This window comes from Camellia sinensis, chromosome 3 (assembly GCF_055761805.1).
Source record: "Camellia sinensis isolate YWXY chromosome 3, ASM5576180v1, whole genome shotgun sequence".
Taxonomy (NCBI): Eukaryota; Viridiplantae; Streptophyta; class Magnoliopsida; order Ericales; family Theaceae; genus Camellia; species Camellia sinensis.
In genome coordinates this window covers 40,204,296-40,276,384 of record NC_138963.1, presented here as the reverse complement: position 1 = coordinate 40,276,384, position 72,089 = coordinate 40,204,296, and the positions used below count along the sequence as shown (strand labels likewise).

The 72,089-nt window shown below is 33.3% G+C and overlaps 2 protein-coding genes and 2 long non-coding RNA genes across 4 annotated transcripts; 3 read left to right on the top strand and 1 right to left on the bottom strand.

Moving 5' to 3' along the window:
- The first annotated feature begins 12,686 nt into the window (after positions 1–12,686).
- On the top strand, positions 12,687–13,890 carry LOC114290438 (uncharacterized). Its single transcript, XR_003639005.2, has 2 exons — positions 12,687–12,972; positions 13,480–13,890. It is a non-coding gene; the product is annotated as an uncharacterized LOC114290438 (long non-coding RNA).
- A 33,202-nt stretch (positions 13,891–47,092) lies between these two features.
- LOC145822486 (uncharacterized) lies at positions 47,093–52,479 on the top strand. The gene is made up of 4 exons (XM_082919570.1): positions 47,093–47,327; positions 48,308–48,347; positions 48,652–48,780; positions 52,229–52,479. Exons 1-4 carry the CDS (start codon positions 47,209–47,211, stop codon positions 52,340–52,342), a joined length of 402 nt encoding a protein of 133 aa, XP_082775696.1. The 5' UTR covers positions 47,093–47,208; the 3' UTR covers positions 52,343–52,479.
- Positions 52,479–54,392, top strand: LOC114300253 (uncharacterized). The gene is made up of 4 exons (XR_003642616.2): positions 52,479–52,616; positions 53,634–53,681; positions 53,902–53,979; positions 54,129–54,392. It is a non-coding gene; the product is annotated as an uncharacterized LOC114300253 (long non-coding RNA).
- Positions 54,393–55,343: 951 nt separating this feature from the next.
- On the bottom strand, positions 55,344–69,787 carry LOC114290440 (beta-fructofuranosidase, insoluble isoenzyme 1). The gene is made up of 7 exons (XM_028234357.2): positions 69,553–69,787; positions 58,450–58,458; positions 57,465–58,321; positions 57,168–57,326; positions 56,557–56,801; positions 55,877–55,973; positions 55,344–55,690 (listed from the first exon to the last, which is right to left on the bottom strand). The coding sequence occupies exons 1-7, from the start codon at positions 69,761–69,763 to the stop codon at positions 55,511–55,513; spliced, it is 1,758 nt and encodes a 585-aa protein (XP_028090158.2). The 5' UTR covers positions 69,764–69,787; the 3' UTR covers positions 55,344–55,510.
- Positions 69,788–72,089: the final 2,302 nt, after the last annotated feature.

Below are 72,089 nucleotides of genomic sequence, written 5' to 3'. Positions count from 1 at the left end.
TACAAGCTTTCCCATGTATTTTCCATCATAGGAATGTCTGGCTAATGTAGTTTACCATGTATTGAACAGAATTTTTCATCTCATACATTTCTAAATAACAAACTAAATGTCTATCAACGGCTGTTTATCATTTGATCAAGTCATTACAAGAGAAAACAACAAAATAAATTTGGGCCACGTTCAACTTTTCTAAACCAGGGACTTATGATATGCAGTACAGTTTTGAGATGATAGTTTTGTGCAAGGAATCTGATGTAATATATTAGATTGTCTCAATTGACTAATAGATGTTAGTGGATATATGCTCAAAGGATATGTCTCAGACCTCTCTCATCTTTTTAATATGGAAGAAACTATGAATACTTAAATAATAATATGTGTGATATTAAATTAGATTAGATTCTCTCTGCTGTACTTAAACTAAGGATACATTGTTTTACCCCTAACCAATAAAACCCCCTGGCTTTGGCATTTTTTTTTTTTTTTTTAATTTCAGGTAACATTAGCTATACCCTAAACTGATAAAATCTACATGTGCTAACTGTGAGACCAAAAAGCATCCTAGGGAACAAAAGTGAAAAAATGGAAGCTTTACCTGCAACATGTAGGTGACTATTCAACCCTGTCAAATACAAAACAGAAACACAGATTCAATCCAATGTCAGTCTCTTAACAAGCAGATAATCTTTTCTCAAGAAATATACATAGTATTTTGGAGGGAAAAATAAAATAAAACAGTCAAGAATCACACCTGTGTGAATGATTAGAAAAAAAAAATAAACAGACAATTTAAGTGTTAACATTGGTTCAGGGATTGTTTGCATTTTCGCCCAAAAAGCCAAATCACAAGGATACTGCCTGTGATAGCCATACATTGGTTCAGGGATTGTTTTGCATTTTCGCCCCCTGTGACAGCCAAATTTCCTTTTTCTAGAAAAGTAAGAGGGGGCCAGACATAAAAAAGTTAAAAGTGTACAATGTTTGATTTCGACTAAACAAAAGAACAACCAACATGATTATGTCCAAGAAAAAGTTATCTGTTATGACCAACTAGAAATTAACAAACAGTAAACAATAAGCAAACTTCGACCATATGAAAGTTTGCACAAACATTAAATATAAACAATAAATAAATAAATAAAATAAACCTATACAAATATACTTGATATATTATTAAAATAAACATTAATTTATATATCTTTGTGTCTACGAACCCATTCAAACCAAGCTCTCTACTCAAACTTGACTCGATTATTAAACAAGCCAAGCATCAAAACAATGCGTAATTTTTGTCTCAATTTTTGGTGAAATTTGAAATTTCAAATCCGATAACTACTCTATTCATTACCTTGCCACCCAGGAGCCTTCTAAGTCATGCCTAGTTGATTTAAGTTCTTCAGACTGATGCAAGTGATTATTGCTGACACTTACAACTTCAATAACAATGAACCAAATCAGCACCCCAAACATGATTTAGCAAATAAAACCAAAAATATTAGTTGAAGTTCCATGCATGACAGATTGTATATATACCAACAATAACAGCCATTCATCATAAGCCACAATCAAGATGAGCCAAAAACAAAAATTACCTGAAAGATGACAGAAGAAATAGTGTAGAATCAAACCAGGTATAAAGCATTTTAACTGTCCTAGTGGTTATTGCTCCTATAGTGAGCATTTATTACACATGCAGGGTTGAGCCATATTAAAACCATAAAAGCATAATTTTTGTGAGGATGAAATGGTCTGAACCCAAAGAGGACCAAAATAAAGTTAAAGCTATCATATTTCTGCCCCAAAAAGCACAACATAAAAGATTAAAATCTATTAAGTCCAGTCCAACCCCTCCATTCTTGAAGCCTACACCACCGCACTTGAAATTAACTACCACATATGGTTTATTATGCAAGATACTGAAAACAATCTAAATTTTACAACATCCATGAAATAGAAAAAGATGAAACTACAAAATTCTCATAGACTACCTAGGCTTACTCAACTAACGTATTTCTAGAAGCAATGCTCACAACACACAGACGCAACATATGGACATTGACAGAACAAATGTGAAAAAACAAACATTAAAGGTTAAGTTCTATTATTAAAGCCAAAACACTCATTTCCTCAAATCATAATACTACACTGAAACTAACCATACATAAAATTTACCTAAGATACCAGAAGGTAAGGCATTAAAAAAAAAACAAAAGACTATCAAAGTATCCAAAGATTACTGACCGGTGCATAAAGGACTTTTGTGCCTCGCTTTCCATATTGGCTATTTTATCCAACAATGTCTTTGCAGTACCTTGGCCATCACCAGCATCCCTTTTAGGAAAACAATGCCTAAGCAATATATCTGAAAAATGTTGTGGGATGACAAATAAGAAAAATAAACCTATAACTGAAAGCAACCTTTTGCTCCTGCTTGTATCCAGTATCAAATTTAACATAGATGTCTAAACCATCATTCGTTAACCACTTCCCACCTGACATAAGGACAAATGGCATACCTACATAACTGTCATCTTCAATTTCTATTTCTAAGGAGTGAACCTAAACATTTAATTGAGGATGAGCTTGTTGCCTATAAATCACATTGTCTATTAATTCACAGGCATAGGATCAAATCAAATGCATCTTGGCACACCTTGTCAATTGAAACATAGTTAATTTTTTTTTCAAACAAATTTCACCAAATTAACAACAAAATTCTTTAAACAATTTTTTTTTTTTTTTGGATATGTTTTAAACAGATTCATACAAACTTTTTTTATTTAAAAAAAAAAAAAAAAAAACAAATTCACCGAAAACAACAGCATTAATCAATTTCAAAAAAATTATTGGTAATCTCAAACAAATTTCAACAAATCTCAACCAAACAACAACAATCTCAAGCAAAGATTCCAAAATCTAATGTAAATTTTAAACAAGAAATACCTATATTTCAATATGCTTGCGAGTTTGGGCCTGTAATATGTGATCTATGAATAGGGCTGCGATTTGCGATGAGGGTTTGTGATCTTTGATCTCGTCGACAGATGTTTATCGAAGAGGGGCTTGTGATGTTAGATCCTCGTCAACTGTTGTTCACCGAAGGGAGATGAAAGAGATGGAGAGAAAGAGGGGGGTGGGATGTCAACTATGAGAGACCGATCGACAACGAGAAGAGAAGGTTCTGGATTGGGAGAAAGACTCTCACAGTCGTTGATGAGATAAAGTGAGGGGGTCGGTGATGAGAAGGTTCTGGATTGGGAGAGCACAAATGAGAGAGAGATGAGAGAATGAAAAGGATGGAAAAAGAGCCAGACCAAGTGGTCTGATGAACTCAAAAAAATATATTTTTTAAAGAATTATTTTTTTCAAACAATAATCTCAAGTAAATTTTATTTTTTAAAGAATTATTTTTCTCAAGTAAATTTTATTTTTTAAAGAATTATTTTTTTCAAACAATAATCTCAAGTAAATTTTATTTTTCAATGGTGGAGTGAATTATATATGTATATATATTTTAAATTTTTGTTTAGTCAGATATAATATATATATTTAATTTTTTAAAATTTTTAAATTTTATTTTTCGAATAAGCAACATCGGCGGCTCTAATGATTGCTCGGAAGAGAACGCGGGTGACGTCGGTGGTGGCACTGAAGAAGGAGGAGAAAAAGTTGAAGGAGGAGAAGGGGGGCTGATGGCAAAGACAGTGTGTTTTGCAAGAGAAGAATGAGAGGAAAACTGAAACACCAAAACAAAGGGAGGGGGGAAATTAGTAGGTTTTTTTTTTTTCATTACCGCTAATATCACAAACTTCTTCCTCCAATATTAGTGATAAAATAATTTTCTCCCCAAAAATTTTAAAATGTTAAAATATTGACGACGAAAATATTCATCAAATAGTTTCAAAATATTTAAAATCAAAATTTTTAAAAAAAAATATTTAAAATTATTGGTGACGAAATTCCTCACTAATAATTTATTATTGGTGATAAATATTTTTCTCACCAAAAGTCTCAAAATTTTGGCGCCACCCAAAAAAATTAGAAATAGAACCTTTGGTAATGAAATTTAATTTTTCTTCACCTAAAAAGAAATATTTACTGACGAAAATAAATTTCGTCACCTATTATTTTCAATTTTTTATTATATGTAGCAAAATTTTATAATTCGTCATGGAATATTTCTATTTAGTGACGAAATTTATTTTCTTCACTACTTTTCGTCACCATAGGTTACTTAAAGGGCTAATTAACTTGTGTTTTGTTTTGAGAGAAAGAGAGAGAGAGAGAGAGAAAGAGGAGAGAGGAAAACTGATAAAAAAAAAGGGGGGAAGAAGGAAGTTAGTAGTCTATTTTTTTCATTACCGCCCAATATGTCAAAATTTTCCCTCCAAAATTAATGACAAAATAATTTCCTCACTAAAAAGTCTCAAAATATTAAAAATTATTAATGACAAAAATATATTTCTCACCAAATGGTCTTAAAATATTTAAAATCAAGTTTCTCAAAAATATATATATAAGAAATTATTGGTGACGAAAATATATTCCTCAATAATAATTTTACAATTGGTGACAAATTTTTTTCTCACCAAAAGTCTCAAAATTTTAGTGTTACCAAAAAAAAACTAGCGGGAAAACCTTCGGTGACGAAACTTAATTTTTCCTCACCTAAAAAGAAGTATTTGTTGACGAAAATAAATTTCGTCACCTATTATTTTTATCTTTTTGTTATATGTGACAAAATTTTATAATTCGTCACGGATTATTCTTATTTAGTGACAAAATTTATTTTCTTCACTACTTTTCGTCACCATAGGTTACTTAAAGAACTAATTAACTTGTGTTTTGTTTTGAGAGTGAGAGAGAGAGAAAAAAGGGGAAAGGAAAATTGATAAACAATAAAAAGGGGAGGGGGGAGTTAGTAGTCTATTTTTTTCATTACCGCCCAATATGTCAAAATTTTCCTTCCAAAATTAGTGACAAAATAATTTCCTCGCTAAAAAGCCTCAAAATATTAAAAATTATCAGTGATAAAAATATATTTCTCATCAAATGGTCTTAAAATATTTAAAATCAAGTTTTTCAAAAAAAATATATCTATGTATATATAAAATTATTGGTGACGAAAATATATTCCTCACTAATAATTTTATAATTGGTGACAAATTTTTTTCTCACCAAAAGTCTCAAAATTTTGGCGCCACCAAAAAAATATTAGTGGAAAACTTTCGGTGACGAAACTTATTTTTTCCTCACCTAAAAATAAGTATTTGTTGACGAAAATAAATTTCGTCACCTATTATTTTTATTTTTCTATTATATGTGACAAAATTTTGTAATTCGTCACGAATTATTCTTATTTAGTGACGAAATTTATTTTCTTCACTACTTTTCGTCACCATAGGTTACTTTTGTTGTAGTGGAATGAACATATCTTTTGGCAGCGCGGCTGCCATTCACTGTGGCGAAACATTGCTTTGACATGATCTGATCTCCATAGACTTCTTCAATTATACCGGTGTCATTGGGAAACCTCATTACTTGGTGGTAAGATGACGCCACCGATCGCATGGCATGCAGCCATGTTCTGCCCAGGATGATGTTGTAAGTGGAGGGGACCTTCAATACCCAGAACTCCACTTGTTTTGTTACGCTTCCTGCTCTGACTGGAAGGATTATTTTGCCGACGAGCCACTCTGGCATGGAGTTAAATCCAATTAGGGGAGAAACTGCAGGCGCCAAGTCTTTGTCTTGTAGCTTCAACTGTTTGAATGTTTCGTAGTACATGATCTCACATGAACTACCCTGGTCAATCAGGATCCGCTTGACGTCAAAATCTTTGACTCGGAGAGTGACCACCAGAGCATCATTGTGAGGACAGTATATTCGATCCAGGTCTTTATCCGAAAAAGACATGACGTTTGTTGCCTCTGTCTTCCCTTTCTTGGTGGCTGGTTGGGCACCTAGCACTTCTCTAAAGTGCTCAGCCTTTTTAATTGATCCTCTGAGCTCGCATACGCGCTCAAGTTCAAAAACTCCATGTATGACATTAATAATACCTTGAGGTGGTGCGTCGATTGGCATTCTGTTGGGATGGTTATTATGATCTTGGAGGGCCGGTTGCGTCCCTCTTTCAATATATTTGTCCAAGTGGCCTGCTGCCACCAACTCTTCTAAGTGTTGTCTTAACGGTGTGCAATTCTCAGTTCGGTGCCCCTTTTCTTTGTGGAAGGTGCACCGTGATCTGTCGTCGTAGTCTTTCTGAGCTTCCCCTAGCTTGGCTGACCACTTGACAAAAGGCTTATCTCTTATTTCGCTCAGAATCCGATATATTGGTTTTTTGAACACCATTGTTATGGCAGTGCGGATTCTCAACCATCTTTTGTCTGGGTCTTCTCCGTTATCTCGTCTGTCACGCCCATTTTTATTCTGCCGATCTACTGCATTGATCTTTGCTGGGGTCTTCTTTTCTGGTACCGCGGTTGCACTAGATTTTGCTTTGGCACGTGCGCCATCCTCTTCTACCCTGATGTGCTGATGCACTCTTTCCATCAGGGCCTCCATGGTGAGGGGTGGCGTCATGGTGATCGAATCCCTTAGTCTGTTCCCTACTGGAAGGCCTCTTTTATACTGCGCAATGGCAAGATTGGTGGGGCAGTCCCCAATCTGATTGAATGTTTCCCAGTAGCGACTGTTGTAGGATCTAAGGGTCTCTTTATCCCCCATGTCGATGGAGAGTAACTGGTCTATCTCCACCGGCGTTTTAGTGTTTGTTCGAAACCTTGTTACAAATGCTTCTGCCAGTTGAGCCCAGGAGGCTATGCTGCCCTCTGGGAGCTTTTCAAACCAAGTCAAGCCTAGGTCGCCAAGACTTGATGGGAAGAGTATGCACATTAAGGCCTCGTTTCGTCTGTATACAGCCATGACTTGGCGGAAGTGGTTCAAGTGTGAGTACGGGTCTGTCTTCCCTTCATATATGGTGAATTTCGGCTGAAGGAAGCCTGATGGTAGGGGTGCGTTCTCGATTGCTGGAACAAACGGCGAAGTCTGTAGTCTTGCTAAGGCTTTGTCCGTTGGTTCGTAGGCAGGGCGCGGTATTGGCATTCCAACCTCGACGCTTCCATGCGTCCGAGGAGCCAACCGCTGTAAGGCAGAAACTCGATGTGGATCCCTTGCCCTGGCATCCTCCTTGCATCGTGCTTTTTCTTCAAGCACGGTTCGTAAGTCGGATGACTTGGGCAGCTCTGTCTGTCTAGATCTGGTTTGGTGTGAATGTGAAGGCCAATACGTGCTTCCTTCAGTGTATGATCTCTCAGATCTCGTCCTTTTAGACCTAGAGTGACGAGTTCTGGAAGACAAGGATTGAGTGTCACCTGTCCTGAGGCTTTTGCTCTCTCCTTGTGAGGGTGTAGTATTCCTACTACGATTTTCTGAGTGGCGAGGGGGCGTCTTGTTTTTGCGCCCCTCTCCTGTCGCCACTTCTTTTTTCTTCATCTGGCGCTTCAAGGCTTCCATGTCCGCCGCCATCTTCTTTATCAATTCATCTTGTTCTTTTACGCGATCTTCCAGAGCTTGAGGGTCAATCCTCCGTCTTTGTCTGTCGGGACTTTGAGAATGGGACTGTCGGGGGCTGTGAGTCCGTCTCCCCCTAGCATCCCTCCTGGAGGTATGTCTTTGGGGCTCCAAGTCCGCTATGGGAGGGACAGAAGGTAATCCTTCACGTCTTGCGCCCTCTTCTGGAGTCAGCCCGTCGACGGCGTACTGCGGTAGTTCTTCAATGTGTGCCATTGATTAAGAAAAGGAGAAGCTTAGTCAAGAGGTTTTTTGTTCCTGTCTGTTCTTCCCACAGACGGCGCCAATTGTACGGGAAAGAAATACGTCTTCTCGTATAATCCTGTTGACCAAGTCCACGCTCCTCCGTACGACGTCGCTTTCTCACCTGAAAACACAAACGTGAGCTAGTCGGCGGGTGTGTGCCGGAAACCTCTCCGATGCCTAAGTCAGAAAACTTGACAAATAGACAAAGCTCTATGTTCTCAGAAAAAAAATTGTGTTCTGTTCAATTACCTCCTCCAAGGTGATGTTTATGAGCTTTTATAAGTTTCCTGTGGCACAATCCTAGTAGGACTTTTATTCCTCCATGCAGAGTCCTCCTAGCATTCATACTCCTAAGGATAATGCTTATCCTTTTACACCCCTCCCCCCACTGCTTAAACCAAGTGGGATGATTTTTACTTTGGCCGAACTGCTATATGACCGAAATAAGCTTGGCTATGCAGAGCCAATGAGTAAACCGAACTATTCCTAGTTCGGTTCCACCCTTAACTCTATCCTTATCTCGGTTTTCTCATGTACAACCAATGGTACGGTCTTAGACCGAACCAATGACTTTCGGCCGGTATGACTCCAAGACCGGCATAACTCTAAATCGTTCCTAGACCGAAGTATCTTTATAATTCCTGAGCCGAAGTAATTTTACCTCCCTGGCCGGAGTAACTTTGTTTCTCCTAGGCCGGAGTAACCTTGCCTCTCCTGGGCCGGAGTAACCCTTTTGCATTTTTATTGGGCCAGAGTAATCATTACGGCCTTTTTACTTAGTCCTTCACACTTTGAGCCACAAAGCCCAATCTCGCAGCTCGGCCCAATTTTTCCCAAAAATTACCCTCTCACCAAACACAAACACAAACACAAACACAAACCCAAACCCAAACCCAAACACAAACACAACAAATATATATATATATATATATAGAGAGAGAGAGAGAGATTTAGAGAGAGATGGAGATTAAGGAAGAGGCAAATTTACAAAATTCTTCATTTGGGTTATACTCATTGTTACATTTAAGTACTTGCCCCCTCTATTTGCAGACAAAATCCCAATCTAGGTTTGTTCATTGCAGCATTTCAAATCAGGCCCTCTTTGTTTTTCTCTCATTTTAGGGTTTTTATAATCTGGGCCACTCTGTTCTTCTAAGTTCTTCACACATCTCCCTTTACATTGTTTCCAACAAAAATTTACAAAATTCTTCATCTGGGTTTTACTTATTATTACATTTAGGACTTTTCTCTGTTTCCATAAAAAATCCCAAAGGGGGTTCTCCTCATTACAGCCTTTTCAAATCTGGCACTTTCTTTTTTTTCCCTTCCCCAGAAGCCTCTGAAAGAAGACTTTTACTCATTACAGCATTTTCAAATCTGGCCCTCTCTATTTTTTCTCTTATTTTAGGGTTTCTATAATCCCCTCACTGTATTCTTCTAAGTTCTTCGTACACCTATTATTACATCGTTCCCAACAAAAATAAATAGTTAGAGATAAAGAGGTAAAGATCGAAGCCCTGACTTCCTTCAAGCCCAGCCCTAAAATCCTAGCCAAGATTGAAGCCCTGACTTCCTTCAAGCTCAACCTCCACGACCCTTTCGGCTCCCTCAACGATTGGGACTCCTCCACGCCCTCAGCTCCCAACGACTGGCGCAGTGTCGCTTGTTACAACAGTCGAGTCAGTGAGCTCCGCATCCCTCACCTCCAGCTTGCTGGACCACTCTCAACCCAAATCGCTAACCTGCACATGCAGAGAGAGGGAGAGAGAAAGAGAGAAGAAAAGCACACAGAGAATGATAGGGAAGAGAGATAGAATGGGTACAGTGATATATATATATATATAGGATATGTATGTGTTTATATATATATATATATATTCTCTCTATATATATAAGAATGAATGAGAGGGGTATTATGGTCAATTTTACTATCAAGTTAACGTCGTTAAGACTCTTTTAACGAGAAGGGGGAATCTGTATATTATTTTCAAAAGTAGTGAAGGTCAGTGTTATTTTTTGAACTACAAGGGAGATCCCTGGAATTAAGGTAAACCTCAGGGGAGGTCAGTGTAATTTATCCTTTTTATTTTAATAAAAATTGCTTTCTAAAGTTCAAATATATACGATAAATTAAAAAATATAAAATTTTCATTTTGTGTATAGCATGGGCTTTATTGCTAGTTTTTTTTTTTTTTTTTAAGAAAGGACTTTATTGCTAGTTGGCATAGCAAAATCGAATAAGAATTTTAGTTTATTTTATATGTTCAAACAAATATATAAAAAATAATGTGAATTTTGAATTTTGTAACGGCCAATCATAGGATGCACATTGGGTAATAGTAAAATTTTCTCCTAATATAAATCAAAACTTTTTTCAGAACTTCCTTTCCGTAAAATTTAGAAGACGAATTTCCAACCAAAATACCCCGACACTTCAGGTCTTCATTTTCTATTTTATTTTTAATTTTTAGTTTTTGTAAAGTTTATATTTTTTTAATAATAACATCGAGTTGATATATAATGCATATGAATTCCAAAATTTCAATATCTTCGAGTAATTAAACTTCACCAAAATTTCAAGTTAAGGATTAAAATTTCCGAAACTGATGGCAAATTGAGAAGTAAAAAAAATAAAAATAAAAATTAATTTGCCAATGTGCATCCTATATTCATAAAAATAAAAAAAAAAGGTATAGTTCAAATCAACTATTTTTATAAAAATATTTTTATTGTTGATTTGAAATATTTTTAACATCGAGATGATTTTTAATTTGCCAATGTGCATCCTATATTCATAAAAATATTGAAATATTTTTTTTTTATTATAAATATTATAAAATATTATAAAAATAAAAATATTAACCGCCGATTCATTCCAAAGTAAAAAAAAAAAAAGTTACAAAAAGGTATAGTTCAAATCAACAAAACAACTAATTAATCAATAAATCTAATTAATGAAATGTTCTAACAATGTGAAGCAAACATAAATGATTTCACATTGTGTTAAATTGAAAAGTGGGATAATAATTTTTCTTTTTCTTCACTAGCAGTGTGAAGCAAATATAAATGAAAAGGAAACATGATTATAATTAATTTTCCACACAAAACACAAAATCCGCTCACTATCTGATATCTGATAGCAAAAAAATTAGGAAAACTTTATTCAATTAAAATATGATAAAGACATAGGGTAAAAAAATTAGGGTAAAATTATTTATTCCATTAAAATTTGATAGTTTATAAGAGAAAAATTAGAGCAAAATTATTTATTCTATTATTTGGGCCAACTATACTTGCATATGTTTTTAGTATTTTTTTCAATTGGACCTAACCACATTTGTTATTAAATATTTTTCTTAATTGGGCCTAATAGAATTTTTTGGAATCCTTGAGACTGGCCCTAAATCAACAAAAACAAATTGGGTCTATTTAAATTTTGAGTATACTTCTAATGAATTTGAACGCCCTATTTTTTGGTCAAATTTTGGGACAAAAGACACAAGCCTTAGTGGCCTTAACCCAAGGCCAACCCTGAGTAAACTATGTGTATATATATAATAATTACTTCTTCTTTTTCTTTCTTTTTTTTTGTGAAACTCAATCTAACAAAATTTGTTTAAATTAAAAAAAATTGAATAACATAATAAAAATGACAAACAATGTACTACCAGTGATCCTTATCATCTTATCCTTTCTAAAATCAACATTTACCTACAGTGGCGGAGCCAGGAAATTAAATCATGAGGGGCATTTATTAATTACAGCTTCTTCTTTTTTTTCACAACCAACAAAAAGAAGATAATAATAATTTTTGAATTAATATTAAGTACAAAAAATTAAAAACATTGTTACAAAAGTATTTCACATAAAATTTTACAATTAACTTCGAGTAAAATCGAAAAGAAAGTATGGCGTGTAACTAGTGTATCATGAACAATGTAAAAAAGTCATATATTTAAGTCATAAAATAAATTATATAATGGTAAGATAAATCAAATTTTTACAAAATTTGAGTAAAAATTTCATATAATAGTGATATCACGTCATTATTGACATATGATGTCACCAACCAATAGTAAAACAACATATGAAGGATGAACTTCACATGCAAATATAACTAACAATCTAGTAATTTTTACATATATGTAGTGAGATTAATTATATTTGCATATCAATAATGATGGATATTACCTTTATATTGAGATTTTTTCACAAAATTTTCATACATAAAAATATAATTGTTGTACTCACTTCATTTTCAATAAAACAATCACTATTGTTTTCATAAATTTAAAATTTTCCTTGATATTGTATTCTAAATATTATTTTTGTTTAAAATTTTATTTATATACATATGGTTAAAAAAAAAAATTGAAAAATCCAAGAGGGGCACGTGACTCCCCTAATCCCCATGTGGCTCTGCCACTGTTTACCTACCAAGTACAACTTCTAAATTTTCTCACACTCGCTAACTTTGGCAACTCACATTTGGCTATTTCCTTGTTCTTCTCTTTTATCCACCTTGTAACTTTCATGACCCCAATCATTCAACCTTTCTCCTGCTAGACATCTTAACTTTTCTTTGTCAATTGCCCTTGACTTGTCACCACCATTTTGCTAAACCCCTAAACTCACTTACTTATATTTGTCTATAAAAATTGAATTTGGATCATCTATATTTTTAACAACAATGATAGAGGGCCCTAATATTTGTGGCTCAAATGGCTCGAATTTGCCAAAACGACGTCGTTTTGAGTACAAAACAACATCAAAATTGCCAAAACGACGTCGTTTTAGCAAATTTGAGCCATTTGAGCCACAGAAATTAGGGCCCTCAAACATTTTCCTATTTTTAAAGAGTACCGCTTTATAGCTCAAAATTTCAACGGCTCGAATGGCCCGATTTTTTTGTACACCTCCAATTTCTTTGTACACTCACATCTCGTATAATGCTCAGCTCAGCCACACATTTCATTTGGAGGAAAAAAAAAGAAAGAAAGAACAGAGTGTAGAGAGAAAGGAGACGAAGACGACGACGACGTAGAGAGAGGAGCCGTCCTGTGTGTCGCCAACCAGGCTGCGTCCTCTGCCGATGCTGCTGTGTGTGCCATTGTTGCTGTGTATGGCCCAAGAGTGCTGCCGGTGCTGCTGCTGGTGGCTGTGATTGCAACTATTGGATTGATTTTCAGATTGGGTGATTGAAATTTGGTTTCAGATTGGGTGTTTTGGAAAATTTATATACTTCATGTGATTGAAATTTGGTTGCAGATTGGGTGTTTTGGAAAATTATATACTAATTTCATGCAATTGAAATTTGGTTTTAGATTAGGTGTTTTGGAAAATTTATATACTAATTTCGTGTTCTGAAATTCATGTTTTGTTGCAATCAACAAGATGAACTAATTTCAATCTTCATGTTTGAAATTTCCATAATATCAATCAGAGAAGACAAACTAATTTCAAAGAACAGAAAATGCTGAACTTGTTCAACTGTTGTCTAGAAAATTAGACTTATTGTTCATCTGTTGTTCAAAAAATTAAACTTGTTGTTCATCTGTTGTTCAGAAAATTGAACTTCTTGTTCATCTGTTCAGAAAAATGTTGAAATAATTTCAGTGAACTTAAACTGGTTCAGAAAAATTTGGTTGTTCATCTGTGCAGGGATGAGAGGGATCCGGGCGTCGTCGTTACCGTATGAGTAGAGAGGGACCTGGATCAGCGGAATGGTTTGGTTTGGAGTCAGAGGAGAGGAGAGAGAATATAATTCAGATTTCGGGCCATCCGAGCAGCTGGATTTCGAGCTACAAAGCATTATGCATTTTTAAATTAAGTAATGTTAGAATTATCATATTTTGATATTATATTATGGGACAATGTCTCGTAACTCAAATTTTGTGACTCAAAAGTGGTTCAAATGGCCAAAACAACATCGTTTTGGCCATTTTTATGTTGTTCTGTACTCAAAACGACGTCGTTTTGGCCATTTGAGCCACTTTTGAGCCACAAAATTTGAGCTACGTAGCATAACCATATATAATGTGACATCTTACATAATACTAATTACATCATTTGACAAGGTCCACATAACACATATGAATAGTGTTATCTAAAGCACAATATCAAATATGGCCAGCATAAATTATTAAAATTAATTGTTAATTATTTATTTAAAACCATGCATATCACAATAGATATAAATAATGTTATTTAAAGCACGATACCAAATATGGTCAACATAAATTATATAATGTGCCAATGCTGAATTGGAAAATAATAATAATAATAATAAATAATTGAGTGAATCCCAAAACAATATTAACACATAAAAAGTTAAACAAATTTTTTTGGGTAAGTAAAAAGTTAAACAAATGTCTTTAGAAATAAGGTTTAAAAAAAATTATGAGAATAGAAAAATTAAATTTGAAAAATTACTTGGTTTTTACTGTTTCAATTCTGTTTCTTTAACTGGATTTAGAGTCACAAATATGTTTATATTTGGTGATGTGGCATGTTTGGCCGTTGCTATTCTACTTGTCAAATTTGAGAACAGATATAGCATATGCTATCTTTGACAAATAAAATAGCAGGTCATTAAAGACCCACTTTTATTAAATTATAGCTTTAGTAAGTATTTTGAAAGCTCCATTGAAGATGCTTTAAGTAAATAATTATTTTTCCTTTAACTAACAAAAGTGTTGTCTAGCATATGAACGTTACACTACGTTTATTGGGTAGTAAGCATCTAGTTACACGATATTTCGGAAGTACGCAATAATTAACTCTAAAGGACCAATCAAATTTTAATTATATTTTTTATTTATTTTTGTTTTTCATGTCTTCCAAAATAAAATAATAAAAAGTTTGAAAATACTCGACTCTTTATTTATTTTCATATTTTTTTTGCAAAAATAGTTTTCGAAAATTGAAAAATAACTTTTGGGTGTTTTCAGGAAAAAAAAAAAAAAAATTCCAAGAACATATTTCAGAAATAGGTCATCATACAAGTTTTTGTGTTTCTAAAAAATTGAAAACAAAAAAATAAAAATAAAAATACAACAAAACAGACTCATGGTTTGTTTCTAAGGGATGTTTGGCAAGTTAGAATTTTAGTCAAAAATTCAAAAAATCACTAAAAAACTAAAAATTCATATTAAAAGAAAAAAGCAAATATTCATTCTCTTCTCTTTACTTTTTTAGACTTATTTTCATAAAATCATTCCAAAACACTTTAATTTTTGTACCTCATATTTAACTAAAAAGTCACTAAAAAATCAAACTAACCCTATTTATTTATTTGTTTGTTTGTTTTTTAGTTTGAACTTTCCCATCTACCAAATTACATTAAAAACAATAAACCATGTGAATCTTATGCTATGGACCCTCAACATCCACAACCTGAGGTTACCCGGTACAAGGAACCACTCATTGATTAAATTTGTCGATGACAACTTCAATTTGCATATTTTACCAAAATTATGAGAATAAATAATTAAAGTCATGATTGAATTTTGAATTGTGAAAAAAAATTATAAAAAATGAATAAATAAAATGAAAGAATCTAAATTTTTCTCTTTTTTTCTTGAATAAGGAAGATGAAAAGAAAGTTATTATATTTTTTTTAAGGGAGTTGTTAAGATGTGCACCTCAATAAGATGTGCACATCATATACACATTTATTTTAAGCCATTAGATTTTTACAAATTAATCTCAGTCACTGAATAATTTGATTAGGAATCGTGAGAACCTCTTCAACCGGTTACCCTTTTTTCAAATTTCTTCAGTTTTTTTCCCAAAGCCCCTCTGTTTTTGAGATAGCACATAGACACTCTTCTTTGCCCTCGAAGACCATCCCTGCGAACACGACCTACCCTCGACTTCGCCTAAAGGTATGTCTCTCTCTCTCTCTCTCTCTCTCTCTCTCTCTCTCTGCCACTTTTTTCTCTCCCCCTTTCTCCATATCCATTCTATGAAACCCTAGACCACAATCCCTTTCTTTGAAACTGCCCCTTTCACGTTTGTGAACTCACTGGGTTGGTTTATAAAAATAGGAAAATATTAGGTTTAGGTTTTTTTATGTTTGTTTGCTTTGGTAGTTGTTTTGATTCCATTCTTCGAAATCCCCTTTTGTTAACCCCTATTTCCTGTATCGATTCTTGCTTCCCATTCTTCAAAATGTCGTTTTCACGTTTGTGAACTCACTTGGAGTGGTTGGATTCTAAATTTAGGAAAAGATGATATTAATAGCTTTTGTTTGTAATGTTTGTTTGATTAGGTAGTTGTTTTGACTCCATATATATAGATATATCTTGAAATTTTGGTTGAGTTTGTGAAATCTGATGTGTAATCAAACGGAATAAACTTCAATTTTATTCATTTCTGTCGAACATGTTCATGTGAAAAATGATGCTTTCTATGAAAATAGGATCAGAATGTGCAATGACAAATGAATTGGGCTAAGTTTATTGTATGCTTCTTTTGTTTTTTTATCAAAAGAGAATTGTCAAAACAAATTGTCATTGGAGTGCAAGCTAACCAATTGTCAAATCAAAGTTGGTCACAACCCATTGTGATATTTAGTTATTTAGTTATAACCCAACGTGGTGTTCATCACGATTCATTGTAGTGACTTTCTTTTTAATAAAAATGGTCTTTGGTCATATTTCAAAATCAATAATTTGAATTTACTTTTCTTAAAACTCAACGACTGAAAATTAAAATGTATGGTGACAACTATTTTTTACAATTATTTGAGTACTGACATAATGAACTCCCCTCCCTCCCCCCCGGCGCCGCTGGCGTTCTAGAACCTACATAGATTCTAGGATTTCATATGTGTATCTATTAATGTAAGCCCAACAACATTTGTAACTAATGGTAAGAAAATCAAATGAACACTTAGTTTATATATATTGATTAATAGAACACTTAGTTTATATATATTGATTAATAGAACACTTAGTTTATATATATTTGAGTACTGACATAATGAACTCCCCCCCCCCCCCCGCCCCGCGGCCGTTCTAGAGCATACATAGATTCTAGGATTTCGTATATGTATCTATTAATGTAAGCCCAACAACATTTGTAACTAATGGTAAGAAAATCAAATGAACACTTAGTTTATATATATTAATTAATTGAACACTTAGTTTATATATATTGATTAATAGAACACTTAGTTTATATATATATTGATTAATAGAAGAAAACTTAATTAACTCAATGCAAAAGTCAATAAAGATTAAGGAGAAAACTTCACAAAATAAAGATACATTCCAAATAAGTTGGCGCAGACTGTAAATCAATCCTGAGCAAACACCTTAACCAAACAATCCACTTATATATATATATATATATATATATTTAACATAAATCTTTGATCTAATCGATTCATGATAATCTCACAAAGTATTTATGGAATCAATTAGGCTCAACTAACTTTGACAAATATAATTGACTTGCTAGAAAAAGTGGAAAAATGAGATAAAGGAAAAGAAAACGTTAGAATGAAGTACCAATTACTGGTAATCAATTCACAGATTTCTCCTTTGCCCCTCCATTCTATTTCTTCAGAGATAAGCCACAGCCACTAAACAATTCAACAAAATAAAAAATCATCAATGTCAAATTAAACCAGGCTGAGATATTATAGATGCAATACATAATGATGATGAAAAAAAGTTCCATCCATTGCTTTGATCTGAACACCCCGGTGCCAATCCCCCCCCCCCCCCCCACCCCAAAAAAAAAAAAAAATTGAATCCATCAGGTTATCATATCTAAGTTTTATAAGATATGACATCTGATACTAATTCTTACCTTTTTCGTTTATTTCACTGTTGATGATGTGATTAGTAACCCGACATCGGATAACACCCAAGTATGGTCACCTTAGCTAACATCACTCCAAACTAATATAGTATAAATGTTGTTATACAAGTAAATCATATATGAGAATGAGCTGTGATATAGAGCTCTAGGTGCAGAGTTCTAAATCGAGCTCTACATATCTGGCAAGGGTAAAGATAAAAAATAAAAAAAATAAAAAATAAAAAGACAAATCATAATGGGAAAAAAGACAAATGAGAAAGAGCTCCTATTTTAGAGGTCAAAAACATTTTTGTATGAGAATTTTGGGCGTGTGTGTGTATGAGGGAGAGGGAGAGAGAACTTGAGTTTGCAGAAAGTAGGTAATCCGATTGTAAGGCCTTTCAAAACGAGAAGTCCATTTTCATCAAGATAGCCAATGATTTTTGCGTAGTTCACCACTTGGAATGCCAGTAAAGAAACCCCAGTGTAAGTACCATCCATGAAAACCATTAAGAAGGTTGGATTCTCAGGATTTGTGTCCTTGCAGCATAAAGTCATGGTCTTCACTTTCTTGGTTTCACCTGATTTGATTATAATGATTTCTTGATACCGGTCAGGTCGGGCCGGGGTAACAAAAACTCTGATTTCCATCTCCACTATAGACCTATTCTCAAAAGCAGTTAGCCTAGCTCCCATTGTAGATTTTGGTGCACTGTGTGCTTGTGTGTGGAATCCTATGAAAGAACTTGTACATTTTGGTGCACTGTGTGCTTGTGTGTGGAATCCTATGAAAGAACTAGTACTTGAACCTCATATTTATATTACGGTCTCATTTGGCAACTTAGTTTTTTTCTCTATTTTAAACTATACAGAAACAAAGAAGGGTAAAAGTTAAAAAATAAAAAAATACATGTACATATATATTGATGCCTCGTATATTTCTATGCCCGAAATTTATATTCATATACATAAACAATAAAAATATTTTAAAAATTTGCCCACCACGTAGGCATCCTAATTTTTTTCAAAATCATTATGTCCTATGTCCACTGTCGTCTCTACTTCGTTGTAGAAGATACTGATCCTATATCATCTCTTCACTTATAAAACTAGTTTATATTACCAAGAACAAGGTTGTCCATGAAAATGAAAGATTTAGAAGAGCTTTCATGGAACTTTCAGTGTGAACACTATGGAGCAAGCTCCCAAGTTAATGGAGACAACTTTATTGTTTTTTTTTATTCATAGCAATAGTGGTAGTGACAATGCACACTCATCACTTCTGCTACTATGTCCTACATACTAAAAATTTCTTCAAATGTCACTGTTTTCATGATATATTATAATACTAGTGAAAGCAACTATCTTTAAATACTTTGGTAAAGATCCAATGAAGGTACCTGTATAGGATAGTGAGGGGTGGTGAGCTGGCTTCTTTGTCAATTGGCATGAGTGCATTCAATATAAGAATTGTATGTTGCAATCCGAAGCACTAAAATAGACATTAGGTTAACAAATGTGTTACATGAACTCTTTTACTTCTTTCCATTTATACTTGTGTTCACTAGATATGACAAGATTAAGGGTGCAAAAACTCAATTAAATTCTCTAATTTTATATAATATTTGAAGAAGAAGACAATTACATTAGCAAGTAAACATTTCTTCTCAAACAAATAGAGATATAAATTAAAGTATATTCCTAAATAATTGACAATATTTTATCAAAAAATATTATGCAATATGCAATATATGTGGGTGTTTAAGAGGTGTCCCACACTCTTATTGAACTTTTGAATCTAAAATCTAGATTTAGGAATATGTGGTTACCGAGTTATCAAAAAAATAATCTAATAGTCCATCCAATCAAATAAACTTTTTTTTTCTTTCTAGATCTTTTATTTTTTATCTTTTAAGTGGTTAATCGGTTGGTGTCGATACATTTGTTTAACTATTTATGTAATGGTTATTGATTCTTTGAATAAAGGTAGTACAGTTTCATCTCTATTATTGGTTATGCAATTTGTTAATGTGAAAAGATGTGCAAAATAATATTTTTCATACATAGATCCTTCCTTTTCGCCCCATAATCATAAATCTCCTTAAGTATTGTCTTCTTTACTAACTCCGTTTCGATGTTCTGTTGTTGTTTGTCACAGGTCCTTAATTTCTACATCTTAACATAGAAGTGAAGCTATACCTCTCCCTCCCTCCCTCCCTAGCAGTTGCTTTGGCAGATGTGCTTTTTAATTTATTTACTTTTAATTAATAGCAAGGCACTGCCAAGTGTGCATTTTATTTATTTGTTTATTTTAATTGATAATAGGATACTTGCAAGTGTGCTTTATTTATTTATTTTCTTTCAATAAATAGCAGGGCACTGGCGGGTGTGCTTATTCACTCATTTGATTTTGATAATTAATATTTGATAGCAGGGCACTGGCGGGTGTGCTTATTTATTTGTTTGATATTAATTTAAAGCAGTGCACTGGCAGGTGTGCTTTTTTGTTAATTTGTTTTTATTTTAATTGATAGTAGAGTACTTGCAGGTGTTTTTTTTATTATTTCCGTTCAATTGATAGCAAAGCACTGGTGGGTGTGCTTATTTGTTCATTTTCTTTTAAGAATTGATAATTTATAGCAGAGCACTGGCGGGTGTGCTTTTTTCTATTTTCTTTTAACAATTGACAATTGAAAGCAGAGCACTGGCGGGTGTGCTTTTTCTATTTTCTTTTAACAATTGATAATTGAAAGCAGAGCACTGGCGGGTGTGCTTTTTTCTATTTTCTTTTAACAATTGACAATTGAAAGCAGAGCACTAGGGTGTGCTTATTTGTTCATTTTGTTTTAATAATTGATAATTGAAAGCAGAGCACTGGCGGGTGTGCTTTTTTCTATTTTCTTTTAACAATTGATAATTAAAAGCAGAGCACTGGCGGGTGTGCTTATTTGTTCATTTTGTTTTAATAATTGATAATTGAAAGGAGAGCACTGGCGGGTGTGTTTTTGAATTTATTTCCTTTGAATTGATAGCAAAACATTGGCGGGTGTGCTTATTTATTTGTTTGATTTTAATTTATAGCAGGGCACTGATGGATGTGCTTTTTTATTTGTTTGTTTCATTTTAATTGATAGTAGAGTACTTGAAGGTGTGTTTTCTTATTATTTGCATTTAATTGATAGCAAAGCACAGGTGGATGTGCTTATTTGTTCGTTTTCTTTTAAGAATTGATAATTGAAAGCAGAACACTAGCGGGTGTGCTTTTTTATATTTTAATTTATAGTAGGGTACTTGTTGGTGTATTTTTGAATTTATTTGCTTTGAATTGATAGCAGGGCATTGGCAGGTGTGCTTATTTATTTGTTTGATTTTAATTTATAAGAGGGCACTAGCGGGTGTGTTTTTTTGTTGATTTGTTTGATTTTAATTTATATAATGGCATTTACGAGTGTACTTTTTTATTATTTGCATTTAACTGATGCCAAATCTGCACATCTGTTGTCTACGTGCACATCTGTTGTCTATGCGATTTGTTATGTAGATATGATGGATGAAACTGAAAGTAGTAGGCAGAAAGAGGTCAACAGTAAAATTGACAATCAAGTTGCCCCGGATGGCAAGGATGATGTTGTCGATGGGAAAGAAGAAGGGTTACCTTCCCAAACCTATGATAGTTTACGAATGCTTACTAAGGTTGATGTTTTGCAAATGAAATTCAATTCAGATGAGGATGCTTATTCTTTCTACAATGCATACACTAAGGTCATCGGTTTTAGCGTACGAAGAAGTAAGAAATGAATTTCTGGAGACAACAAATTTGTAGAGAGTAGGAAATGGGTTTGTTCAAGGGAAGGTATAAGAGAGAAGAAATACTTACAGCGTGTGGAATGGGTGAGAACTCCCAGGGCAGAAACTACACTTTTTTGTAGTGCCACATTTCGTGTGCGTTATGACAAGACAATTAAAAAATATGTTGTGACCCACTTTGTAGGGGAACACAACCATCCCTTGGCAGCACCACACTGCGTCCCTTTTTTGTGGTCACGTAGGTTTGTAACAAGTGCAGACCAAGCTCAAGCAAAGGCCATGCGCAATGTGGGTATGAGACAAGTCAAATCATGGATTTTATGGTCCATCAATCAGGGGGTTATGAGAAGGTGGGCTTCATTCACAGAGATTTACACAACCAGTTCCAAGCTGAGCGCAAAGTACAACTTGCAGAAGGGGATGCAGAGGGTGCCTTAGGATACTTATCAGCTAAACTAGATGCAAATCCATTATTTTTTTTCAAGTACAACGTCGATAAGGATAACCGGTTGGACAAGATTTTCTGGGCAGATGGTAGGTCTCAGATGGACTATGCTGCATTTGGTGATGTATTGGTATTTGATACAACTTATTGTACAAATCAGTATAAGAAGCCATATGTGATTCTAGCTGGCGTGAGTAACCATTTTATGATAAGCATATTTTGATGTGCTTTGTTGCCTAATGAGACAATGGAGACATACACGTGGGTGTTGGAAACGTTAATGGAGGTCATGAATGGACAAAGACCCATCTCTATTGTAACAGATGGTGATAGGGCAATGCGTCAGGCAATCGAAAGAGTTATTCCAAATTGCAGACATCGTTTATGTTCTTGGCATCTAGAGAAAAATGCCTCAACAAATATCCACATACCAGAATTTACTAATGATTTTGCACAGTTGATGTTAAAGAAATGTAAAATTGTTGAGTTTGACAATGCGTGGGCTCGTATGGTGAAATAATACAAGTTGGAGAACAATAACTGGGTGTTGAAGATTCACTGAAAGCGTGATAAGTGGGCTGAGGCGTATCGTCGTGGTCACATGTTTGATGGGATGAGGAGCACTCAACATGTCGAGGGTATGAATGCATATTTCAATATGTTCCTAGAACAAAAGGTAAGGTTGTACGAAGTTGTAGCACAATATGATAGGGCTCTTGCTAGGATGTGTGTTAATGAGGCAGAAATATAATCTAAAACAGAGAATAGTTTCCCGATTTTGACTACGCCATTGAGAAGTTTGGAAAAACATGCAGTTGAGCTCTTTACTCGGAAGATTTTTTCATTGTTTCGACTTGAAATCAGCAAAGAGGGTAAATTATTTGTGATGGAAAGAGTTGAGTTGGAGGATCGTCGCACCTATCATTTTGGTGAGTACAAGGCACCAACAAGCACACGGACGGTTGAGTATTTTCCAGCAGATATCACAATAAAATGTTGTTGCTTGAAGTTTGAATCATTTGGCATCCCCTGTTGCCACATGGTTGTTGTCATGAAATCTGAACAATTGATGTGTATTCCACCGAGTTGTGTCTTGAAGAGATGGACAAGACGTGCTAGGTCAGGATATCAACAACCAAGTCTTACCCAAATTTCTAGCACCCTAACATAGACAGCCCGGTTCGGTATACTAAGCTCATGTTTTAGTGAAATGTCATATTATGCCTCACACGCAGAAAACGATTTTAAAGAGGCAGGGGAAATGGCTTTCCAAATGACATTGAAGATGAAAAAGCATTGGTCAATGCGAACAGAATATAATACCGAGGTTGGGGACAAAAATATTGCACCCAAACTATGTGGCGTTGGTGATCCTAATGTAATGAAGACCAAAGGGAACCCCGGAGGGACATCCTCTATGGGTAAACCTCCAAAACCAAGGCGGTGTGGGTATTGTAGGTATGGTACTTTAATTGCATGTCCTTTTTCTATCCTGTTGCATGTACATGATTATTAAAATTGTTTATGCATTATTTGCTATTGTTGGAGCATCGGACACACGAAGCGAAGGTGTAAAAAATTGGCTTCAACTAGCTGGAGAGAGGGTAGCAACTCAGACATTGAAACATTCATGAGCACAGAGTTGGAGCCCCACATGGAAGATATTGATGAACCGACAAATTCTCAAGTGTAGTTTAGTTTTATGATGAGCCTTATAGTGATTGATACGTTGTTTTTGCAAGGAGACATTAGTGCATATTAGTTACGTTTTGTTGATATCTTAGGTGTTTTTATCTTTCACAATATCCATAAATTCTTAGTTTGGAGAATCATTTAAAAAATAAAGGTGAATAACTCCCAAATATGTTTGCTCGAATATTGTCCTTAAGTTGGATGAGCTGTCCTTACGTTGGATGAGTTTACAATCACTACTAATATTGCAACGTGTCTCTCCCTCTCTTTTTCAGCTCTATTATTTGTTTTTCTTTTTAATGAATAACAAAGAATGCATAAATATGGCTATGCCACCCCAAACGTGTGGGGCTCTCTTCATATTTCAGTTTTGATTTTTTGAAATTGCCTCGTTTTCTTATCAAAATTGACATCTGCCTACCTTGTTTTACATGTAAATTTCTTAGTTTGGGGATTCATTTAAAAAAATAAAGGTGAATAAATCCCAAATCACTTTGTTGAAATACTTGACCGGTATTTCGGAAGTGTGAGCCAGCTAGACCTTGGAAAATTATAAATAATACTAATTAGGTTTATGCACTATCTTTAATTGATTTTCATGGTACTTTGACTCTACTTCATCAGGTCTGTGAGCTGGGCTTGATCTTCAATTTCCATAAGGTATTTTCTGTTTTACCTGCTGCATGTTTAAATTCTTGATCTCTTTGCTTTGTTGGGGAATACCATCGTATAACGAAGAAATTTTCCATTTTTTTTTTTTTTTTGGGTTGCTTGGAGCTCCAAATTGAATCAATTACAGTAGGTGGAACTGAATGGTGGAGAAGGATGGATTCATTTAGTTGGTCCCAATAAGTTAGGGTTTTCTTTGCTTCTATTTGTGTGTGTTGTATTTGATATTGGACACAAAAATTGTGTATTGGTTAAGGCAAGCAATCCATTAGGGTCTCTGTAGTCTGAGAAGTCAAGCAATTGATTAAGACAATTTAATTTTTTGGATCTCTCTCTCTCTCTCTCTTTCTGATCAGCTACAGAAAAAGATTTCATTAATTAGAAAAAGGGAAACAAAAAGAGGACAAGAAGTCCTCTACAATGAAAAAACGAAATGAACAAAAAAACATCTAAAATGAGACTTCTTCAGCACTTTGTTAGTGAACCTTCTTCAGCAATAAAATGAGCCTTTTTCCCCTTACAAGCCAATTTGCAAGTCTTTGCCTGAATCAAAAAGAAAAAGAGTACCCTTCTTTCTTTTTTTTTGGTAAACCAATTATAGTAGCTTTTCTCATTTTGTTCTCAATGGTTTTTGTAAGACTTTTTATTCAACCTTGGCCTTTGTTGGAAAATCAGATGAAATAGTTTAAAGAAAAATAATCCTTTGAAGGTGAATTGTCATTTATAGTCTACATGTCAACTTTTGGTAGTGTAGAGTTACCATTTGTGGTTTGTGATTATACTTGATTGCTCTATAGTTGTTGAAAAGTTTCTGATAGAAAAAAGTTGGCAGGCTTATTATATATTGGATGAGCTTTTAATTGCTGGTGAACTTCAGGAGTCTAGCAAGAAAACAGTAGCACGTCTGATTGCTGCACATGTATTAGATTTCGAGATTATCTGGCCTTAATGTTTCTTCATATTTGTGAATTGTGGTGCGCTTAGCCTCACTTGATTTTGCGATTATCTTGGTTTATGCTTGGTTTGTAGGATTCTTTAGTGGAGGCTGCTAAAGAGCAGGCCAGTTCAATTAGCAATATGATCGCATAGGCAACCAAATGAGAGAGTACAGTAAAAGTTGCGATTATGTTTTGCATGGATTTGCAGTCTAGAGTCGTCGTCGTTGTCTAGTTGTGCTCAATGTTTGTCATGGATGATTTTTAATTTTTTTCCATTGGTGGTTTCGTGTATTCAGGATATTTTCTATTTTTGTGATTCTATGGGGCTCTGCAAAACTGCATATTATAGAAGCACTAGTTTGTGTCTACTCTTGATATATGCTGTTTTGACATCCTATAACTTCTCTTGATATTTTGTTGTGAATCTATGGCTTTTTCATTTCTAGTCAAAAGATCCATCATTGATTCATAGTTATAAGGGTAAATTACACTAACACCTCCTGAGATTTCATCCAATTACATCTTATTCTTTTACATTCTGAAAATTATATTCTCATCCTTGTGGTTAATAGTCTCATTTTATAAATCTCTCTGCTTATATAAAAGGTAGCAACCCCTAAAAGAAAAGAAAAATAGAAGAAATTATGTTTTAAAAAAAAGTACAGCAAAAGAAAGAGGGAAAAAAAATAAAAGTAAGAGTGTATGAGTTTAATATCTTCATTCCGTCTAAATAATTATAATGATAGGGGGTTAGTGTAATTTCTCAGACATTAAGGGTGATATGTATTAAATTCAAATCTCAAGAGTTTGAGATAATTTAAATAAGTGTACTTTTTGATTTTTTACAAAACGACTAATTGCTTGACTGTTGTCCTTAAGTTGGATGAGTTGTTCTTATGTTGGATGAGTTTACAATCACTACTAATATTGCAACGTGTCTCTCCCTTTTTCAGCCCTAGTATTTATTTTTCTTTTTAATGAATAACAAAGAATGCATAAATATGGCTATGCCACCCCAAACGTGTGGGGCCCCCTTCATATTTCAGTTTTGATTTTTTGAATTGTCTCGTTTTCTTATCAAAATTTACATCTGCCCACCTCGTTTTAGATGTTAACATACGTTTCGAATGTTACGTAGGTAATTGAACTTGGCGTGGATAAAAAACAACAATATCGGGTAAAGGAAAAGTGGTAGCTCCTCCCAATGATCTTGGTATTTTTCCTAAACGGGTTGTTACTGTAGAGTGCAGTGAAGGAGTTAATTAATTCTGAAATTTCGACAATTGTAGGCCACCTACATATCCAAAACCTAATCGAACGGGGTAGGGAAGGCTTATGTCAACTTCGTGCGAGAATTCTTTGGTAGCATACCAAATAATCCACATGCAGCATAGTTCATGGAACGTATGGCAAAACAGAAGAGCAAAGTCAAAAGCAGCATGAAAGACAAGATCCAACCATGCGGAAACTATTTTGTGTTGAAGCTTCATAAAATTCGACTACTGAAAAGGAATCTGATGGGTCCAACCATGATGAAAGCTAACAAATGGACACAACCATGGATGCATGACCAAACTTCTTGTCAACCCTGTTCTTTTATGAACAGTGTCTAATTTTTTTTTTTTCCTTCTTCACTTGTAAAACAAATTGTAAACAATCAAAGCCTTCCTATGAATTTTTTGAGTGATTGCAATTGTAACAACAACTAAGAGTACTGCTTCACAATTACATATCAGATGTAGTTTCATCACACCAATCTTTAGCACTAGTAGATATTCCATAGAAATTGGTAAAAAAAATCCAAAACAAATATACTTATTCAAGCATCCACAAAAAATTGCCAAACCAAGTTAGTTACATTCGTCCAAGCTTCTTCAACCATTAAATATGCTCATAATTGTAAAAAAAGCTTAGTGGCAAAAATGATGTTTGTTATCAATCTTTCTTTTTCCTTTTGGCCTTCCGGAGCCTAACGTACCTGTTCAAAAGGAAATTACATAAGTAATGAGCTGAGCTTATGAAGGGCATAAGTTGTTCATGGTTTGGGGACGTACCTCTCTTTGTATGCGTCGAACCGATCCATAACATCAATATACTTACTGTTCGACAAATCTTTCACTAGGTCAACTAGCAGCCTAAACCTTTCCACCTTATCAAACTGAGGAAATAGAACAGACAATATACCATCAACAATACCATCATATGACAATATAATTGTAGTAGTGTAATTATGTGGTTAAGCATGAAATAGTCACCTTGTGTATGCCGGTCGACATGACAACACCTTGCATATACTTTATGACGAACATACCACAGTCATAACTTCATGAAAAGATGCATGTGAAGGTCAACCTTGTGTGTAATATTAATAGGAGAGCCAAAATTGGAGAGTGAAGGAATAATTTTTTTAGTATACCTATCAGTCTTATGTTGGAGACAAGAGTCTTTCAATCTCTCTAATTCAAATTCCTTGACATTTGCAACGTACTGGTCTCCAAAATAGTGTTGCAATAACAAATGCATTGTTTAAGCCAATGCATGAGCGTAGTAAGATAGATTATGATGTTTATTTTACCAAAGAAAAAAAAGAAGAAATTTAAATGGCCTACCAGTTTCGTTGCCATTAATTCTCGACTTTCATCATTTGTGCGACTAGGACGCGAGTCAAATAGATAGGTCATGCGATGTGCCATATCTATCTTGACACAAAACCAATGTTCTCCATTGTCATTCACCGAAAGATATATCTAAGCAACAATAATAACAAAACTTAGTGCAATGTTGCCCAACCAATTTAGAAAATAAAATTTTAATAAATAATAATAATACCATAAAACACATATTAAAAAATTAATAATAGCAGTACAATGGAGAGGATATTTAGAATAGTCGTGCAAAATGTAAGAGTGTTTGACCCATTACTTCTTCACAGGCATGAAGCTTCCCTGTGTATCGAGACTCCCCAAAATATTCATCGCATAGCTTTGCATGGTCCGTCCCATTCAAAATATGTTGCTACATTCAATAATGTACAAGTAGGCTTTAGTAAGTGTACATCAACACCCAAACATAAACATGACACACTATACTACTCACTGATACATATGTGGGAAAGTACCATGTACTATAACACTTATCCGGAAAAAGCCTTCTTTGGGCGTTCGTCAATTTCGCTACAACTAAATTGATAATCTACAATACATGCAACAAACAACAATTTCAGACCTATATCATTGAAAATGACATTACATAGCAATATTGACGTATGAAATGAACACTTACGGAACCACGAATCCAGGTTTTTGGTTGTAATGAGCACAAATCTAAGCGGGTGGCAAGTTCAATCGGTGTGTAAAACAACTCCATCACCACAATATCCTCACTGAATCACGTGAAAATTAAAGGGTTAAACTTACTGTTAATTGATAGAGGAACATATAAACTCAATAAAATTACCTGTCATCCAAATCCTTATCGAAACAATATTCCTTTAGAATTTTTTCCTCAGGAAATAAAGGACATGGCCTTACGATTCGTGCAGTGGATGACTTGTGAATATAACCCAATACATAAATAACAAATTGTCAAACTTTGAACAGTATGTTATAGGGGATTGGAGATCAAGAACAATAACATAATGAGTAATAACCTCAATAGCATCAAAATTGGCGCCAAGTAGTTTTCCAAGCAAGTTCAAACTCTACCACAAATTGCAACCAACAATAAAAAACCAAAAATTGTGAAATAGAGTATCACAAATGAATAACATTGTATAATACATATATAATCTACATGACTTACTTGATCAAACTTATCCTCCATGTTTTCGAATTCATCTCATGAAATCTCAGATTTTGAATAAAGAAGTTATGATTTTAGCATCCATGTTCTTCATGTTCTTGTCCTTCATGTCCTTCAAAGGGAAACCCAGATTTTCCCGACTTCATTTCCTCGAATGTGGCCGTTGGGACCATACCTCGGCCAAGGGGTGTGGAATCTCGGCCAAGACCTGGTTGGTACCCAGCATGTTTTTCCTAGATGAAAAACAGTGTTTTAACTTCCAGCATGTTTTGCTTTGACTTGACCTAGTCTTGAAACAAATGCCGAGATCATTTACACTCATGCAAAGCTTGTTTTAGGGTGCATTTCATATCCATCTTTGAGCATCTCTTCTTGTCTTCTTGAAATGCATTCAATGGAATTTACTATGTGCTTGTAGGCCTTGGATCCTTGCTTGTAATCCCCTCACTTGAAGAGCTATATGAGTGGTATTTTTAATAAAGCTATGTAATAAAGTTTTGATAAAGCTTTGCTTCGTTTTAGAAAAGTATTTGATTGAGCATGAATGATTATCCCTAGTTTTGTATCTAGTATTATCTTGTTTTGATGACATTCTGGGAAAGTCCTTAGTGCTAAGGGACTATAATGCAACTGCACCCTTGTTTTGCCACTGACGGTTTTTCGCGTGGGTTTGTTTGTCCGGAATGTCATCGTTTGGTATTATGTAGATGTAATTAACATCCAAGAAGCTTTGAAAGATTTGATAGATGAACTTGATTCATCCCTTGGATTTGAAAAGTTATGATATGTATTGTTTTGGAAAAAAATATATCTCGGATATCATTCATTTAGCCCTTTATTACTAATATCATTCACTGAGTATCCAAGCTCACCCTCTCCTTATATATATGTAGGTGATGAGCAAGAAGGCGGCGACACCGAGATGATTATTTGCAACTTGTTTTAGATTCGCATTTTTGTAGCATCTTGAAGATCATGCTTCTTGGCGATCATGTTTCTTGGCTTGTAATTCACTTCTTTTGTTTATGTCGGCTTGAGAAGCATTTTGATCAAGATGTAATATGTACTTTATTTTATTTGTCTCCAAGTTGTAAAACCATGTTAAGATGTATGTCATTTTATTTGATCTATGCACTGCTCTTATGGACTACTTAGATTTAAATTTATTGCTTCTGCACATGTAAGCCCCATATGTATACTCTGATTGTGTGTGAATCTTCGTCAGTTGGCCTTTGGTAATCTCGGATTACTGGCCATCACGGCACTATTCTACTAGGAGCGGAATGGGGTTGTGACAGATTGGTATCAGAGCACCGGTTCCTTATAGTATGTTATTCGCACACGTTGAGTCCTAAAGAGCATAAGATGTCCCTTAGAATGATGTTAAGATTGCATCATATTGCTTGCTACTTGACAAGGTGTGCATCATCTCGGCATAACTATTTGTTACTTGCATACATGTTTATTTGCTCATTTTTGTTTTAAATTCATATTTTGCATACTTCTAGCATCATGAGAAGGGGTAGACCTCCAGTTGGCCAAGATCATTCTGAGGACAGATTGGACAGATTAGAAAGATTGATCGAAGGTTTAGTCTGTGAGTTGAGACAACCTAGGCCTCAAAACACTAGTACTACCTCTACCCAGGCCGAGCAGACAAACGGCCGACATGCAACTCCACCTCCACCTCCTCCAGTGCCGCAAGTGCCTCCACAGCAAGCTTTATATGGGGACGGCATGATAACCTTGATCAAAGAGTTCAAGAAGATAAACCCGCCGAGATTCCAAGGGGGTATAGAGCCGATAAAAGCCGAAGCATGGGTTTTGGAAATGGAGAAGTTGTTTGAGATTTTTCCCAGTACCGACGCCCAGAAGGTGTCATTAGCAGCATTCACGTTGGACGACGACGCTCGGAGATGGTGGATGATGATTCGAGAAGGTAACCCAGGGTTGACTTGGGCTAGATTTTTGGAATTGTTCTACAACAAACATTTTCCCCTTAGTGTTCGGGATCGTAAGACCACAGAGTTTCAGACTCTGACACAAGGCAATAAGACAGTGGCAGAATACGACCGTGCTTTTACCAAGTTGGCGAGATATGCTCCTCATATGGTCGATGATGAATATAGAAAAGCTAGGAAGTTTGAAAACGGACTGCGTGGACCGACACAGGATTGAGTTAACATGCTCAACATGCCGACTTACGCCGGAGTGCTAGACAAGGCCATCTTGGCAAAAGCTAACTTGAACCGATATCAGAGTTCAGGGGAGAACTCGAGAAAGAGACAGAACTATGAGAATCGCCGGGTACCGTTTAATGCCAAAAGGAAGACAAGCATGAGCAGTTCCAGCAACTCAAATCAGGAAGGTGACGCTAAGTTGACGTGTGCGAGTTATGGAAAGCCACATTTTGGAGTCTGTCGTTGGGCATCAAGAGCTTGCTTTGAATGTGGAGAAGTAGGTCATCGTGTGAAGGACTGCCCAAAGGCAAAGGCTGACGATGCTAAGAAGAATGGGAACACTTCGGGCTCTGCACAGAAAAATAATGTCGAAAGGACGCAGGTGAGGCATGGCAGAGTTTTTGCATTAGTGCCAGGAGACACACATAGTGCCGAGACAGTAGTGTCAGGTATACTTCCCATTTGCTCTCAAGATGCATATATATTGATCGATTCAGGTTCTACGCATTCATTTGTATCTGTTAAATTTGCCGAGAAGTTAAATAGAGAACTGGAACCTCTAGGTTATGTGTTATCTGTGTCTACTCCGTCTAGAAGAACTATGACTGTTGCATCCATTTATAGAGCATGTGTTATTATGATTGAGAATATTGAATTATTAGTTGATTTGATGCCGTTGGACATAACTCATTTTGATGTTATATTGGGAATGGACTAGTTAGCGGAAAACCATGTATCCATTAATTGTGTCTCCAAAAGTGTCATACTGAAACCCCCAAACCAAGCCGAGGTTACATTTCGGGGTAAGGGAGTAGTACCCCCACCTTAGTTGATCTCATCCATGAAAGCTTATAAGTTAATCTAAAAAGGGTGTCGAGGTTATCTGTGTAGTGTACTAAGTGATCCAAATGGAAACGTCGAAATGGCCGATATCCCAATTGTTAATGAATTCCCCGATGTCTTTCCAAATGATTTGCCTGGCCACTTAGTCAATAGAGAAGTAGACTTTACTGTTGACGTCATGTTAGGAACCCAGCCTGTCTCCAAAACACCCTATAGAATGGCCCCAGCCGAACTTAAGGAGTTGAAGCTGCAATTACAAGAGTTGTTAGATAAGGGCTTTATTAGGCCGAGCACTTCACCTTGGGGAGCACTAGTTCTATTTGTTAAGAAAAATGATGGTACACTTCGTCTTTGCATTGATTACAGAGAACTGAACAAAGTAACCATTAAGAATAAGTACCCGTTGCCGAGGATCGATGATTTGCTTGATCAACTACAAGGAGCACGAGTCTTTTCAAAAATTGATCTCAGGTCGGGCTACCATCAACTCAAGGTTAAAGCCGAAGATGTTGAGAAGACTGTTTTTCGAACGAGGTATGGCCATTACGAATTTTTGGTAATGCCTTTTGGAGTGACTAATGCTCCTGTAGCATTCATGGACTTGATGAACAAGGTCTTTAAACCTTACCTAGACGAGTTTGTGGTTGTCTTCATCGACCATATATTGATCTATTCCAAGAGTGAAGTTGAGCATGAGAAGCATCTGAGACTTGCCTTACAGATTTTAAGAGACAGGAAGTTGTATGCCAAACTTAGCAAGTGTGAGTTTTGGTTGTCCAGTATTTCATTTTTGGGGCATGTGATTAATGAAGAAGGTATTTCAGTTGATCCTGGCAAGGTTGAAGCCGTTGTAAATTGGCCGAGGCTGACTAATGTATCCGAGGTTCGTAGTTTTCTAGGTTTGGCAGCCTATTATAGGAAGTTTGTGAAGGACTTCTTGAAGATTGCAGTACCATTGACACAATTGACTCAAAAAGGAGTGACATACGAATGGACCGAAGGTAGAGAAGCAGCCTTCCAGGAACTCAAGACGAGGTTAGTGACTGCAACAGTTCGTGTACTACCGTCAGGTAATGAGGAATTTCATATTTATAGTGATGCATCACATAAGGGTTTGGGTTGTGTATTAATGCAAGAGGGTAAAGTCATAGCATATGCATCTCGTCAATTGAAACTCCATGAGAAGAACTATCCCACACATGATCTAGAATTAGCAGCCGTAGTATTTGCTTTGAAGATTTGGCGTCATTACTTGTATAGAGCTTCTTGTCAAGTTTTCATAGATCACAAGAGTTTGAAGTATTTGTTCATTCAGAAAGAATTGAATATGAGACAGAGAAGATGGCTTGAGTTATTGAAGGACTACAACATGCAGATCCAGTATCATCCAGGTAAAGCAAACTCGGTAGCCGACGCGTTGAACAGGAAGATAGATAGGAATTTGGCATGTCTAGCAATGATTTCAGTGGAGCCGACTATTATTGAGGAAGTGAAGACTAGGCAGATAGAGGATGAATTCTTCAAGAAAGTGATTGACGAGTTTGTCACCAAGCCGAGGTCAGGGTACACCATTGAGAATCAGGTACTTAAGTTTGAAGGAAGGTTGTGTGTGGTCGACGTCCCGGGGTTAAAAGGGAGAATTTTGCAAAAATCCCATGGTTCCAGATTTGCAGTACATCCAGGGAACACCAAGATGTATCAAGATGTGAAGCAGACTTTTTGGTGGCCAAATATGAAGAGAGAAATAGCCGAGTTCGTATCTCAGTGTCTATATTGTCAACAAGTGAAAGCAGAGCATCAGAGGCCGGCAAGACTTCTTCAACCTTTGTCAATTCCCAAGTGGAAATGGAAACACATCTCCATGGATTTTGTGGTTGGTTTTCCGAGGACACAGAGGGGTATGGATTCAATTTGGGTTGTAGTTAATAGATTAACTAAGTCAGCGCACTTCTTGCCTGTTAAGACTACCTTTAATGCCGATCAACTCACTTTGTTGTATATGAATGAGATCATTAGACTTCATGGAGTGCTGATGTCCATTGTGTCAGACCAAGATCCGAAGTTTGTTTCTAGATTTTGGCAGAGTCTACAAGGAGCTTTGGGAACCGAGTTGAGGTTTAGCACAGCTTTTCATCCCCAGACCGATGGGCAAATAGAGAGAACAATTCAGACGCTTGAAGATATGCTCAGACTATGTGTATTGGACTTCAAGGGAAGTTGGGAAGTGCATTTGCCATTGGTAGAATTTGCTTACAATAACAGTTATCAAGCTAGCATTGGCATGGCGCCGTATGAAGCTTTGTATGGAAGGAAGTGCAGATCGTCGATATGTTGGACCGAAGTAGGAGACAAAGCTTTAATCGGTCCCGAACTGATTCAAGTGACAACAGAGAAGATTAAACTTATCCGACAAAGAATTAGGACTGCTCAGAGTCAACAGAAGAGTTACGCTGACCAGGGGAGAAGAGAGTTAGAATTTGAAGTTGGGAATCATGTATTCCTGAAGATTTCGCCGATGAAGGGAGTTTTAAGATTTGGGAAGAAAAGTAAATTAGCACCTCGTTATATTGGACCGTTTGAAATCCTTGAAAGAGTTAACCCAGTTGCTTACAGACTTGCTTTACTGCCAGAATTAAGTCAAGTCCACAATGTGTTTCACATTTCGATGTTGAGGAAGTATATTCGGGATCCATTGCATGTGATTGATCATTTCGGGATTGTGATTAATGAAGATTTGGTTTACGAGGAGAAGCCGATACGGATTCTTGATAGGCAAGTGAAGCAGTTGAGGAACAAGTCAATACCGATGGTGAAGGTTGAATGGAAAAAGCATTATGGCAAGGATGCTACATTGGAAATGGAAGAAGAAATGAAGATCCAACATCCGGAGTTGTTTTCAGGGCAAGGTAACTTAAGTTTGGGGACCAAACTTCTTTAAGGAGGGTAGACTGTAGTGACCCTCATCCTCGTCTTAGCCATGTTCATGTGCATCTGGATGTTTTGATTTGTTAAGCTTGCACTTGTGGTTTTGACTTGTTTTGCCAAAAATAAGGTTTTCCGTCTTGTTTTATACCTATGTGTTTTGGCTTGAGTATTGTTTGTAAGTTTTTTCCCTTGTTTGGTGTGTGTATCCGAGGTCATCTTAAGCCTAGGTTGCACCTTTGAACCCCTTACACCTAGGACCATCTTGGAACCACTTTGGTTGACCTCCACCTTCACCCTAGTATATTGGCCAAGATGTCGTCACCTAGGCCGAGGTGTGCATCACCTAGGCCGAGATGTGTATCACCTAGGTCGAGATGTGTATCATCTACGCCGAGATGTTATCATCTAGACATCCTAAATCTTTGATCCTTACACCTGGTGATCTTGTTCCTGGACTGGTATGACCTAGACCGAGGTGTGGCACATCTAGGCTGAGGTGTGGTACAGCTAGGCCAAGTGTTAACCGTCCTAGCCGAGATCATTGAGACCTTACTTGCCGAAGCCTTGTCCGAATCCGAGGTCCTTACCTGCCGAAATGCCCATGCCACCTTACTTGTTGAACACACTTTGTCATAGCCTTGTCATGTCTTTCAATCACCTTTTTGAGGAAACCCAATCCGGTGGCGCCACGTGTCCTAGCAGAGGGTTAAGTCTGCTGGTAGTAGAGGAACATATCATTTTGTCATATCTTTGCATGTTAGAGAGAGAAGCTCTAGGAAGTGAGGGAGAAGAATTCTTGAGAAAGAACTAGATTTCCAAGCTTGATCTTCACACCTAGAACCGTTAGATCCGTGTTTTGAGGTTAGATTCTTAATCTACTCTTGTTGTTCTTTATATTGATCCGATCACATTGCATGATCTAGCATGATTCATGAGCCATGCATTGCTTTGAACTTCGGTTTTAGAAAGAGAAAATGATGTTCTTGTGTTCTTGAAAGAAAACCATGTTTTGATCCGAAAGTGGTATCAAGATCCACGTTTTTGTGTTTGTTTTCATAAGATCTTCAAGTATGAGTGCCCAGGTCCATGTTTTTGAACTCATCTCATGAAATCTCAGATTTTGAATAAAGAAGTTATGATTTTAGCATTCATGTTCTTCATGTTCTTGTCCTTCATGTCCTTCAAAGGGAAACCCAGATTTTCCCGACTTCATTTTCTCGAATGTGGCCGTTGGGACCATACCTCGACCAAGGGGTGTGGGATCTCGACCAAGACCTGGTTGGTACCCAACATGTTTTCCCTAGATGAAAAATAGTGTTTTAACTTCCAGTATGTTTTGCTTTGACTTGACCTAGTCTTGAAAGAAATGCCGAGATCATTTACACTCATGCAAAGCTTGTTTTAGAGTGCATTTCATATCCATCTTTGAGCATCTCTTCTTGTCTTCTTGAAATGCATTCAATGGAATTTACTATGTGCTTGTAGGCCTTGGATCCTTGCTTGTAATCCCCTCACCCGAAGAGCTATGTGAGTGGTATTTTTAATAAAGCTATGTTATAAAGTTTTGATAAAGCTTTGCTTCGTTTTAGAAAAGTATTTGATTGAGCATGAATGATTATCCCTAGTTTTGTATCTAGTATTATCTTGTTTTGATGACATTCTGGGAAAGTCCTTAGTGCCAGGGGACTATAATGCAACTGCACCCTTGTTTTGAAAGTCCTTAGCGCCAGGGGACTATAACGCGACTATAATGCAACTGCACCCTTGTTTTGAAAGTCCTCAGTGCCAGGGGACTATAATGCGACTATAATGCAACTGCCTGCACCGTTGTTTTGAAATTCCTTAGTGCCACGGGACTATAATGCAACTGTACCCTTATTTTGCCACTGACGGTTTTTCGCGTGGGTTTGTTTGTCTGGAATGTCATCGTTTGGTATTATGTAGATGTAATTAACATCCAAGAAGCTTTGAAAGATTTGATAGATGAACTTGATTCATCTCTTGGATTTGAAAAGTTATGTTATGTATTGTTTTGGAAAAAAAAAAGATCTCGGATATCATTCATTTAACCTTTATTACTAATATCATTCACTGAGTATCCGAGCTCACCCTCTCCTTATATATATGTAGGTGATGAGCAAGAAGGCAACGATGCCTAGATGATTATTTGCAACTTGTTTTGGATTCGCATTTTTGTAGCATCTTGAAGATCATGTTTCTTGGCTTGTAGTTCACTTCTTTTGTTTATGTCGGCTTGAGAAGTCTTTTGATCGAGATGTAATATGTACTTTATTTTATTTGTATCCAAGTTGTAAAACCATGTTAAGATGTATGTCATTTCATTTGATCTATGCACTGCCCTTATGGACTACTTAGATTTAAATTTATTGCTTCCACACGTGTAAGCCCCATATGTATACTCTGATTGTGTGTGAATCTTTGTCAGTTGGCCTTTGGTAATCTCGGATTACTGGCCATCACGGCATCATTCTACTAAGGGCAGAATGGGGTCGTGACAACATCTTTCAAAATCCTAAACTAGATCATCAATCTCATTCACTATCTACTACCCAACAATACAATTGAAGTAAAATCATTCAAAATCCTAAGTTTACCTAAAAGTAATTTTTCATTAATTTTTACATTCATCCAAAAATACCCAACAACATAATTAAAGTCTAAGTGCGAGCGGGTTCTTGCGGGTGCGGGTTAAACCCGCAACCCGCAATCATGCCATATTCCAAACCGTATCAGCTCGCATTACATTTATGAAACTACCCATTTATATATGGATCGGTTCGGATTGAACAGGTTGTGCAGTTCGGATAACCCTATACCCAGCCCTAGTATTAGAACACCACATATATATTTACCCAAAAGTAATGAATCCAACTCAATTCATATATTCATCCCAACTATTCTTTTTCTTCTATATTTTTTTCACATACATTTCTCATAGATTCTTTCCTCTAATCCAGTGATCGAACTGGATAATCAGTTGAGAGTTGCAGATATACTTTAGGCCTATCTCAATGAACTGAACTGTTTATCTTCTAGTATTCTCTAAGTAAATTATCAATCAAAAAAAATTAAATTAATTGAACATCTACAATTCTATTATTAAATCACATTTGTCTTAAATAAGGGGACAGTTTGTTCTCAAAATCGTACTTAGAGACTATTTTTATGACAAATATAATCTAATCATATGGCTACCGATTATATAAAGAGCAAATTACCTGCAAGTCCTCTTTGAAAGAGATGTACTCTATTTAGTCCCAAAACCTTTTGGGTAGATACAAATCTCCTGCGCGTCTTTCTTCTTCTCTTTATCTCTCTTTCTGATATCTGGTAATCGAAGACGATGCCTTCTTTCTTCTCTTTCTCCTTCTGATATACAATCACTGGTGACCACCATTGACTCTTACTTTGCCCTCACCGACGCCGAAGGAGATGAGTTTTCCAGCAAAGGAGATGAGTAGATCTAATCAAATCTAGTTAGATCTAAACCAAAAATAGTTGCCGGAGTATAATCCTCTCTCTATATCTGTCTTTCTCCTTCGATCTCTCATTTTTTTCTACTTTTTATCTGCTACAAACTTCTTTTTTCCTATTTTAATGGGAAAAAAAATCAAATTCTAAACAAATTGTTTTCGAATTTTAGTTACAGGCAGTGAAAATTATAATATTTTCTAGTTTTAGTTTTTTTTTTTTTTTTTGTGCTAAAATGAATCATGTTTTAAAACTGTAAAATTTTATAGTTTTATAACATGTTTTTACTGTAAAATTTTACAATTTCATAACATGTTTTTCAGTTTGATTAATAAGGATAAATACTTAATAGAATCATACTATGAAACTATAACAATTTTACAGTTTGAAAACTTATTTTTCAATTTGATCAATATTGGAGATTATTTACTTAAACCCTACAAAAATGATAAATTCATATGTTTTTTCCCATTGTTTCTATTTATTGTTGTTACATTTTTTTCTTCTTTCAGTTTATCAATATTTAGTACATTTACTATATTTTTCGTTCTAGTTTCTCCATTTATTTTATTTTTTTACAATATTCTAGATTGCGTTTGGTAGAGCTTTCTAAATATGATTTGAGAGTAGGAATTGTATTTTGAGTTTGTGAGTTTTGGAATTATAATTTGAGTGTAGAAAATTTGTTTAGTGAAAGAGTTTTGAATTGAGTAGGGAATTTTTGATGTGACATGATATTTGATACAAAAACTTATAACTTATAACCAAATACACAACTCAAAATTCTATTAAAGCTCAAAAAAAAATTTAAAAAATTCAGAAAATATTTTTTTCGAATATATAAAAATTAACATGAGTGAATTAAAAAAAAATTGCACTGTTCCGGTCAACCGACCGGATGACTAGTGGAACGATCGGTTAGCCCAAATTTTTTTGCTTTCGACCGAGTTTTCAAAATTGAACATGGAATTAACTTTTAAAAATTGTAAACAAACGTCATGTGCGAAATAAGCTCTGGAACTAAAGTTCTAAAGCTGTACCAAACACAGCCCTAGACTTTTCGGTGAGTCTCTGACGATATTCTTAACATCTAGCGAACGTTTTGGACATTTCAGCAACTTCTAATGACGTTCAAAATGCTTTAACAAATTTTTGGCAGTACTCTGATGACTTCCGGTGATGTTGAATATTTCGGCGAGCCTCCAGTGATCGTCTAACGAAAGTCCAACAGTGATGAGATGTAGCAGCGTCTTTAAATTTTTTAAAAAAAAAAGATTTGTAACAATTAAAATATATAAAAGTAATTAATACAAATATTTTATTTTAAAATTAAATAAATTTTAAACTTTATATATGAAACCTACACGTAAGTGCCCCTTCCATACATAATTTGCTCGCTACACTCAAAGGTTAATGATTACATATCATTAAGATAAATTCAAATAATCTAACCCTCTAGTTCAGTTAGAGCATCTCCAACGATATATCATTTATTTTATTAAATTTGAGTCAAAATTCCATCTGATATGCAGCACTCCAACGGAACATTTTTGGCTATCATCAACACACCAGTCGATCGGGAGGACGACTATGGGGAAGTCCAACCGATCGATCGGCAAGTGTAATCCATCAATTCCATAAATTCTTTTTCGTCTGAGAGTATACTTTGTTGTGGGAATTTTTCAACTAAGCAGATGACCGAGAGGACATCCGGCCGGACGTCTAACCGATCGTCCGATTCCATAAAACAACGGCTCCAAATAGTGAAATGCTAAAAGCTCCCAAACGTCCTCTATTTGGTGAAACATTTTTAATAGTCTCAATTTGATACCAATTTGATTAAACCGTTGGAGCTGAAAAATGCATAATTTTTTATCAAATTCAAATTTGATTATAAGTTTAAGTATCGTTGGAGATGGTCTTAGAGAGAAGCCTATCCACGTATACATTTTCTTTTTGGATAAATTACACTTAAAAGAGTTTGTAAAAATATTATAAATTTTATAATTTTGATATAATTATATTAGGTTCTCTTAATCTATATTTAAATCATAAATTTATATAGAGATTTGACAAGAAAAATATGAAAGAAATAGAGGGAAAAAAAATTAACTTATATTTCATTCGCATTTTTTACTTTTTCCTTTTCCTGCTTTCCTTTTTCTTTCAATAAAATATATGTTAAATTTTTTTATTCTCATATTTTCCTTTTCCTTTCCAAAGTTATGTCTAAAATACGAACATATAAAATTATGGGTTTTTTTTTAAGGTTCCTAGTATTAAGATTTTATAGCATAAAGGACACTCAATATTTTTATAATGTCTAAAGTCCCTTAACATCGATTCAGAGAATTTCTCTGGACACATCACAGAGAAAATTCCAAATTTCTCTAGATTCAACCCAGAGAAATTTCCCTCTCCACCCCAGAGAAATTTACTCAACCCCAGAGAAAATCCCCTCCAACTAGAGAAATTCACTTGTGTTGTCTGCAGTTTGATGGCTCCAATGATTTGATCCAACATTATTCTTATACTACAATAAGAGACTTGATCCAATAACCATATTTATGTCTATATTCATAATGAATTCAACATACAAAGCAATCCTTGGAATTTCTCTGGGTTCAAGACCTTAAACATTCAAATTTCTCTGGACTAATTTCTCTTGACTAACATTCAAATTTCTATGGATCTCTAGACTAACATCAAAAACCCTTGAACCTTTCACAAATTTCTCCAGACTAATATTCAAATTTCTCTGGATCAACATTCAAATCCCTCTATCTATCCAGAGAAAATTGAACCCACAGGAAAAATTAACCAAGGTAGAGAAAATTAAGTAGATGAGATATCTATTTAGAGATAGAATTGTTACTGTAATCAAGAGCTGAGTCATGTACTCACAGAAATCTATGACAATTGCGGCTAGAAATCCAGATTCTTGTGTCACTATAGGAATTACAAGGATCTCTGCACCAACCTGTTTATAAAATTCAATTGCAATGTTATTGCATGCATGTGACACTCACTCATGGAATAAGAACAAGGGTTTAGCTAAAATTATAAATGAGGAGCTTTTCATTTATATCATACAATATTGTCATACATGGGCCACCAAAAATTTTCAAATGCTTAGCAAAAACTAACTAATTCCTCTAAAATATTTCCTAGTTTTTCCCTCTTTGCACCAAATTCTTGGCAAGAGGCCAACTCTTAAACATTTCAATTTATTCTATATTTTAGTGAGAGCCTCGTGCACTAACTCGCTTTTTTTTTTCTTTTTTAATTTAAGTTTAGGATTGTGAATATTGCAACCAGAAATACACCTTGTATTGGGGGTTTCTAATGTGAATGAGTAAACCATGTAAAGGCAATATATATATATAAGGCATGACTATTTAAGACCAAAAATTAGACCCAATTTTTAAGCCAATGATGTGACAATCAATTACGATATCATAAATAACACTCTCCTATCTTCTCTACTTATCAATCAATCATATCACTTACACATTGAGTCTAGAAAATGGGTTTAGAAAGTGTGTTTGTATATCATTATAAACAACACAGAGATTTTCTCTGGACCTCCCAGAGATTTTCTCTCCAATTTCTTTGGGCTTCCCAGAGAATTTCTCTGTGTTTTTGACCAATTTTCTCTAGTTTGCTCAAAATTTTTAAAATTGAACAATCACCATTTCATTTTGACCAAGTTTCTCTGAACTGTAAGACATTCAGACAACAAGCCAGAGAAAATTGAACATCAAACTTATCAACAAAGAAACACCTCAAAAGCACCAGCTAACAACCAAAGCATATTAGAACTAAATACTACCAATGGAACTTCTAAGACAGAAGGCAAAGAAGCACGGCCATATAATATTGTTGCAATTGGTAGTCAAGATCGCACTATAACTGTTTGGACAACGGCAAGTCCTCATCCCCTCTTTGTGGCCAAGCATTTCTTTACTCAAAGTGTCGTGGATTTATCCTGGTTAGTTAGCTATTCAATTGTCAAAATAGCTCTTCATAGAAATTATGTAACTTGATGATATTGGTTAGTATATTTTTTAATCTAAATTCTCTTTTGCCTGCTTGATAAATTTAACTTATTTATTTATTATTCTTTGGAACTGGAGTCCTAATGGGTACTCACTATTTGCATGCTCCTTGGATGGGGCAGTGGCTACTTTTCACTTTGAGGAGAAAGAACTTGGTCAGAGGCTAACTGATACTGAATTGGATGAGTTAAAGAGAAATCGTTATGGTGATGTCAGAGGGGGGCAACAAGCAAACTTAGTAGAAAGCCCAGCATAGTTGCTGCTTAAAGCAGCCTCGACAAAACAAACCACAAACAAAAAAAGTGACTACAGATGTCCCACAAAACCAGATGCCCAAAAAATATTCTACTCATTTGGAGGTTGCCACGAAGGCTTCTGAATCGCAAGTTGATGATGGTAAGAAGAGTGGGAGACCTAGTGTCGATGCGTTAAATAAAGTGGAAGCTACTGCTCAGATGTTTAGTCTTGTGAAGCAAAGAGAATATAGACGCCCTAATGGAAGAAAGAGAATAATCCCTGAGGCAGTTGAAGCGCCTGGTCAGCAACAAAATATATCTGATGATGTTCAGTCGCAAGCACTTGACTTCTCTCTGAAGTCATCGGGTTTCGATTTTTAAAGTGGGTTCCGAAAGAGAAGATGAAGAAGAGAGAGAGGGGGAGAGAGGAAGGAGATCGGCAACATGAGAGTGAGAGAAGCACGACGGCAACAAGTGGTGGCCGGCGACGATGGCAGATCGAGCAGTGACGGTAGATAAAGAGAGACAAATATGAGGTTTGATACGAGAGAATCAAATTTCTCTGTGATATATAAATATAGGGGTTGAGGGACCTTAGACATCACAATGAATTTTTTTCATTACTAAAAGTGGAAGAGGGATCTTAGACTAATTTTCTCTAAAACTATCATAGTGAACTTTGTGATAGGTCTACGTGATCCAGACTAGACGGTCCAATATTCTTTGGGGAGAAGTTGGACTCAACTAAGAGCATAAATCATTCTCTTTGTTTGGATTTTGGATTAGATAAGAGAAAAAAATAATAAGAAAATAAAGTGAAAAAATTATTTTTTCTTCTTTTTTGATTGAATTAGGAAGATGAAGAGATAATAAATATAATTTATATTATTTTTCAATAAATTTCCCCAGCAGTTGCACCAACCACTACAAGAAAATACACAATTGGCGACCACTTTTGCCGACTAAAAATATTTTGGTTGCCAAAAGTAGTGGAATTGGCGACCAAAAATTATGTTAGTCGGTAAAAGTACAATATTTAGCTACTAAATTTTTTTAGTCGGGGTATATTAATTTTTGGCGACTAAAAAAAAAAATAGTTGCTAAAAATCTCACAATTGGCAACTAAAAAAAATTTAGTCGCTAAATTTGTCACAATTGGCGACTAAAAAAATATTTTGGTCGCGGTATATATAGTTTTGGCAACTAAAATATTTTAGTCGCTGAAAGAAAAATAAAAAATTATTTTTTATCTTTCGCGACCAAAAGTTTGGTCGGCAAAACTTTAATTTCAGCGACTAAAAATTATTTTGGTCGCGGTATATATAGTTTTTGCAACTAAAATATTTTAGTCGCTGAAAGAAAAATAAAAAACTATTTTTTATCTTTCGCGACCAAAAGTTTGGTCGGCAAAACCTTAATTTCAGCGACTAAAAATTATTTTGGTCGCGGTATATATAGTTTTGGCAACTAAAATATTTTAGTCGCTGAAAGAAAAATAAAAAACTATTTTTTATCTTTCGCGACCAAAAGTTTGGTCGGCAAAACCTTAATTTCAGCGACTAAAAATTATTTTGGTCGCGGTATATATAGTTTTGGCAACTAAAATATTTTAGTCGCTGAAAGAAAAATAAAAAACTATTTTTTATCTTTTGCGACCAAAAGTTTGGTCGGCAAAACCTTAATTTCAGCGACTAAAAATTATTTTGGTCGCGGTATATATAGTTTTGGCAACTAAAATATTTTAGTCGCTGAAAGAAAAATAAAAAACTATTTTTTATCTTTCGCGACCAAAAGTTTGGTCGGCAAAACTTTAATTTCAGCGACTAAAAATTATTTTGGTCGCGGTATATATAGTTTTGGCAACTAAAATATTTTAGTCGCTGAAAGAAAAATAAAAAATTATTTTTTATCTTTCGCAACCAAAAGTTTGATCGGCAAAACCTTAATTTCAGCGACTATAAATTATTTTGGTCGCGATATATATAGTTTTGGCAACTAAAATATTTTCGTCGCTGAAAGAAATATAAAAAATTATTTTTTATCTTTCGCAACCAAAAGTTTGGTCGGCAAAACCTTAATTTCAGCGACTAAAAATTATTTTGGTCGCGGTATATATAGTTTTGACATAAAAAATATTTTCTTCACTGAAAGAAAAATAAAAATTTACTTTCACTCATCACTCTTTCTCTCTCTTTCTATCTATTTGTCTCTCTTTTTCTCTCTGTGTCTCTATCTCTCTTCTCTTTCTCTCTCTTTCACTCATCACTTTTCTCGGTCTGTCTGTCTCTCTCTGTGTCTCTATTTTTGTCTCTCTCTCTGTCTCTCTCTCACTCATCACTCTTCTATGTCTCTCCCTCTGTGTCTCTCGCTCATCTCTCTTTTCTCTATCTCTCTCATCTCTCGTCTCTCTCTGTCTCTCTTCTCTTTATCTCTCTCGCTCATCTCTCCCTGTATCTCTCTCATTTATCTTTTTCACTTTTTTTTTCTCTCTCTCTCTTTGTCTGTCTCTTTTCACCCATTTTTCATCTTCCTCTCTCTATTCTCTTTCTCTCTCTTACTCATCACTCTTCTCTCTCTGTCTGTTTGTCTATCTGTCTGTCTCTCTCTTTCTGTGTCTTTCACTCATCTATCTCTTCTCTCCTTTTTGTATCTCTCTCTGTCTCTTTCGTTCATCTCTCTTGTCTCTATCTCTCTTGTTCTTCTCTCTTCTCTCGCTCTCTCTCATCTCTCTTTTCTCTCTGTCTCTATTGCTCATCTCTCTCTTATTTCTATCTCTCTCTCTCGTTCATCTCTCTTCTCTCTATGTCTCTCTCACTCATCTCTCTTATCTCTATCTCTCTCTCTGTCTATCTCGTTCATCTCTCCTCTCTCTCTGTCTCTTTTTATGACTCTCACTCTCTATCCCTTTCTCTCTTTGTCTCTCTCTCTCTCTTTGTCTCTCTTCTTTTTCTCGCTCTCACTCATCACTCTTCTCTATCTGTCTGTCTTTGTCTCTCGCTCATCTCTCTTCTCTCTATCTCTCTCATCTTTTTTCTTTCTTTATCTCTCTCACTCATCTCCCTTCTCTTTATCTCTCTCTCTGTCTCTCTCACTCATCTTTCTTCTCTCTCTATCTCTCTCTTTTTCTATGTTGTTCTCTCGATCATCTCTTTTCGCTCTCTTTCTCTTTCTTTCTTTGTCTATTTGTTACTCATCTTTTGTTTCTCTCTGTCTCTGTCTCTATCTCTTTCTTTCCATGTCTCTCTCTCTCTCTCTCTCTCTCTTTCTCTCTCTGTCTCTCTCTTACTCATCACTCTTCTCTCTCTCTTTCTCTCTCTATTATTTATTATTATAATTTTACTTTTTATTTATTATCATTTTGGAGGGATTTTTAAATTAATTTGGCGAGGAACTCTAGAGGGATTTCAAACACACTAAAATGAGCTAGGGCTTAAACACGTCTCTCTCTCTGCCATCGATTCTCTCGCGCCTCTGTCTCTCTCATTCCATCACTCTCTCTTTCTTTTCACCCATTTTGTCATCTTCCTCTCTCTCTTCTATTTCTCTCTCTTACTCATCACTCTCCTCTGTCTGTCTGTCTGTCTCTCTCTCCCTGTGTTTCTCACTTATCTATGTCTTTTCTCATATATTTTCTCTCTCTGTCTGTTTTGTTCATCTCTCTTCTCTCTATCTCTCTTGTTCATCTCTCTCCTCTCGCTCTCTCTTATCTCTCTTTCTCTCTCTGTCTCTCTCGCTCATCTCATTTCTTTCTATCTCTCTCTCTCTCTCGTTCATCTCTCTTCTTTCTATGTCTCTCTCGCTCATCTCTTTTCTCTCTATCTCTCTATCTGTCTCTCTCGTTCATCTCTCATCTCTCTATGTCTCTCTCGCTCATCTCTCTTCTCTCGATCTCTCTCTCTGTCTCTCTCATTCATCTCTCCTCTCTCTTTGTCTCTTTTTCTGTCTCTCACTCTCTATCTCTTTCTCTCTTTGTCTCTCTATCTCTCTCTCACTCTCTACTACTACTATTACCTCTCATCTACCACCGCCACTCTATCTCCTTTACCACTACCACAACTTTACCACTAATCTCCTTCGCCATCACCACCACCACCACCAGCACCTCATATCCACCACCTTCACCACTACTGTCGCTTTCTCTCATCTACCACAAAAAATTAGTTCTTGATTTTTAGTATAAAAAAAAATCGGCCACAAAAAAATATTTTTAATTGACCATAAAAAATAATTTTATTTTGACAAAAAATATTTTTCATTGAAATATTACCCCTACTTCTACCAAATAAAAAAAAAATCATTAAAAAAAATGAAAAAAAATTTCCCCCTTTTTTTCACTGACCCGCCTGCCCAAACTAATTTCCCCCCTTTTTACCGTCTTTCCCCCCTTTTTTCATTTCCTTTCAGGTTTGCAGAGCCCCTGTTTCAAAACAACACGTCTCTCTCTCTCTCTCTCTCACGGAGGCGAGCGACGAGCGACGAATTTTGGTTCGAGTTATGAGCTCCGAAGCTGCTTCTTCAAAGCTTCTTCACCAATTGCTGGGACCAGAAAATGTGCAGCGTTGGTGTCTGGGTTGTCCTCTGTTACTTCACCAACGATTTCATCGTTCAACGAGGTTCCAATCAGCTCAATCTCTGTTTTTCTTTGTTAAAAAATGGTTTTGATTTTTCGGTTTTTGTTTTTTCGTGCAATTCTAATTTCTATCTATGTGGGTTTTGACTGTTACTTTGTTGGGTATGGTTGGGTTTGGCTGATCATCACTGGCCGAGCTCTTGCTTTGCCGTTGTGGGCTGTGAGTATCATCATCCATTTGATTCGGTTCTATCTTTGCATCTATCTTCTTTCTTTTTTGATGACTTTTTTTTTTGTTCTTCTTTTCACTTTTCACTTCACTTTTCCTATTTGTCTTCTTTCAGATCATGTTAGGTAGAATAGCGATTTGGGTTATTGCTAGTCTTGCAAGATTCAATATTGTTATTTATTTTTTTATCTGAATCTTCAAAGCACGTTTTGTGATTACTGTGTGGAATATTCATGTTCATGATTCCTAGTTATCCCAACTATTTGGAATTGATCATGGTCTAGTGATCTGTTCTGAATTGAATCAGATTATGTAATTGATCTTAATTTTTGAATCTATGCATCTGTTGCACAAGTTGCTGTATTTATTGATTCAGATTTAGATTCCTAGTTATCCCAAAATTGTAATATTGTAGAGAGTTTCACAAATGATTCAACATTAGGGTGAAAAGGGTTTAACAATTTATTGGTAAACTTTTTTCTGTATTTTCTGAGGTGAGCTAGCTTGCCATATCATGAACCTATTGGTTGTTCTGTTGGCTTGTCTATTCATCATGATCTGAACTTGCTGATTGCAAGACTAAGTGAGTTTAATTTGCAGGACCATGTGATTCTGCTATATCAATGTGTTCCACATGTATATGTATCTTTTCTACCTCTTTTGTATTTTTGTGTTAATTCAATATATATATGTAATATGCACCTCAATTAGGAGAACAGATGCGCAAGCTTTTTTTTTTGTGTGTGTGATAGTACTGTACTTACTGTTTTGGATTTTCACTATCAAAAACTCAGATTTTTCCCAAGAGTACTGGATGCAAATATGATATCACAGGTTTGTTTGTTATCTCTCTTGACATTTTGTTCTCATTTTTTTTTTTTTTTTCGTGCTGGACGAAACTAAAATATTATATATATATATATATATATATATATATATTTTTCCTTCTCTCTAGGTCCTAGAAACCCTTCTCACATTGCTTTTACCCTTCCATTGTGTTATGAGAGTGTTTACTTAGGCACTTCATTCTTAATTTTCTTAACATACAGAATCATTCTTGTAATGGTATGATACAAGAGTACTGCAGCTCCCTTGAGATGTTTTTCCGTTAAATAATCCTTTGAATTTGTTATGTCAGTGTGCATCTGCAGTTGATAATTTGGCTACTTATTATTTCAAGCACATAACGGTTGGAGAGTCCCCCACTACACCAGCTGCTCTTAATCATGCTCGGCATGTTGCAGGTCGCCCTGGTGTGTTTCCTGAAGTAAGTTGCTTCTTCTTTTTCTTCTTTTTTTATAAGTAGTTAACTGATTTCTCTTCATTTGAAATGCATATTATCAGCTTAAATATTCTAATGACAATTGAGAACCATAGGGTTTGGTTTGTCATAATGCCGACAGTGAATGGTGTCATATCAAATATAATTATGATAAATGATAATAAATTGGAGGTGATGCAATATTGTTTACATTGGTGACATTTTATTTATAATTTTCAATACCTTTGTATAATGTGCTTGGCTCACTTTATGCGAGATGATCCTTTGTGAAATGAGAAATTGTTCTTATTTTTCCTTCTCTTTTTCTTGGCACAATAATTTTCAGAACAATATCATGAGGGATTACACACATCATTTTGACCTTTGGTAGAATGCATTAGATGGGCATTCTTTATGGAGGAACGATATTTTATGGTTTTTAAATGTAACAAAAAACCATTGATTCATCTCATCTTATCACACAAATTTCTTTCATAAATGTGTGATTTGGATCCAAATTTCCTTTGATACATCTCATCTGATCACACAAAAATTTAGAAGCACTTCATTTTGTTCACTGATGAGTGAAAAATTGTATGTGTCTTGCTTTTAATATTTTTTGTTCTTCTTTGTTAATATTCATGCCATATTTATCTAAATTCTTGATATACATGCCATCTCTCTCTCTCTCTCCTTTTCTTAATATTCATGGTTTCTGCCTTTTTTTCTTTTTGTCTCTCGCTCATCTCACCTCTCTCTATCTTTCTCATCTTTTTTCTTTCTCTATCTCCATATCTCTCACTCATCTTTCTTCTCTCTTCTATAGCCTTGGATTTGGCGTTAGAGTAATAGTGTAATTCTCTGAGATATAAATCTGGTTTTGCTCAAGCTAATATCTTTATTTATTGACCTACTTAAGATCTATATGTTAAACGTATCAGGAAGTCTAACTTATTATGTCCTCTTATTCACACTCTCCTTTTACAGAACCCTAGAAAATAATTTTGCATGTCCAGGGAGGTTTTACTTTTTAATTTAAAATTTCAAAATGGCAACTTAATTTTAATTTATGACTTTTGAAAATTATTCACTATCAATTGTTTCTCATGATTTGTGTGAAGTAATTTTATATGCACAAAAAGAAGAATATTGAAGTGAGATTATTGGTTAGTCTTAGGGAGTGGCAATGCCACTATAGTTGTTGCTGCCTAATGGCCATGTCTGCAACTATAACATTATTTTCTACTAATATGGAAGAGATAAGCACTGCATGACATAGTCCATTTGTTTTGTTATGGCATAGAAGATGGGAAAAAACTAAAACAGAACAAACACATAAGTATACACGGATTTACGTGGTTTGACAATAATCATACATCCATGGGGAAAGAATGACGAAACAATTTCACTATGAATATAGAGATTACAATAAGCTGGCTCTCTCTCTCTCTCTCTTAAACCTTAGTTGACAAGATCATAATTCATCCTAAAAATCCAAATTAACCCAATATATACTAGAATTTGAATGTAGCAAACTGGGTCAAAATAGACCCAAAAACACAAATTCCGGGTCAGACCTTTCATATTAATCAGGTCAAGCGTGCCACAAATGGATAGTAAACATCATCTGGATTGAATTCAAGATGCACCCACAGCATGTCTTTTATGAAATATGATATAGGAACAGAACTTTTGTAGAGAATGATGTGATTTCTTCTACTCTCTTCATTTTCAATCAAAACATCCATCATTGGCCCCATAATTTCAAAAATGTCATTTACATATCATTTTGGATGTGATTAATGCTATAAATTTTATGTTTGCAAATTATTTTCTGTCATTTATTTATTATTTTTCTGCTAATCAAGCAGAAGTTACATTGGCATGCAATGTCAATTTTCAAGGACATGAATTTGATAGCCAATATCTTAATTCCTTGGTGCACTGTGAGATAATATGCAAACCAGGCACCGATGCATATAATGCAAGAGGTTTCACAAATCTGGGTTGTTCTGCAACCAGAAATTGTTTAGGTTTCAAATTTATCATCTATTTAGTGAACATATGACACCACTAATACGTAACTTTAACAAGTATCTAAAACATATATGGGTTGACAAGGAGACAATTACCTCTAGCTTTTTGAAGGAAATAGATAAATTTAACACAATTGAAGCACGTGCCAAAATCATTCAAAAAATTGACAAGAATATCCAATATTCAATGAGCAAGTGTGAATTTTGAAGTGAAGTCAACTTCCAAAGGTGAAGGCACCTTAGAGGTTTTATAAATTTTTTAACAAGTGGAAATACAGAAGCCATACAATGAATCGATATTTGAACAAGCACTTTGCATATTATAAGGAACATTATGCTTTATAGTATAGTTTATATTTAAAAAGATTAACCAGGGGGGATGAACCAATTCAAGATGACTGCTAGAATGATTTACTTTTTATATTGATCAACATTAGTGATTAGTATAATATGTAAGTGTGATATTAGTATAAGAAAATGTTGGAGTGAGAAAAGAGTTCAACTTCTAGCAATCCAATCTTCATTACAGCAGCCTTTTAAACTTAATTGATTTCAAAGTGACAAAATCAATCATCTAAAAAATTGAATAAATAGAGAAAAGCCAGCTATCGAAATTGAACATCTCTTTCTTTTGTCGAAATAATAACGATATAATGTTATAAAATAATCTGGCAAGATGATAAATGATATTTGGATCAATGAAATATATGAATAGGAAGTTTACAGTCATAAATAAAGATATGGCAAATATATTAATTAGACTATTGTCTTAAAGAAAATAAAATAACAAGGAAAGTAGACATAAAAACATGGAGAAGAATCTTCAAATTAAAAACTATATATTTATTCTAGGTGCACTAGACTCTCACCACTACGAAGTTTGATAAGAGTTAGATATTCGTAGTCTTACCCTAGCATGTAGAGATGTTTTTGTGGTTTTAACACCTAATGCCCAGGCATTCTAGATCTGCTCCAAGATTTCTTCAAGGCAAGCAATTTAATGTAGAGTATTTTATGAATATTCTATCAAGAGGTACCTAGGGTTTCCATGGACAATTTACTAAACAAAGATAGGAAACCAATTATCAGGATACATAAACATGGACCATTTATGCTATTGTTTTTCGTAGGTTCGAGCTAAACACAAGGAAGTTTGTCTTCAAAAAGATAGTCCCCTGGGAGAAACAATCCTTGTATGTTACAATTGTGGTTGTCGAAATGCTTTCCTTCTTGGATGCATCTCTGCCAAGACAGAGAGTGTTGTCGTTCTTTTGTGCAGAGAGCCTTGTCTCAGTGTCAATGCATTGAAGGATATGAATTGGGACCTGAGTCAGTGGTGTTCCCTTATATATACCTTTTTCCCAAAGTTGCTAAACTTGTACACTTTGTTAAAGCTAAAAGTACACTTTATGTTGTAGGCAGATAATGAGTTGCGTCTTGTACCTGGTGATGAGTTGCGGCTACGCTATTTAGGAGATGCAACTCATGCGGCAGTCAGTAGGGCATGTGGTAAGCACTTTTTTTTAATATAATTTGTTATTTCTTTTGCTTGTCATCTTTAGTTTTTGATTTTGTTTTAATTTCTCTTGGTTAATTTTTCCATTGAGAAGTTTTCATATAAAATGTTGTCCTCACCCCACCTCGCCTCACCATTTGCTGTCCAAACACCGCCTACTGGTGTTTTAGCCTCAACTGCGAAGAACAAGGGGATGGATAATTACAAACAGGGGAAGTATGCTGATGCCATAAAGTGGCTTTCTTGGGCTGTGATTCTTCTTGAGAAGACTTGTGATGGTGCTAACCCTTGTAAGTTTATTTGTGATTGGAAGTCAACTTGTCTGTAACCCTTTTGAGTGAAGTGTGGTTTTGAATGGTACGAAAGACAGACTTATGTCTCTGCTCTGCTCGTTAATGTTCTTCTTACCTTTAAGTGGAGAAGAAGTAGAATGATATTTTTTTTCTTTGATGATATTATTATAATGGACGCTTGATGTTTTCAATTAAGTAAACTTATTTATGTGCACATGTTTGTAAGTCTGACTATGTTATCCTTTGTTATATTTACCGTTTTGTCTTTCGAGCAATTAATCCAATGCCTATAATGCAAAATCATGATTTATAGACCATTCATGAAGCATTCAGTAAAACCTCTTCAACACGGCTTATAATGTTATTAGAGGATTCACATAACCAGCATCCAGTAGATGTGATTTGAAGTCATATTGAGTGGATTTTCATATGGGCTGTGCTTGTATGTTTGTTAGGTAGACTGCTAATGTTTTTTGTCCCTATAACTCATGAACATGCATTCTGAAATTTATGGCAAAGAAGGGTTCATTGATTTGTGTAGAAAACCTATGTAATTGGGGTTTAAGGCTTGTGTTGGATGCCCACTACATGCATTAGTTTCTGAAACAATTAATGGGTCAGGACATTTTTAAATCCTGCCCCTACTGTGTGCCTCTAGTCTTCGAATAAATTACTAAGTGATGATTTAAAAATGGTCTTTGATATTCAGTTTAATTAAGCAATCTTAATAAAATTTGAAGCTTAAACAGATTGACCAAAAACATACATTGGATTTGCCCCCCTTTTCATTTTTGGTTCATGAATAATACTCATGATGTTGGCTAAGCTTTCATGTGTTATATCTATTCATGTATCTCCTTTTGATGGTTATATTTAAAATTTGTTAATTGCTCTTTGGTAGCCTTCGATTGTACAATCATAATTTACCCAAATTCATACAAATTTTTATGCTAAAATTGCTTGTATGAAGTGTACTATTCTTTGGTCTAATTTTTCTCCACCATTGTGTTGTAGGAACAAATCAACTTGGCTGATGTCAAGTACCCACTGGAGCATTTTAAGGTAGGTTAAAACCTGTTCATTTATTTGATACACAAATAGAATTTTAAACAGAATGACATTTGGTTTCTTTTTGGGTATCAGGGAGCCCTTTGTTTAAAGGAGTTCCTCTTTTTTATTTGAGACAGAATAATAGAACATGTAATCTTTCACTCATGTTCAATTATATATTTCAATTATATGCTGCAATGGTTCATCTACAAGACGTTATTGTTTCTTGCAGAACATCCTTGTTGTCTCAAAGTATTACTGAAGGATTATCTTGGCGAGACTTGCTGAGCTGCTTTGTCTCATTGTTTAGGTATGCCAATACTTAATTGTGGTATAGTCATCATCAAATGTTTGTAATGTAATCATATAAAGTTTTTGCCATATGGTTAATTTTTTTTTATGAGAATACTTCATTTTGGATGTTTTTCTGGATTCTAACTTTTCTTATTTTATTTGTAGGTGACTTCCAAAAACGATCAAGCACAAGGCTGATGCTTCAAAACCATATATATTCCTTCCTGTTTTAGAATTTTTTTTGGATTCCTTCATTGATTTTGCTTTTAATTTTTGTTCAATTACTTACTGGTTTTCAATAGATGGATATTTAAAACTTGTCTCAATTAATGTTTTGAATGGAATGATTGTAAAGTTTGGGATTGAGCAGGAAAATATGATGAATTTTAATGTTATATTTAGGTTGGGTTGAATGAATTTTGTTCAATATTGGATTGAATGTTTATAAACAAAAATTGATTGTTCAAAAAAAAAAAAATTGGATTGAATGTTGGATTGTGTCGAATGTTAATGATTCAGTTGATTTGTATGATGCTTTAAAATTATAAGTTTATTATGGATTGAATGAATTATTAGGAATTACAGGTGTATTGTTTTCTTGCTTTTGGCGACCAATTTATTAGTCGCGACAAATAAATAATTTTTTTTCGCAAAAAATGACAATTGCCGACCAAGAGTTTTGGTCGCAAAAAATACATCTATTGCCGACCAAAACAACACTTGGTCGTGGAATCTCACTTTTGTCGACCAAAAGTTTTGGTCGCGAAAAGTAACAAATAGCGACCAAATTTTTTGGTCGTAGAAACTATTATTTAGCGACGAAGAAGTTTTGGTCGTGGAATGTAATTTTCGCCGACCAATTTTGTTGGTCGTTGAAAGTAATTTTTGCCGACCAATTTTGTTGGTCGTTGAAAGTAATTTTTGCCGACCAAATTAGCGACTAACATGTATGGTCGTTGAATGTAATTTTTGCCGACCAAAGTCTTTTCGCGACTAAATAGGTTAGTCGCGATAATTATATGTTTAGCGACCAACAATTTAGTCGCCAAATAGAACGTTTTGCCGACTAAAAATCTTTTTAGTCGCCAATTACTTTCCGCGACCCTCAATTGCCGACCAACTTGGCGACCAAAAAAATTGGTCGGGAATATGTTTTGCCGACCAAAAATGGACTTTTAGCGACCAATTTTTTGGTCGGCAAATGTGTTAATTCTTGTAGTGAAGGTAGGTGAGCTTTAACTTATAAGGGAAATAACACACTAGTCCCTGTCAGTAAAAAAACTATCAATAAGTGATAAATATTAATAATTAAAACTATAAATTTTTTCATTAATTTGTAATAATTTTTAAAAATTATCACTAACGGGTAATTTTGTCTAACTTATAAAAGCCACGAGGTACAATAATTACCACTTACGGGTAATTTTTCCTAACTTATAAAAACAACCACGAGGTACAATAATTACTTTTTAGGTCCACATAAAATCATAATAAATTTCCCATAAGAAAAAACCCCAAATTATTTTTCTTTTCTTCATCATCTTCATTTAGTTCATTAGAGGATTGCCCATGCTCCATGCATTTAGACTCTCAATTATAATAGTCTCACTGCCGTTGTTAAATGCATATAAATGAGCATTCTTCAATACTGCTAGAGTAGGATAAACCCTAGATGTTATGCATGTTTTTCCTCTTGCTCCAAAACTTTCCACTATAGAATGATCAATCTGCATGCAAAAAAGTTCAAAATTAGCAATACAATCATAAATTAGTTAATATCGGATAGAATTAGTCAATATATCGATAAATATCAGTATTGAAAGTTCAAAATCCTAATATGCGTCAATTGATTAGTATTAGTCGATATTTAAAACCTTTGGAGAGAGTAGATACAAAAACATCAAAAATCATACCAAACTCCTAAGAGAAAGTTTGTTATCAGCTAAATCCACGTCAACAAAACCTGCAAATGATGGCTTATACCAAAGTTTGTTTTTCTCCAAAGAGGAACTGTCAAATTGTAAACCAAGTTAGATCAACTGATTTAAGTTAAAATAATTATGTAATTGTGTACAAAAGCTAATAATAGACAAGCAAATCAATCAGAGTAGTGCTACACATAATTGTATTTCTTAAGCAAGACAACGGTACCTATGTCAACATATGCACATAGGACCAGCTCAATTATGCCTAAAGGTGAGAAAATACAGTAGGAAATATAATTATATGTAGCATCTTGGGTAAATTAGGCCACTGAAATTTGGAGAAAATCTAGTAAGTTTGATCGCAAGTTTTGACATAATTAAATTAGGCTTTTTTAAAAAATTTTAATTCACATGACATGTATCCCTATTTTTATTAGTAATTCATTAGTGATATAGATTTTAAAAAAATAATATTGCCATCTATTTTACATTGCAATATTTATTTTACTTAATTTACCCGTATATTTTTACTCTATTTACATTAATTTCGGTTTCTTTAATATTATTAAAAATAATTATATGAAAACTATAAAATTTATTGTACCTTCTTCAAATTGTAATGAAAGTTAGTGTAATTTAACCTAATATTTTTCAATAAACAAACAAACCTTGTTGCATCAGAGCACATGAGAACCACGTGCTTATTTTTTGCCTTAAAAATCCTAAAGAGTATAGGTGTATATTCTTCAAGGTGTTTTGAAGCTAATGTCAAGAGCCCAAATGGTCCAACCCCACCTTGAACATTTGAACCCTTGTGGCTACAAAGTTGTTGGGCATCCATATCTACCCAAGAAGGGTCAAATGAGTCAGCTTTGTCTAAACTTGGGAACGAGAATGTAACTTCAACATCAGCCTGCAAAATTATCAGTGCCAATAAAAAAAACTTTCATTAATGCTATTGCATAAGTTGTAAAATAATTTGAGTTATGTTACGAGTCCCAAATAAATTACCAAATTTTTTACTAAACCTCTTATATGGTTGTGGGATCCACACACTTATGATTTGGGTGAGTCCCACACCCATGACATTCATGAAAGAAGTTTAGTAAAAAAATTAATAATTCATTTGAGCTCCATAGTATTTTCCAAACAATGCATGGTTAGGCATGATCAACCACGTAAACAATGTATGGCAAAATACACTTATTGCATATAGTTTGAAAGAACATGAATAAATTAAGATAAATTATATATTCCAATGTAAAACAGATAAATAAACCTGTGCAGCTGTAATTCCTTTGATTTCAATATGATCTCCCAAATTGAGTTGATGATTGCAAATGTGTATCTTTTTCCCTCTTAGAGTTTCCAATTCTTCAATTGGCCATTGTACCAATTGTTTTCCACTTGGATCAAGCCAAATCTTTCGTGGAATTGTCTAAAAAAAAGAATACAGTCTCTCTAATATCAATAGACTTGTGCAAACACAAAAAGAACAACATAATAAATCATAGAGCACTTGTTATTCAATATATGCTTCTAATTTTATTTAATATTACTATGTATATTATGTTACCTGAATTCCAGCCCAACCCTTTTTGACATCCTCATTAGAGGCATCCGACTCATTGACCCACCCCCACAAGATCCTCCGATTCCTACTAGCATCAAAAAATGTCTTCGAGGCATAAAAATTTCCATAATCATATCTCAACCCGGTTCGATCATCAATAGAAGTATTATCTGGTACATAACTATCCTTCTTAGGAAAATATGTTCCAACTGTATAGTACTCATATCTAGTTTCATCAAGGCTCACTTTTAAGACATGTTTAATATTTCCTGTCATCACTGATGTTTCCAACCCGTTTTCACAATCCAAAGATACAGGGTAGAAATCCGGGCATTCCCACATACCCGTCATGGCCGAAGAATGCAATGGGTGTTGGGCCTTGGTCCATTTCATGAAATCCCTACTCCGATACAAATGGGCCATCCCTCTATGTTTTCTCTTACCTCCCACCAAAATCCTCCAATGCCCATCTTGGCCCAACCATGCGGTTGTCGGGTCACGGAATGCGGTTTTATTCACACCGACAGGTAAAACTAATGGGTTGTTGTCGGGCTTTATCCATTCATTCAGGAATGGATCCGAATAGTTAGCTGGTACAGCATAGTTTTGGACTTGTGTGTAATTTTTGTCAATTACCCCAGTGTAGAGTATGATGGGCTTGTTACCTGGAAGAATTGTGGCCGACCCGGACCAAGCACCGTACTGATCAAACGGCTTTGAAGGGTAGATTGCTACATCAAGTGGCTTCCAATTGATCATATCTGTCGATACTGAATGAGCCCACACAATATTGCCCCAAACTGCACCTTTGGGATTGTACTGGTAAAAGAAATGGTATATTCCTTTGTAGTACATTGGTCCTATTCACATTTAAGTTACAACAAAAACAAAATATATTAGAAGTTAAATGGAACAAACAAATATAAATAGGATATCTGTAATTTGTTCTTTGAAATGAATAGTTACCTAGTATGGCATAGAAACTTACCATTTGGATCTTTTGTTTGTTTGTAGCCCCAAGTTGAACATGAAGGCAAACAAAAGCAAAACAAAAAGAGTCAATTAATTGGTAATGAATGCTGAAAAGAAACAATAAATTTTCGATGTAAAAACAACGAAATAAAAGGTAAATTTTCACGATAATGACATGGGAAGGAAAACAAAAAGAAGCTTGACGATAATAAAGTCGTCATGTAATCCATTAATTAGATTAACTTAACTTTAAATGCAAATAGATTTTCAAAAGAGAAAAGTTAGGGATTATAAAAAAAAATTCATAAAAATGATCATGAAAGAGTTATGATGCTTAGATTACCTTAATTAGTGTATGGCACTTTATTCTAAGTGTAATCTAAGAGTCACAAACCTTTCATGATATCTAGTATTACTGTTTCCAAAAAGGATAATTTTTCTTTAAATAGTCCTTGATATGTCTTCATAATTAAGAACGTAATACTTTGGCTTTCATATAAAAAGATACACTCATTTTAGTCCCGATTAGATAAGATCTGGGTGGGATGAATTGGTTGGAAAATTTGTTGGGTTTCTCCTCCATGTGAAGAGCTGTGCACATGTGAATGGAAGCCATGAAAGTCAAAGAAAGCAGCAAAATGGAAAAAAAAAAAAAAAAATACAGCTGCAGATTTGGGCTGAAGATTCTTAGTCGAGCTATCTTATTATAGGGTGATTGTGTTTGTGGTTGCCGTCAATGTTGTCGGTGGCTCTATAGGCTCTCCAATTTGTGTATAAATAGAAAAAGAGAGAGCAAATGATAGAAGGGGGAAACTAAGAGAGAGGGTAAGAGAGATTGGCCCTATGTGTGAGAGAGGGTACTCTATCAGTGTGAGATGATGAGCTGAGTGTGAGTTGAGTGAGGATGAGTGTTCCCTCCTCCATTGTAATCTTTGTATTCTTTCCATCTATAATGAAATTTGGTTATTCTCCCGTGAACGTAGGCATTGGATCAAACTACGTTAAATTTGTTTCTCTGTATGTGTGTTGGGGGGGAGGTTGGTTTGGTGCATGAATGTATACTATGGAGATTCTGAGCGGGATTCTCAAATCCTAACAGAATTTATATAATTTATATATCGTAACCGCACGTTTAAACCGATAACCCCAAGATCGATAAGCCGAGTTTTCACCTCAAAGTTGATGGGCTTTCGCTTTTACCTTGTGAAAAAATGACTAGTCCAAAAAAAACCCTTTAATCACATTGAGTTTTGGCATTACAAATTACAAACGTTGTTAAATGGATGTTATCAAATGTCTTTTTCTAGCCTTTTTTCCCCCAGGACAGTATGTAGGCTCCAAAATACAACCAGGAGAAAATGAATGTCTGAACAGAAAAAATTCAATGATGCATAAGAAGTGGCTAGGATAATATCACCAAAAATTCTAAAATAAATAAGAGCGAGCTAAATTGTGATTGTGATATCCAATGTCCAATAGCTCTCCTACTATTCGGTGGTCTAAGAGCATTGTTTTACAATATTCATATATAGATGAGTGTTTAATTATCTCTTATAAAATAAATAAATAAGTAATGAGTCTCATCAATTCAACCAATGACAGGCAAGTTAGAGTATCACATCGTCTTGCTCCAAGGGCAAAAAATAATGAGCAATGTTAGAGGTCTCAAATATTTTACCAAATGTCTCACATATCTATATAAGACGTTTGGTAAAATATTTGGTAGAAATTTTAGTATCCCTGGCATTACTCAAGAACAGTGGCGGAGCTAAGAAATTAAATCAGAGGGAGGCACTTATTGATTACAATATTGAAAATGTTTGCAAAAATATTTCACATAAATTTTCACGATTGACTTCGAGAAAGATAAAATAAAATAAAATAATAAAAAAAAGTAATCAACGTGTTTGGTTTGAGTTTTTTGAATTAATTTTTTTAAAAATTGAGTTTTTTTATATTTTGTATATTTTTATTTTTAGTGAATATTTTTAAAATTTTAAGTATTTTTTTTCTTTTTTAGATGCATCTTACTTAGATGTATCTAAAAAAAAATATTTGTGAAAAAATATTTTAAAAGTTAATAAATATATAAAAATATGAAAAATTTACTATTTTTTATATTTTTTTTTTGTATTTTTGGTATTTAGTAACTTTTTAAAGATTTTTTCGTAAATATTGTACTTTTTGTGTATTTATGTTAGGCGTGTCTAAAAATTGAAAAAAATTGCTTAAAATATTTAAAAAATTCAGTAAAAATAAAAAAATACGGAAAACAAAAGAGTAGAATTTTCTAAAAAGTGTTTTTAGAAAACTCAAACCAAACAAAGTGATGTTATTTGTAATTAGTGTATCATGGACAATATTAAAAAAAAAGTCATGGATATAAAGTTTTAAAATAAATTATATAATGATAAATTAATTTTTTATATAAAATATGCGTAAAAATTCAATATAATAGTCATACCACATCATCATTGACATGTGATATCACCAACCAATAGTAAAGAAACACATGGAGGATGAACCTTACATGTCAAATGTAACTAACAATTCAATAAATTCTATATTTTCATTGAGATTAATTATATTTACATGTCAATAATAATAGACATCACCATTATATTAAAATTTTCATAGATAATAATATTGTAGTCTCTTTATTTTTAATCAAAACAATCATTATTGTTCTTATAATTTTAAAAATGTCATTGACATTTCACTTTAAATAATATTTTTATAAATTTTTTTATTTAAAATATTTTCTTTATGTTTGCCTCAAAAAAAAAAAATCAAAAAACAAGGGGGCACGTGACCCACCTGGACGCTTCTTCCCTCCGCCCCTGCTCAAGAATAATTTCCCCTCTTGAGTACCATTACCTTCTATGTGGACACTTAAAATTTAATTTCATAGTTGTCATTCATTTAAAAAAATATATAATATAATTTATTCATGTGTTTAGTGATGTCTAATAAAATTAATTTTTTATACAACTGTTATTTATTCACATGTTTAATGATATTTGATGAAATTAATTTTTTACATAACTTATCTTTATTATTAAATTTACAAAGTAAACTATTCAGAAAAAGGCTCGCGAAATAAAATATAAAAGAATATATAATAGAGGGATGTCATTCACAATTTGATGATAAAAAGATTCTCAAAATGTCATTCACAATTTGGAAATTTTTTTTGAAGTCAATTGTTGAAATCTAAAATTTGTATTGTCCAAAATACTAGGGGGCCAAAACTTATCCATGACTTTCCAAATGGAACTAATGTTGCCACAACTCTTTTTGAAAGAGACACATAAAAGAAAGGAATTACACATTCATTCACTCTGTTTGGTTTGAGTTTTTTGGATTAAATTTTTTGAAAATTTAGTTTTTTTGTTTTCGTATTTTTTTGTTTTTAGTTAATATTTTTAAAATTTTAAACACTTTTCACAAATTTTTTACTTTTTAGATATATTTATGTTAGATATGTCTAAAAAGTAAAAAAATTGCTTAAAATATTTAAAAAAATCAGTAAAAATAAAAAATACAGAAAATAAGAAAATAGAATTTTCTGAAAAATATTTTTGAAAAAACACAACCAAACAAGCTTATTATTATTATTATTATTATTATTTTGGGCAACTCAAACAGTTTTAAACTTATTTTTCTGAACTCTTCTTGTTTTATTAAATTGTGTTCTGATAACACGATTTCAAATTTGAAGAAGTTGTATTTTAAAAATATAACTTACTTTTCTATAATAAAATTTCAATTATTTTATTATTATAAAAATTAAAATATGATTAGGATTGTTTTGAAAAGTGTTAAATTAATTGATTTTTTTATTTATTATAAAAAGATGATATAATTCAAATAAGTCAACAAACTAACCTATAAATTACTTTTCAAAAGAGACCTTAACAAAACACGATTTGGAATTTGAAGTCATATTTTATAATACAATTTAAAAATATGAATTTTGTAATACTTCAAATTTGAAATTTAAAAAAAAAAAATTGTAAGAGTGAGAATTTAAAAAAAAATTATATTTATTTGTAATATATTTTAATAATGGAATTAATTATATAAAATATTATAAATATTCTTTTTTGTTTTTGACATATTTTAAGTAATGAGTTTGTAAAGTAAAAATTGAATTCAGGAAGGGTAAATTTAAATATGAAATAAATTTGAATTATAAATTAATATTTATAAATAAAACTTTTAAGTTTATAATATTCCTATATTCAAAAAATACTGTCTGACATCGCAGCAGAATGATTAATTTGACGCACGCTTGGGCACAAATGTTCATGAAAATGTAGATTTGACCGTACAATGTTCAATATCCAGCTGACATGACATGAATGCTCCTAAATAAAATCTTCCCTTATATCCATCTGTCCTTATCTCAAAAAATAAAATAACATTTTGTCTCTTCTTATTATTATTTTAAAAATTTTGTCTCATATTATTTAAAATTTGAATGATCTTTTCGAAATTAGTCCAACTAGTTTTTCTAAAATTTTAATTCGTATAATAATTAAATCATTTTTATCAGTAATTTTTTAGTCATATGAATAAAAAAAATAATCACTTTTTTTTGTTTCAGTTTTCAAAATTTACTTTTCAAAAATTTACTTTTCAGAAATTCTAATTTTTTGTTTTTCATGTTTTTTTATTTTTATTGAATTTTTTTAATATTTTAATTAACTTTTTTAATTTTTAAACACACCTAACATAAATACACTTAAAAAGTATAATATTTTTTAAAAAAATTCATTAGATACCAAAAATATAAAAATAAAAAAATACGAAAATTCAATATATTTTTTGTATTTTCATGTATTTATTAATTTTTTAAAATATTTTTTCACAAACATTTTATTGTTTAGATACATCTAGGTAAAGTATATCTAGAAAAATAAAATTAAAAAAATTACTTAAACCTTTAAAAATGTTCACTAAAAATAAAAATAAAAAACTTAATTTCCAAAATGCTGAAACCAAATACACACTGAAAACTATTGTTTATCTCTCCTATAATAACATGTGTATTAATTACCCAAAAATTGATAAATAATGTGTATTTATCTTTATTTATTTTATTATTTATTCACCAACTGTATTAATTTCAGTCAATTTTAAATTACTAAAAATGAGGTAAATATAATTATGTCAAAAGTATTAAATTAATTGCACTCCTTTCGTCTCAAAATATTAATCCCTCTTGGGAAACCCTTTTGATAGTATAATTATTACATTTCAAAAATATTAATTTTTTAATATTACCTTAAATATGGTTTTTTTTTTTTTAGAACCTCAATTGTTATAATTAATGAATTTAAAAGAAATGTAAAATAAGAAATTTGTATTAGTTTAGTCCTAATTTTTTAAAATAGACTAATATTTTGAGATAATAAAAAAATAGAATAAGAAAGTATTTTTGGATGGAGGGAGTATTTTCTGTGGAATTTTTTTTGAAAGTCCTTTATATTAAGATTTTATAAGATAAAGAATATACAATATATTCGTAGTAGTTAAGGTCCTTCAATTTCACAGAAAAAATTTGACTCGAGAAATTTTGCCTGACACAAAGAAATTTTAATTTTTACAGAGAAATTTCAAAATTTTCTTTGATATCGAGGAACCTTATCTAATAAAAAACAATCTTAAACCGCGCCTACTACATAAATTTGAAGAGAGATATTTCACTAATTTTTCTATATTTTTTTTAAATCTCAAGATGTTTGGTGTAATTTACCCTATTTTTAACTATGAAATTAGCTGAAAAGTTAGAGATATGAATAATTAGCTTCGTTTAGGAGTTGGACTATGTTTGTGATTGGATTTTTATAGTGACTATTTTGTTGTTTTTTTATTTTTAATGATTTTTTTAAATAATAAGAAATGTATCCAAAAAAATTAATTAAAAAAATTAATAATTTCTTAAGTGACTAAAGTTGACCTTTTTGAACCACGAGTTCTTTTTAATCCCAAACAATTTTAAAAGTAAGCTTGTGAGAACTGCCAAAACATATACTCTGCCAAATGTGGACGTTATTCTCTGTATTTATTGGATTTGTCTCTCCTATTTTAAAATTGACTTTGTATCTTCTTCTTTTTTTAGATGGAAAAATTTACCTTGCATTAATTATGTGTTTTTTCAATTCTCATCTTTCACTTGTAATTTATTGGGTCTTATTGTAATATTTTATTTGAATCAACCAAAAAAATTTATCAATCCTTTTAATTTGACACGAATTTCTAGAATAAAAATTTATAATCAGACCTGATAAATTGTATTTGTTAGAATAGTAGAGAAAGAGGAAATAATATGTATTGTATTAAATAATAGAAGGCCTGTATATATAGGCTAAGAAAGAATATATTATTAGAAATCTAACTATGAGAAAGAGTATCCTATAAGAGACCTAACTATAATAATATCTAATACATCTAGGAAATCAATACCTAATATATATTGGAATATATACTATATATACATTAACACCCCCTTCAAACTCAAGGAGGATAAACATCTTGAGTTTGGAGAGAAAAACTAAAACATGAAATAAAACTAAATAAAATAAAAGGCAAATAGATTGCAAAATCTGAACGAGAGGGCAAGGGCGCTTGAAATAGATCAGAGGCCGGAACTAAAGCGGAGAGACAGTTTATGGTCATTTTGGACCATTGTAAGAATTGGCTGAAACTAATGCCAGGGCAATTTAAGGTCGCGTCGGACCGGATATAGAAACTAGCTGGAATTAATGCTGAGAGACAGTTTATGGTCATGTCGGACCATTGTAGGAACTGGTTGGAACTAATGCCAGGACAGTTTAAAGGGGTTATGCCGGACCAATGTAGGAGCTAACCGAAATCAATGTTGAACAATTTAAAGGGGTCATGCTAGACCAATGTAGGAACTAATTGAAATCAATGTCGGGACAATTTAAAAGGGTTATACCAGACGGATATAAGAGCTAACCAGAATCAATGTCGGGACAGTTTACGGGGTCATGCCGAACCACTGTAGAGACTGGATGTTAAACTAGCAAGCGTGACACACACATAACTTATGACGTGGTACTGAACGATGATGACAACAGATGACTGAGTGCGCTAGGAGGCGGCTTGGATGGTGCTCCAGGGGGCGAGTTTGGTGGTGCGCCAGAGGAAGCGGCTTGGATTGTGCGCTAGAGAGAGGCGGCCTAGGTTGTGCGCCAGAGAGTACGGCTTGGATTGTGCACCAAAGAAGGTAGCTTGGGTGGTGCGCCAAGGGGCGACTTAGGTGGTGCGCCACAAGGGGCGGTTTAAGTTGTGCGCCATAGGAGACGGCTTAGGTGGTTTGCATGGTGTATAACCATACTCACAATGATATAGGTATAATACATCCCCTCAAACTCAAATAGGTTGGAAAAGAGAAACCAATTTGAGGTTGAAGTAGAGGAAAAGATACAGTGGAGAAAAAAATGTATTGCGAGTAAAAAAAAATATAATAGAGATATTTGGGATAGGAATAAATAGCAGACAAAAGGAAGAGATTACCATGAGGCGATACTGACAAGAAAATATGATAGCGGAATAGGTTGAGGTCCGGCGGGCGGCCAATGCGAGGTTGCCACCCGCCGATGAAATGAAATTGCCAAGTACTTAACCTAGCTCTAATACCATGTTAGAATAGTAGAGAGAAAGGAAATAATATGTATTGTATTGAATGATAGAAAGCCTATATATATAGGCTGAGAAAGAGTGTCTCATTATAAATCTAACTATGAGAAAGAGTATCCTATAAGAGACCTGACTATGGTAATACCTAATATATCTAGGAAATCAATAACTAATATATGTTGGAATATATACCATATATACATTAACATTAAATGGGTTGTTAGGTTTAGATAAGTCCTACCTAATTGCTGCAAACTAACCAAGCTGTTGAACAACTCGAGTTTAACTCATTTAAGTTCGACTCGTTTATTACGTGATCGAGCTCAAGCTCAATTTTTAGGCTTATTTATTAATCGAGCTGAGCTCGAGTAGTTCTAAACTCGACTAGATAAAACTTGTGAAGATAAAGAAAATAAATATATAATCACTTTTAATAATATATCAAATAAATTTATAATAATTTATTTTATTTTTCTATTTGTGTTTGGTATCTGTGTAAATTTACATATTTGATTGATGAAATTTATTATTAATATAAACATTATTACATTATTATATTTTTTGCTCGTAATTTTTTATTTTTTATCTTAATAAGTAAATTAATTTAAGGTTTTTTTTCAAGCCCAAACTCGAACTCAAACTCAAACTCAAACTCAGCTCATTTATATAATTGAGCAAGGTCAACTCGAGCCAAACTCAAGTTTATCAAATATTTGGCAAACTGAACTCTCGAGCTCAAATAATTCTTGACAAACAAGCTTGAGCATTCAAAAGTTCGGCTCAACTCGATAATTCTTAAAAATATTTGTTCTAAAAAAAATATTCATTACCAATAAATAAATATTTGGTTTTAATTTCATTTTAATTTTTTTAAGTAGAAATTAGTTTTAATAAAAATAAAAATCAAAAATATATTTTAAAAATTATTTGTCCTCAAAAAAGTAAGAGCATATAAAAATGGTGAATGATTTTTTATTTATTACTCCTTCCGTCCCAATTTATTTGTTCATTCTAGAAAATCCAACTTATTAGAGAGGCATGCAAACATTACAGTATAATTCAAATTTTAAAATATTTTTTCCTCCATTTATAATGATTTATAATGGGCAATTTTGAAAATTTAACAAAATTTAGTATCCCAAAATAAAAAGTGGACCAAAAAACTAGGTCGGAGGGAGTATTATTCTTCACTAAATTAATCTTAGTTTTTTTTTTTTTTTTATAAAAAAAAGTTTCACAAAACATTTTCTAAAATCTAAACCAAACATAATCTTTCACGAATGATCTTTGAGTTTTTTTTTTTTTTTTTTTTTTGTGTATTCAATGATTTTTTTTTTTATCACATTTTAGATATTCTAGATTCAAAAGACTTGAAAAGTAAAAATATATATATATTGACCCAACTTTTTTTAAAAAAAAAATCATTAAAACAAAAATTATATATATATATATATATTTCCAAACAGAGTTCTAATGTACCAAAGTCAAATTTTAACACCACACTTTACTGCAGAGCAAAAAAAAAATACACACTTTACTGTTTGTGAAATATATGGTATCGTAAGTTGGCTCAAACACTCAATTATAAAAAGAAGAAGAAGAAGAAATAAGAATAGAATTTTTGTGCTCTCTCTACTTCTGCTCTCTCCTAGAAAGGTTTCAACTTTGGTTTTATATAAGTCAGTAAGGTTCGGATTGAGATAAAATCAAGATCAATTCGTTATCTACAGTTCTTGAAAAATTAGAACAGATCCAATCCGTTTAAATAGTGAAACCAATGTAAATCAATCCATTTAAACACGGATTGGATCGGTTGAGGACCATAGATTCACATAATTAAATAATAAAAATATATAGAATATTTTAATTTATAAAAACATAAATATAGCATCAAACAAAAGCAATAAACAAAAATAACAAACAAAAATAATAAAACTGGATACATATTACACAGAGCAGGGTTCTCCTCTATATTAAAACTAAACATACCATCAAACAAAAACAATAAGAAAATTGGTTTAGCTTTTATATGAAATAAAAAATGATATTATGTGGGAGAGTTTATAATATAAATATAGACTACTTGTATACGATCCGAAATGGTTCCAATTCAGAATCGTGGGGTTTAATCTGAAACAGATCCGTGGCTTACGAATTTTAAATTTCCAATCTAGAACCGAACCATAGATTTAAAAACCAATTCAAACTTAACGAATTAGACTGAATCAGATCAAATTACGAATTATACGAATTTCTCGCTCACTCTAATTTATAATACTTAAGTGTTTATCTCTTAAGCACTTGAAACCTCTGTAGCCCTTGCACAATGATTAGATTACTTGCTTCCATACTCTCAATAACATTGACCATGTACTTAGAAAAATAAAAATTTCTGAACAGTGGAATTATTCAATAATTCAAAAATATTGGCAAAATTCAACTTTTTTTTAATAGTATAATTATTACATTTCAAAAATATTAAATTTCTAAAACTATCATTTGATTTAAAATTAAAATAGTATAATTTTTTTGGAGAACATTAATGTTTATGAATTTTATGTGTATATTAATGTTTATGAATTTAAAATTAAACAGTATAATTGTCATAATTACACTTTTTGTGTATATTAATGTTTATGAATTTTGAAGAATGGCAAAATAAAAAATTTATATTACTTTAGTGTTAGATTTTTCTAAAAAAATTAATATTTTAAAATAAAATAAAATGTTAATATTTTGAGACGGAGGAGAAATATAGTACACATGGTGAAAATGAGATTATATTCCTAGGATACGTGAATGGTGAAAAACAATCAAGGTCCTACCTGCAATTTAGAAAGTACCACCGACCAGCAATGGAGACAGAGACCACACACAAAAATTTAAAGGAAAATGTTTTATACGCTAAAATAAGAATTTTAAAAGGGTTTTAATTTTTCTTTTTTCTTATTATGATTTGTCTTTTTTCTCTTTTTTTTTTTTTTTTTTTTTTTTGACACTGCAGAGCCAAGTTTTAAAAGGGTTTTAATTTTTTTTTTTTTTTCTTATTATGATTTGTCTTTTTCCTCTTGTTTATATTTTTTTTTTTTTTGGACACTCCCAATTGTAGAGAGTCGCTATTTAAAGCTTTATATTTAGAACTCTCTATCATTTGTCCAAATTTTAAAAACAGAGACAACAATAGATAGACGCCTATTTGGTATGATGATAAGGATTAATTTAATTCACTAAAAAACAAAATAAATTAAAATATTATATTTAAATTATAATTATTTTATTTTTTCTCTCATAAAATTACAAAAGAAAATTAAAAATGTATTCCAAACAAAACTTTTTTAACTAAGTTAAAATAATTGCGAAAAAAAAAGTCAAGGCTAAAAAAATTCTCCTCAAATAAATGCAGAGAAAACAAAACCAAAAACATTATTAATTTGGGAATTGGACGTACCATTGATCCAATGCTTTTTGGGTTGGAAGTGAAAGCCAGTTCTGTGGAGTTGCTTCACTTCAACGGCGGCAACAACAGATTGGTACTCCATGTACACTTTGTGTGATCCGTCAACCCCACCATTGTTAAGTAAAACTATACCACACAATATCAAATCCGCCAAAACCCAAAGAAACCTAGAAGAGGCCACCATTGGAATGAAACAAAACATAGATAGATCTTATTTATGGAGAGAGAGAGAGAGAATGAGAGGGTTTTGAGATTGAAAGAATATGAGGATTGGGTTATATATAGAGAAGGTAGCATAGCATAGGATTAAAACTGGATAAAATTCATATTATTATTATGGGTAAATTACAAATACAGTCGTTGTAATTTGTTTAAAGTATGAAATATCTCATATAATTTTAAATTTTACAAATACTTCTTTGTTAGAATTTTTTATTTAGCGGGATTAATCAAAAAATAAATTTTCTAACTGTTCTCTTATATAACTATAAAGTTATCTGAATTATTAATTGAAGTATATTACATCATTAAAAATTCGTATTGACTTGATAATTTATTAATAAAATTAACTAAAATGCCCTTTTGACAAATAAGGGCAAATTACTTACACCCTATTGAGATTTAGTTAAATGACAGATTCCCCCTGAGGTTTAGTTAAATTACAGATTCCCTCCTGAGATTTAGCTAAATTATCATTTTTAAATAAGTTATGAAATACAAAATTAAAAACGAATAACACTTACAAAAAAATTAAGACTTTAGAGACCAAAATTTATGGACAAAATTATTTTTAGGGGACCAAATATTTTTCTTGAGAAAAGTGTCGTCATTATATTTTTAGTAACGAAAATTAAACATTAGTGATTAATTATTATCTTTTTGGTATCAAATTTTTTGTCTCAAAAAATAAATCATTTTGAGACCAAATTATTTTGTCCCTAAAAGTTAATTATTATTGACATCTTCGAAATTTTATCGCTAAAAGCCTTATTTTTTACTTTTCATGACGATCTTTTAGTTGACTATCTCACGACGATAGAAATTAGTCCCTAAATGTCTTTTGCAACAAAATTTTCACTTTTATAGATCAAAAAAAATAGTCTCTAAAACTCTTATATTTTGTAGTATCAAATGGTAAAAATATCAAAAAATTAGCAAATAATTAAATAAGTTAAAAACACAAGAAATGGCTTGTCAAAAAATTCTTACAATATGTTTGGTTTGATTTTTAGAAATTTATTTTTTTTAAATTAAAAATTAATTTGGTTAAGAAATAAAAAATAAAAAATAATTTAGTGTGTTTGGTTTTAGTTTTCTGAAAACTAAGTTTTTTGTTTTTCGTATTTTTTCTTTTTAGTGAATATTTTTAAAATTTTAAGCAATTTTTTTACTTTTTTAGATGCACCTTACTTAGATGTATCTAAATAGTAAAATATTTATGAAAAATATATTTTAAAAAATTAATAAATACACAAAAATATGAAAAATGTACTGAATTTTCATATTTTTTGGTATTTAGTAAATTTTTTAAAGATGTTTTTCACAAATATTATACTTTTTAAGTGTATTTATGATAGGTGTGTCAAAAAAAATTTAAAAAAGAAATTGCTTAAAATATTAAAAAAATTCATTGAAAACATTAAAATACAAAAAATAAAAAAGTAGAATTTTCTGAAAACTGTTTTCTGAAAATCAAAACCAAACAAGTAGATTATTATTTTTATATAATTTTATCTTTTGAGTGGTTAGAAATAATTTTTACAAATTAAATATATTTTTTCATATTTATTAGGAATGCTCTCTCCCTAGACTGGATATCTTTTCCTCATTTGGCTCTTACTGCTTTATTAAGGTTGGCCTAGTTTGTTGTGTTTTGGTTGTGTTCCCTGTTTGTTTTCATCTGATCAAAAAAAAAAAAAAAAAAAAGTTGGTGGCCACAAGTGTATAAAAATTGATTCTTAGCTTTGAAAAATTATGCGGTGATCTTAGGATAAGGCCACATAGTACTCTTAATTTGATATTATTAATTGAAAACATAGAACTCGATACTTTTTGTTAAGATATTGAAAAACAACTTAACAAGTGTCAATTGGTGTAGAACATTTACTCCTAGACCACCAAATATCCTCTCCTTATCTCTTACAAGTTTTGTGCCAAACTTTGACAACTCAATTTTCCAAAATCAACCAAAAAATAACTTTATTTAGTTTGTATAATGTTTAGTATGCTAGAGGCAATGTTGTATGGAACTTGCAAGGCTTGTCACTAAAGGTGATTTTCCTTTTCTATGAAATACACGTTCTAAAGGAACCAACATAGGGCATTACGCCTTAGACCACCAAATACCCTCTCCTTATCTCTTAAAAGGTTTGTGCCAAACTTTGTCAACTCAATTTTCCAAAATCAAACAAAAAATAACTTTATTTAGTTTGTATAATGTTTAGTATGCTAGAGGCAATGTTGTATGGAACTTGCAAGGCTTGTCACTAAAGGTGATTTCCTTTTCTATGAAGTACACATCATAAAGA

Excerpts from the sequence above, each read along its gene's own strand:
- LOC145822486 (XM_082919570.1), top strand. The coding sequence starts at position 47,209 with ATGAGCTCCGAAGCTGCTTCTTCAAAGCTTCTTCACCAATTGCTGGGA. Across the intron at positions 47,328-48,307 it reads CGATTTCATCGTTCAACGAG|ATTTTTCCCAAGAGTACTGG; the intron begins GTTCCAATCAGC and ends TCAAAAACTCAG. Across the intron at positions 48,781-52,228 it reads GCCCTGGTGTGTTTCCTGAA|GCAGATAATGAGTTGCGTCT; the intron begins GTAAGTTGCTTC and ends TTTATGTTGTAG.
- LOC114290440 (XM_028234357.2), bottom strand. The coding sequence starts at position 69,763 with ATGTTTTGTTTCATTCCAATGGTGGCCTCTTCTAGGTTTCTTTGGGTT. Across the intron at positions 57,327-57,464 it reads AGGGTTGGGCTGGAATTCAG|ACAATTCCACGAAAGATTTG; the intron begins GTAACATAATAT and ends TCTTTTTTTTAG. Across the intron at positions 55,974-56,556 it reads ATGTGCTCTGATGCAACAAG|TTCCTCTTTGGAGAAAAACA; the intron begins GTTTGTTTGTTT and ends ACAATTTGACAG.